Source organism: Triticum aestivum, chromosome 6A, assembly GCF_018294505.1.
Source record: "Triticum aestivum cultivar Chinese Spring chromosome 6A, IWGSC CS RefSeq v2.1, whole genome shotgun sequence".
NCBI lineage: Eukaryota > Viridiplantae > Streptophyta > Magnoliopsida > Poales > Poaceae > Triticum > Triticum aestivum.
In genome coordinates this window covers 82,275,525-82,347,613 of record NC_057809.1, presented here as the reverse complement: position 1 = coordinate 82,347,613, position 72,089 = coordinate 82,275,525, and the positions used below count along the sequence as shown (strand labels likewise).

General features: G+C 45.7%; 1 long non-coding RNA gene and 1 pseudogene across 1 annotated transcript; both read left to right on the top strand.

Moving 5' to 3' along the window:
• The first annotated feature begins 44,242 nt into the window (after positions 1–44,242).
• On the top strand, positions 44,243–51,064 carry LOC123130344 (cycloartenol synthase-like; annotated as a pseudogene).
• An 11,832-nt stretch (positions 51,065–62,896) lies between these two features.
• On the top strand, positions 62,897–64,447 carry LOC123130343 (uncharacterized). Its single transcript, XR_006463806.1, has 2 exons — positions 62,897–63,065; positions 63,994–64,447. It is a non-coding gene; the product is annotated as an uncharacterized lncRNA (long non-coding RNA).
• The last annotated feature ends 7,642 nt before the right edge of the window (positions 64,448–72,089 follow it).

Here is a 72,089-nt window from a genome sequence, read left to right as displayed (position 1 = left end):
TCTCCGACAATCAGAGTGACAAATCCTAATCTCAAAATACGCCAACCCAACAAGTACCTTCAGAGACACCTGTAGAGCACCTTTATAATCACCCAGTTACGTTGTGACGTTTGGTAGCACACAAAGTGTTCCTCCGGTAAATGGGAGTTGCATAATCTCATAGTCATAGGAACATGTATAAGGTATGAAGAAAGCAATAGCAACAAACTAAACGATCAAGTGCTAAGCTAACGGAATGGGTCAAGTCAATCACATCATTCTCCTAATGATGTGATCCTGTTAATCAAATGACAACTCATGTCTATGGTTAGGAAACATAACCATCTTTGATCAACGAGCTAGTCAATTAGAGGCATACTAGTGACACTCTGTTTGTCTATGTATTCACACATGTATTATGTTTCCTGTTAATACAATTCTAGCATGAATAGTAAACATTTATCATGATATAAGGAAATAAATAATAACTTTATTATTGCCTCTAGGGCATATTTCCTTCAAATGCTTCTCCCACTTCCAGCAGCTCCTCTACTTCTTCAGTGCGCGTCCTTGGCTCTCCCAATGAATAGTTCTCATGTCATTGTCAGTCTCTGTAGTTCTATCTTCAAGTTTGCTCTAGCATTACTTTCTAAGTTTAGGCCAGCAGGTCGTCATATTCCTGCAAGTTGTCATGTGGTTTCTAGAGGCCGTAGTTTGTACTTCTCCTGGGCAGGTTTATCATGCCAGTCGCGTCCGGTGTCAGTGTCAAAATCGGCGGATCTCGGGTAGGGGGTCCCGAACTGTGCGTCTAGGATCGATGGTAATAGGAGACAGGGGACACGATGTTTACCCAGGTTCGGGCCCTCTCTATGGAGGTAATACCCTACTTCCTGCTTGATTGATCTTGATGAATATGAGTATTACAAGAGTTGATCTACCACGAGATCGTAATGACTAAACCCTAGAAGTCTAGCCTATGAATATGGTAATGAGTATATGTGGTATCCTTTTCGGACTATCCCCTTCGGTTTATATAGACACCGAGGGGGTCTAGGGTTTACATGGAGTCGGTTACATAAAAAGGAATCTTCGGTTGCCAAGCTTGCCTTCCACGCCAAGTAGAGTCCAATCCAGACACGGTGCAATCTTCGGTCTTTATGTCTTCACAGCCCATCAGTCTGGCCCATGGATAACAGGCCGGACGCCCGAGGACCCCTTAGTCCAGGACTCCCTCAGTAGCCCCCGAACTAGTCTTCAATAGCGAGGTGCTCGACACACATATTGTCTTCGGCATTGCAAGGCGGGTTCTTTCTTCGATGATCTCCAAGTAATATATTCGACATTTGTTCCAATGTCGCCTCCTTGGCTTTCGTGTGTTGAATAATCTTTGTCCTCCACGTGTCGAGTGAATGTGGAAAGTCAGGGCATTTTTGCGAATAACACCCCATCCATGCAAGGAAGAGCGCCTATTTAAAGAGATTGGATCCCAGATCCATTCAGTGCTACACAGAAGAAGTCCCCACAGACTGCTCAGGAGAAACTATTCCAGCATGGCCAGTGTTCCCAGCTCCTCCGCTTGTCCCGGCCTAGAGAAAGGCGAGTGGGAGAGGTGTTCCGTGTCTCATAGTCGATTGACAAAGTTGCAAACGCATGGGATTCCTTCCCCATGCAGATCTAGTCCCTGTTCGAACGGGGCTAGCTTTTTTCAATGAGGGGACTTAGGCAGAGGACTTCCCCAATCCGTCCGAGGGGAAGCGAGTGTGTTTTGTCCCCTACCTGCTAAGAGGTGTCGGATTTCCAATCCATCTGTTCCTTCGAGGGCTTTTGGAATACTACGGTCTCCAGCTGCACAACTTCACTCTGTCTTCTATTCTGCATATTGCGGGTTACGTTGCTTTATGCGAACTTTTCTTGGGTGTCGAGACTCATTTTGAGTTGTGGAGGTAGTTGTTCTGTCTTGTCCCGCGCAATCACGAAGGGTCGATATTCGAAGTGGGCGGAGCTGAAGTATGGCGCGTCGTCGATACCAGATACCCATCCGGCACACCAAGGAAGGCACCTGATGAAAGGCCCTCCGGATGGTTTTATATAGAGGACATTGTGCTTCCTGACCCGATTTGAAAGGGTCTCCCTGAATTTGCATGCGTCCCGCTGAAGAAACGCCACATTTGGCGTCCCCGAAGTCTTGAAGAGGAAGACGGCGCGGAGGTTCGTCAGCTGATGAGTAGGATAAAAGAGCTCACCCAGTCCGGACTCACAATAATCGAGGTTATGGCGATTTCCATAGCGCGAGGGGTTCAGCCACTCCAATACAGAGGGCTTCCCATGTGGCAATACAATGGGGAGGACGACGCCTCTCGCTGCGGCCGGAAAGGTCCGGATACCCCTGCCTCTTTGGCTAAGATATTAGTCGAACTGTTCAAATGGGAGGAAAAGGAATTTCTCCGCGTCAAATCTAGAGATGGGTACTCTATGTATAACCCTCCCAGCTAGGTAATGTCCGACCCCTCCGTTTTTACTTCTTCCATCTCTGAATTGCCTTTGATAAATTTCTAGCTTGTTTGTATATGATAGCACTGGCGAAAGGTCGCCGAGGGATTTTATAGTCCTGCCCCACAGCCAGAGGACCACAACCGGGAGCTCGATCCCGGGTTCGAAGAGGATCCAGATATATTTGTGGTGCTTGCGGAGGGGGTGTTTTACCAGACGAGCTACGACGGCACAGAAGTGGCCATCATCGCCGACTACCCCGGTCTTCTCCCGGCTTCACACGTAAATGATCCGAACACACATTGTTCAAAAGAGATCTCTCCTTCCTTCTTACCCACTACACTGTCTTGTGCTCAAAAGGGGGAGGGTTCGGCGCGCCGTACTACTCCAGGGGTACCTCCAAAGAGTGCGTCCCCCACTCCGGGCGAGCCTTTAAAGAGGAAAATGAATGAAGATACGGCCGTGCCCTCATCAAAGAGGTATGAATTCGCCAACCTGCACCTAAGCAGTCACATCCAACCGTGACCCTCCTGTTATTCATGTGTCAGGAGAAAAACGCGTCGTACCGTATTCGGAGGCTCAAGCGGCCGTACTTCCCGCAGCTGGGATTCAAATCCTGCCATGCGGACGGGGGCCGATACAGAGGCGAAGCCGGACTGTCCTCCGGCCGAGGACTCGGATGATGTATCCGTCACCAACTCGGAAGTGGAAAGTGCGATGAATCATCGGCGCCGCCGGGTCATTTGATAAGATCCTGGCTTTTCAGAAGAGTCTTTTAACGCCTTCAACTCGGCCTATGTGTACATCCGAGCTGCTCGATATGGGATTAAGAAGGCCACAAAGCAACATTTAAAAGATGTGCGGGTAAAAAAAATTTCTGACTATGATAACCATATGCCAGTAGCCCCCGAGACTTAAAGGAGTTGAAACAACTGATTTAAGGATCATTGAATGACCAAGCGCTTACGGAGAAGAACACCCAGCTAGCTCAGGAGCTGGAAAAGTGTTAGCGCCGGCTGCTTGCTGCCAATGCCGAACTGGAGAAATATAAGGCATCTCCCGGTAATGTTTCCTTCTATCAAAAATTCATAATGATAAACCTATAGTGCGAATCTGGGTGCTAATATTTGTGTTCGGCCGTTTAGACCAAGTACAAGAGCAGCTAGACGCCGCTCGAAGCGAAGAACGCGGAGCCAAAAAGCTACTATCAACGGGCAAGCGTGTATTGACAAAAGTCGTTCAGGAGAAAAAGAAACTCCAGGACTCAAACTCCAAACTGGGCGAAGAACTGAAAGATGTGCGAGCTCAGCTAGCTGACTCCGTGAAGGAGAATAAGAAGCTGCGAGGCGGCATATTCAGTATGTAGCCACTTTTGTTTTATAATAGTTTTGGAGGTAACAATAGCCGATATAGCTATAATTGCAGGTGTTTTGACGAACCGCCCGAAGAGGAGGTGTCCGGATCATCGAGTGATCTTATGCAAGGGTTGTCGTAGTTGCACGAGTAAGGTCGGCAGGCGATGCGGAGTGTAGCCAAGGCTTCATGGCCATCCGACCCCCCTCCAGGAATCATGGAGCAGCTGGTAGAGCTATTCAAGGGAGCGCGGCGGCGTATCCGACTGTGGAAGATACCGGCATGCTGAGAGGGTGCGCGAGAGGCCAGGGCCATGGTGAGGACGCGATATACTGAAAGGATCAAGAAGGGGTGATTAGACACTAAGTGCTAAAAGTTGCAGTTTTTAATTTCCTTAAGTTGAAGTGGAGTTTAGGCACAAGTTTAACAAACAAAATACATATCAAGCAAGCATGCAAAGAGTATATGAGCAGCGGAAAGTAAAGCATGCAACTTGCAAGAATGTAAAGAGATGGGCTTGGAGTGTGCAAACGCAATTTGGAGACATGGAGATTTTTGAGACGTGGTTCCGATAGGTGGTGCTATCGTACATCCACGTTGATGGAGACTTCAACCCACGAAGGGTAATGGCTGCACGAGTCCACCGAGGGCTCCACCCACGAAGGGTCCACGAAGAAGCAACCTTGTCTATCCCACCATGGCCGTCACCCACGAAGGACTTGCCTCACTAGCGGTAGATCTTCACGAAGTAGGCGATCTCCTTGCCCTTACAAACTCCTTGGTTCAACTCCACAATCTTGTCGGAGGCTCCCAAGTGACACCTAGCCAATCTAGGAGACACCACTCTCCAAGAAGTAACAAATGGTGTGTTGATGATGAACTCCTTGCTCTTGTGCTTCAAATGATAGTCTCCCCAACACTCAACTCTCTCTCTCCACATGATATGGATTTGTTGGAAAGAATATTTGAGTGGAAAGCAACTTGGGGAAGGCTAGAGATCAAGATTCATATGGTAAGAATGGAATATCTTGGCCTCAACACAAGTGTAGGTGGTTCTCTCTCAGAAAAAGGTAAGTTGGAAGTGTAGGTTCGTTCTGATGGCTCTCTCCATGAATGAAGAGGAGGTGAAGGGGTATATATAGCCTCCACACAAAATATAACCGTTACACACAACTTGCCAATCTCGGTGGGACCGAATTGATAAACTCGGTCAGACCGATTCAGTAAAGCTAGTGACCGTTAGGGTTTTCGGTGGGACCGACTGGATCAACTCGGTTGGACCGACTGGATCAACTCGGTGGGACCGATGTGCTAGGGTTAGGGTAAATCCAAAACTCGGTTTGACCGATTACTCAAATTCGGTGGGACCGATTTGGGTAATAAGTGAAACAGAGAGTTCGCCAAGAAAACTTGGTGGGGCCGATTGCATATCTCGGTGGGATCGAAAATATTGCAACAGGTAACAGAGAGTTTGCAAGTCCATCTCGGTGAGACCGAGATCCCATCGGTGAGATCGAAATGATTAGGGTTTCTGGCAGTGGCTATGTCAACTGAACTCGGTGGCTCCGGATAGAAAGAACCGGTGGGGCCGAGTTGGATATTTGGTGTGGGACATATTTGGAAGTGAGAAAGTGGTTGAGGGCTTTGGAGCATATCACTAAGCACTTTGAGCAAGCAAGCCATTAAGCAACACCTCATCCCTTCTTAATAGTATTGGCTTTCCTATAGACTCAATGTGATCTTGGATCACTAAACTAGAAAATGTAGAGTCTTGAGCTTGGAGCTTGAGCCAATCCTTTGCCCTTAGCATTTTGAAGGGGTTCCACATCCTCTAATCCATGCCACTTCATTGTTGAACTTATCTGAAACATACTAGGTAAAAGTGTTAGTCCAACAAGAGATATGTTGACATTAATTACCAAAACCACCTAGGGAGCACTTGTGCTTTCAATCTCCCCCTTTTTGGTAATTGATGACAACATAGATCAAAGCTTTAGATAAAGATATAGAGAATAGTAAGTAAAGCTTTGGAAAGACATGTAACATGTATGGGCTCCCCCTACATGTATGCAATCATGTGAATATGGAATATAGAAGCATGTGAATGCATAAACATGATAGAGTAAGCAATGTGTTACATGTATCTTGGTTATATGCATCAGAGGAAATGATGTGAATATGAGAAATGTACCTTCATGCTCATGAGTCCTTCTTGCAAACAGTATGTACATCAGCAAGAATTTCTCATGCGCATGACTGTGATGCATATACGACCTTGTGGTCTTGAGTTGGCTTAGGATGGAATGAACCTGCGTAAACAAGGTTAGATAACACAGATACACCTACTGGCCAGAGCAAACAAGAGAAACCACAAGAGTACCAAGACTGGGATGACATGTAGAGTGAGTACTAAGTACCACATTGGATATAGACATGTCCCCAAAGGTAAAGATGTGCAATAAATTCAAGGATTTCCTCCCCTTAGATGTCTTGCTCCCCCTGAATCTAGCATGGGATACTGGGAGAAGATAGGGAACAGAAAATCAGAGCAAAAACAGAGCTCAAAGGAAATAAACAGAGCTAATGCAAACAAGAAAATATGAACATGTCTTTCCCCTCTTGAAGACATGTGACTTCTCTCCTCTTGAACACCAAGCATCTGGGGTCCTTGATGATTACTCTTCCTTCCCTTGAGTATTCTCTCCCCCTATAGATATGATTAAGCTTTGATGTGATCTCTCTCTCCCCCTTTGACATCAATTTCCAAGAAGGGTTCTTCTGGATTGTTGTCATGATGGGTTTGGTCCTTAAGTCACAGAACAAAGCAGCAAGTTGAGTAGGATGCTGGTCGAGGACAAGATTCATTGAGTGGAGCTGGATCAAAAGGAATGCAGAAACAAGTGGCAAGATGTCTTTCCTGTAGTGAAATCGGTGACGCCGAGTTGTATGGTTCGGTTGTACCAAGAGGATTCGGTTGGACCGAAAGCATCAGACCGGTGAGACCGAGTTCATTGCAGAGAAAACACTTGTCACCTCAGCTCACTAAACAAGTAAGATCTCCCAAGGATTTGCAAGGAATTAACTGAAAGATTTGCAATGAATTGGATGCAAGGAATGCAGAACAGAAAATAAAAGACAAATGCAAGAGCACAAAAATAACACAAGAGAACTTCATCTAGAAATGGTCGGCGACAAAGTCACCTGTGTTAGAGTATATTGACTTGGGAGTCAAGTGAGATCACTTGATCATAGGTCATACTCATCGTTTAAGCTCAAAATGTGGTTACCAATTATCGTTTAAGCTTTTTGATGTATTCACATCTTGTCGAGTTGCTTTGACTCATGACTTGGAGTAAAGCTTCTCTAAGATGGAACAACATACCTTGGGTGGTGGTGTTGATCATGATCATGTAGTTGAACTTGTGTGGGTTGCTCAAGGTTGATGTAGCTCATCAAGAGTTGGGAGCACCACTTGGAGTTTGAGTTCATCTACCTACATGGGTTAGTTTTTGCAAGGAAGAGCACTTATATCCAAAATGACAATCATGAAACTCAACATAAAATTTGTCAAAGGATATGTTTAAATGGTTGCATGCTTCCTTGTCTTCATCCATGGTTGTGTAGAGACTTGGTGATATAGAAATTGCTCAAGATGTGAGTGAGTTGCAATCTCATAGATTTAGATTCATCCAAGTACCTACACGGGTTAGATAACATGCAAGGTGCAAAAATATCCAAGACATAAGATAGTCAACATAAGAGAAATGTCAAGGATTAGTCATAGGCTCATGCCTTGCATGTATCAAATGGAGTTCCTACTCCAAGTTTGAAGTATCAATGATGTTCAATTCACCTCTTAACCTGCAAAACACTTTCTCATCAAGTGGTTTCGTGAATATGTCAGCTAACTACTTTTCGATGCGAACATGCTTAAGAATAATGTCCCCTTTGGCAACATAATCTCAAATGAAATGATGACGAACTTCAATATGCTTAGTTCGAGAATGTTGCACGGGATTGTGAGCAATCTTAATAGCACTTTCATTGTCACAAAGTAATGGAACATGTTTCACAGATATCCCATAATCTTTAAGAGTTTGGGTCATCCAAAGTAATTGAGCACAAATGATCCAGCGGCAATGTATTCCGCTTCGGCGGTGGATAAGGATACCGAGTTTTGTTTCTTGGAAGACCAAGACACAATAGATCTACCAAGAAATTGACAAGTACCCGAAGTGGACTTTCTATCAACCTTGTCACCGGCATAGTCTGAGTCAGAGTAGCCAACAAGATCAAAGGAGGCCCTCTTTGGATACCAAATGCCAAAATTTGGTGTATGGATTAAGTATCTCACTATCCTTTTCACAGCCTTAAGATGACATTCTTTAGGAGCGGCTTGATATCGTGCACACATGCACACACTTAGCATAATATCGGGGTGTGAAGCACATAGATATAACAATGAACCAATCATAGAGCGATAAACCTTTTGACCAACCGGTTCACCATCTTTGGTTAAATCAAGATGTCCACTAGTAGGCATGGGTGTAGTCATACCTTTGCATTCTTGCATATTGAACTTGTTGAATAAGTCCTTGGTGTACTTCATTTGAGAGACAAAAGTACCTTCCTTAGTTTGCTTGATTTGCAAACCAAGAAAGAATTTGAGTTCACTCATCATCGACATCTCAAACTTCTCCGACATTAGCTTTCCAAACTTTTCGCTAAAATGAGGGTTAGTTGATCCAAATATAATATCATCGACATAAATTTGGCACACAAATAGTTCTCCATTAACCCTTTTAGTAAAAAAGAGTAGAATCTATTTTTTCCAATTTCAAAGCCTTTTTCAATAAGAAACTTGGTCAAGCATTTATACCATGCTCTAGGAGCTTGTTTAAGACCATAAAGAGCTTTGTGAAGTTTGTAAACATGATTAGGTTTCTTAGGATTGACAAATCCGGGAGGTTGCTTAACATAAACTTCCTCCTCTATTTCACCATTCAGAAAAGCACTTTTAATGTCCATTTGGTACAAGGTGATATCATGATGGTTAGCATAGACAAGTAAGATGCGAATGGACTCAAGTATAGCAACGGGGGCATATGTCTCACCATAGTCCATACCTTCGACTTCAGTGTAGCCTTGGGCAACGAGACGTGCTTTGTTGCGAACTACTTGTCCATCTTCATCTTGCATGTTGCGAAACACCCATTTGGTACCGATGATGTTGTGGTTGTTGTCGGGCTTCTCAACTAATGTCCAAACTTGATTTCTCTCAAAGTTGTGTAGCTCTTCATGCATGGCATTTATCCAATCCAGATCTTCCAAAGCTTCTTCAACCTTCATAGGTTCAATGCTAGAGATGAATGAATAGTGTTCAGAAAAGTTAGCTAAATGAGTTTTTCAGCGAGTGATTCTCCCGGTTTGGATATCATTGTAGATTTGCTCGACGGGATGGTATTTAGCAATTCTTGCTCAAACTCGTGAAAGCTTTTGCTTGGATCTAGGTTGAGCATCTTCTTCATCTTGTTCTTCCTCTTGGCCTTCTTCGTTGTTGACGTTGTCGTTCTCTTGTCGTGGTGGAGAAGGAGGTTGTTGGTGTTCATCTTGGTGCACTTCCTTGTTTTCTTCATTTTGGCATGTCCCACTTGTGGATGCTTCCGTATCAACTCTTGGTTCACCTTGTCGTGAGGTAGAAGCTTCCACTTGGATGGACGAGGTACTCTCCTTCACCTCCGTTGGATGAATCTTGCCAATAGACAAGTCTTGGATTGCTTCCGAAGGATCTTTGTCTCCTACATCAATTGGAAATTGCTCTACTTGTGAGCCATTAGATTCATCAAACTTCACATCTACCGTCTCTTCAACCTTTCGGGTGAAATTGTTGTAGACACGGTATGTGTGAGAGTTTGAGCCATAACCAAGTAGGAAACCTTCATGAGACTTAGGAGCAAATTTAGAACGATGATGCTTATCAAGAATGTAGCACTTTGAGCCAAATACTTGAAAGTATCCAACTTGTGGTTTGTTACCGGTGAGGAGCTCGGATGCCGTCTTGCCGAGTAGCTTGTGAAGATACAAGCAATTTTTTGCATGACAAGCTGTCTCAACCACTTTCGCCCAAAAGTGATTTGGCATCTTGTACTCATCAAGCATCGTTCTCGCCATTTTGATGAGTGTCCGGTTCTTCCTCTCAACAAATCCATTTTGTTGAGGTGTGTACATAGCCGAGAACTCATGTCAAATCCCTTCTTCGTCAAGAAAGGTGTCCACATTTGCGTTCTTGAACTCCGTTTCGTTGTCGCTGCGAACCTTCTTGATTTTCACTTCAAATTGATTTTGGGCCTTTCTAGCGAAGTTTTTGAAGATCTTTTGGACCTGTGATTTATCATCGAGAAAGAACACCCACGTAAATCTTGAAAAATCATCAACTATAACTAGACCAAAATAATTTCCACCGAGACTTTTGTAAGCGTTAGGACCAAAAAGATCCATGTGAAGTAGCTCAAGTGGTCTCCTTGTGGTCATGATGTTCTTCACGGGATGCCTTCCTCCAACCTGTTTACCTACTTGACAAGCACTGCAAAGTCTATCCTTATCAAATATGACATCGTTAACGCCAAGGATATGATTTTCTTTAATAAGCTTGTCAAGGTTTCGCATACCAACATGACCTAATCGTCTATGCCATAACCAACCTTTAGAGGATTTAGCAATTAAGCAAGTTTTAGGTTGAGCCTTTTTAGTGAAATCAACAATGTAAAGATCACCTCTGCGTATACCGCTAAAGACTATTTTATGATTATCTCTATGAAACACTTGGCAATCTACTTCAGTGAATAGGACATTGAAACCGAAATCAGCAAGTCTAGATACTGAAAGTAAATTGTAGCCAAGGGATTCAACGAGCATAACATTTTGTATGGAGCTATCATGTGAGATGGCCACCTTACCTAGGCCAACCACCTTACCCTTTGAGTTATCACCAAAGGTGACATACTTTCGAGGGCCATCGTTTTCAGCAAGCTCATAGAACATATCTTTATCTCCGGTCATATGATTAGTACGTCCACTATCAAGGACCCATTCCTTTCCTCCGGCCATGTAGCCACAAAGATTTTCCATAAGACCAAAGTGTCTCATTGCATCATCAAGATCATAATCACTATCATCATCCTCATCATAGTATCCATGTTCAACATCATCTTGTGATTGATCAACTCCTAGAGAGGGCAATTCATTAGATAAATGATCATTTCTGTGGTCATCTTTGTGAATTCTAATAGCTTTGGAAATGATGTTGCTAATGATTCCAACATCTCCTTTGGCACTCGTAAGATTTGTAAGCTCAAATAAGCAGTCACCAAATTTGGGATCATTGGAATTCATATGAATCAAGGCAATGGACTTGTGGGGAATTTCATCTAGATCTTTCAAGGAATAATTTGGAAAGAGTTCCTCAAGAAATTTCCATATGGTGTGGGCACACTTAAGAGTAGGCAAACATCCAATCAAGTTTCTAGGCAAGCCTCTAGTGATAAGATTAACAGCTCTAAGATTGCGAATCATGTCAATTGACTCATCAAGGGTAGGATGCAAGGGATCAACATGACGTGCACAAGGGCTAGCAATATACTTGCTCAAATGATATTCATTGAAAATCTCAAGCATTTCATTTTTCCACTCACGAAAATATTCTCCATCAAGAATAGGCACTCTTCGTCTAAGACTCCCCAAAGTAGACTCATACATCTTCCTCCAATGGTGTTTAACCAAAGCAATGGAGACCAAAACTCTGATACCAATTGAAAGGATCGAGAAGGGGTGTCTAGAGGGGGGTGATTAGACACTAAGTGCTAAAAGTTGCAGTTTTTAATTTCCTTAAGTTGAAGTGGAGTTTAGGCACAAGTTTAACAAACACAATACATATCAAGCAAGCATGCAAAGAGTATATGAGCAGCGGAAAATAAAGCATGCAACTTGCAAGAATGTAAAGAGATGGGATTGGAGTGTGCAAACGCAATTTGGAGACACGGAGATTTTTGAGACGTGGTTCCGATAGGTGGTTCTATCGTACATCCACGTTGATGGAGACTTCAACCCACAAAGGGTAACGGCTGCGCGAGTCAACAAAGGGCTCCACCCACGAAGGGTCCACGAAGAAGCAACCTTGTCTATCCCACCATGGTCGTCGCCCATGAAGGACTTGCCTCACTAGCAGTAGATCTTCATGAAGTAGGCGATCTCCTTTCCCTTACAAACTCCTTGGTTCAACTCCACAATCTTGTCGGAGGCTCCCAAGTGACACCTAGCCAATCTAGGAGACACCACTCTCCAAGAAGTAACAAATGGTGTGTTGATGATGAACTCCTTGCTCTTGTGCTTCAAATGATAGTCTCCCCAACACTCAACTCTCTCTCACAGGATATGGATTTTTTGGAAAGAAGATTTGAGTGGAAAGCAACTTGGGGAAGGCTAGAGATCAAGATTCATATGGTAAGAATGGAATATCTTGGCCTCAACACAAGTGTAGGTGGTTCTGTCTTAGAAAAAGGTAAGTTGGAAGTATAGGTTCGTTCTGATGGCTCTCTCCATGAACGAAGAGCAGGTGGAGGGGTATATATAGCCTCCACACAAAATCTAACCGTTACACACAACTTGCCAATCTCGGTGGGACCGAATTGATAAACTCGGTCGAACCGATTCAGCAAAGCTAGTGACCGTTAGGGTTTTTGGTGGGACCGACTGGATCAACTCGGTGGGACCGATGTGCTAGGGTTAGGGTAAATCCAAAACTCGATTTGACCGATTACTCAAATTTGGTGGGACCGATTTGCGTAATAAGCGAAACAGAGAGTTCGCCAAGCAAACTCGGTGGGGCCGATTGCATATCTCGGTGGGACCGAAAATATTGCAACAGGTAATAGAGAGTTTGCAGGCCCATCTCGGTGAAACCGAGATCCCATCGGTGAGACCGAACTGATTAGGGTTTCTGGCAGTGGCTATGTCAACTGAACTCGGTGGCTCCGGATAGAAAGAACCGGTGGGGCCGAGTTGGATATTTGGTGTGGGACATATTTGGAAGTGAGAAAGTGGTTGATTGCTTTCGAGCATATCACTAAGCACTTTGAGCAAGTAAGCCATTAAGCAACACCTCATCCCTTCTTAATAGTATTGGCTTTCCTATAGACTCAATGTGATCTTGGATCCCTAAAATAGAAAATGTAGAGTCTTGAGCTTGGAGCTTGAGCCAATCCTTTATCCTTAGCATTTTGAAGGGGTTCCACATCCTCTAGTCCATGCCACTTCATTGTTGAACTTATCTGAAACATACTAAGTAAAAGTGTTAGTCCAACAAGAGATATGTTGACATTAATTACCAAAACCACCTAGGGAGCACTTCTGCTTTCATATACCAAGCTGGATCCTAATCACATGGCTTGAGTCAGACCGGTAGGGTCGAATGGGGAAGAAATTCCCGTTAGTTTAGTATATGACCAAGTAGAGGTGGCCACCAAATATTCCCAACAGGATTGTAAGTTAGACTGCCTGTTGGAAGGTGTGGAGGAGGAGGTTTTCGAGTCCAAGTGACTGTGTACTTTCCTCATCTAATTGAATTGTATATCATTTGTCATGGCAGACCTTTTCGCTTCAGCCTCCGATCCCGAAGGTGCGGAGTGTTTCCGAATAACATCGTAGACGAATAGGCTGGGGTATGCTTGGAAAACTAGGCATAGGGGTCATGATTGCTTGAACAGACAAGTTGTATCCGGCTAGCTATGTTATATTACATTGATATCATAAGAAACATCTTCCAGAGAGAATAGTTCCGTTAAGGGTTCCTTTCCCTGGGTGTGCATGCATTTAATGCGCATGTCCGAGTTGTGATGTGAGCACCATGGTTTGTATAACTTCTGGGGGTGCATGATGGAGTGAGCTTAAAAACATCTTTAATTCACCGACCGAATATTCTCTTAAGAACGCTAGCTTTCGGCTTCACCCAGTGTGAGGTACACATCCGGATGACCCGGCGGTAACAATCGCAGAGGTGCTCCCTTTATGCCCTATCCGAACTAATAGGAACGTAGGGCATAAGCACAGGAGCCAGGCAACCCAGCTTGGCCAAAACTTAAGTCATATCAATGCATATAATGGCAAATAAAAGGTACATATGGAAAAACTCATATGTGAGGAGCTTGATGCTCAAGGAATGACAAGAACTTCTGTCCGAGAAGCCCCCATGTACAAGTGGCGTACATGTTTGAAGATGTATGTGCCAATGGTGTGCGGTCTAGCTGCACTAAAGCTTTAAAGCGAGAAAGAAGAAAGTAATCGAAGAAGAGAGAAAAACAATGGAATTTATAGGGGAGGAGGAGACGAACAAGGGGTTGAGTGCTAGGCCTAGAATCTCCGGAGTCTGGCCGCGTTCCAGGGGTTCGGCTCGAGGTGATTGTCTGATGCATCGCGAAGACGGTACGCTCCTCCGGTGAGAACTTCGTCAATTATGAAGGGACCCTCCCATTTGGGCTCGAGTTTGTCCTTTTTCTTCTCCGGGAGCCGTAGAACGAGTTCACCAATGTTGTAAGTCTTGGCCCGTACTTCTTTGCTTTGATATCTTCGAGCCTGCTATTGGTAAACTGCTAAACGGGCTTTTGCGACATCTCGTTCCTCCTCTAGGGCATCTAGGCTGTCCTGCCGATCGAGCATGACTTCTCTCTCTTCATACATACGCACTCTAGGTGAGTCATGAATAATATCGCAGGGCAATACGGTCTCTACACCATACACCATGAAGAAAGGTGTGTACCCGGTAGTACGGTTGGGCGTGGTCCGCAACCCCCAGAGTACGGAGCGGAGCTCCTCAACCCAGTGCTTGTCTGATTCTTTTAAAGACCGCACTAGTCTGGGCTTGATGCCGCTCATAATAAGACCGTTGGCGCGTTCGACTTGACCGTTAGTTTGTGGGTGGTAGACGGAGGCGTAATCAAGTTTAATACCCAGATTAGTACACCAGGTTTTTACCTCGTCGGCTGTGAAATTGGAGCCGTTGTCAGTGATGATGCTGTGTGGGACACCATAATGGTGCACAACATCAGATATGAAGTCTATCACCAGGCCGGACTCAACCGTTTTGACCGGTTTAGCCTCTATCCACTTAGTGAATTTGTCCACCATAACCAGCAGATATTTTTTTATGGCTTCCCCCTTTAAGGGGTCCAACCATGTCAAGTCCTCAGACTACGAAAGGCCAAGTGATGGGGATTGTTTGTAGGGTAGTGGGGGCATATGGCTTTGATTGGCAAAGAGTTGGCATCCGACGCAATGTTGGACAAGGTCCTGTGCGTCGCTCGGGCCGTCGGCCAATAAAACCCTGTACAGAAAGCCTTGCTAACAAGGGCCCGAGCTGCGGAGTGGTGCCCGCCGAGTCTGGCATGAATTTCAGCCAAGAGTTGCCGCCCCTCTTCCTCGGATATGCATCATTGAAGAACTCCGGTGGCGCTTTTCTTGTAGAGCTCTCCATCATGAACCTTATAGGCCTTCGAGCGCCCGACAATGCAGCGGGCCTCATTCTGGTCCTCAGGAAGCTCCTTCCTATTAAGGTAGGCCAGGAAGGGTTCGGTCCATGGGGCAATGACTGCCATGATGAGATGCGCCGATGGTGTTATGTCGATGTTTCCGGGGTTTGGGTTATGTTTGGGTCCGGACTAGCGTTGCCATTTTCCCCCTGCCACACCACGGATGGCTTAAAGAGCCTTTCCAGGAAGATATTAGGTGGGACGGGGTCGCGCTTAGCACCAATACGAGCAAGAACATCCGCCGCTTGATTACTTTCTCGAGCCACATGATGGAACTCGAGCCCCTCGAACCGGGCCGAAATATTTATTACTGTGTTATGATACGCTGTCATCTTTGGATCTTTAGCGTCGAAATCTCCGTTTATTTGAGATATTGCAAGGTTTGAGTCCCCGCGCACTTTTAGGCGTTGTATGCCCATGGAGACAGCCATCCGGAGACCATGCAATAAGGCCTCATATTCGGCTGCATTATTGGAGTCTATGTATAGTATTTGGAGAACATACTGGACGATGTCTCCAGTAGGGGACGTTAAGACGACACCCGCTCCTAACCCTGCCAGCATTTTGGAGCCATCGAAGTGCATGACCCGATTGGAGTATGTGTCGTACTCTTTAGGGAGTTCGGCCTCTGTCCATTCGGCGATGAAGTCGGCCAGTACCTGGGATTTGATAGCTCGACGTTGTTTGTATGTAATGTCAAATGGCAGGAGCTCCATGGCCCATTTGGCAATCCGGCTCGTAGCATCGTGGTTATTTATAATGTCGTTGAGTGGTACTTCGGAGGCCACCGTGATCGAACACTCCTGGAAGTAGTGATGGAGCTCTCGGGATGCCATAAGGACTGCGTATGCTATTTTTTGATAATGAGGGTACCAGGATTTGCATGGTGTAAGGAAAGTAGATATGTAGTATACTGGCTTCTGAAGCGGGAATTTATGTCCGTCCTGTTCTCGTTCAACAACGAGTACCGCGCTCACCACCTGAGGTGTTTCTGATATGTATAATAACATCGGTTTGCCGGAGTTAGGTGCGGCCATTATTGGATTGCTCGCAAGAAGGGTTTTTATTTCTTCCAATCCGGCTGTTGCCGCGTCCGTCCACTCGAAGTGGTCGGTTCGCCGTAGAAGGCGATAGAGAGGCAGTTCCTTTTGTCCTAATCTGGAGATAAAGCGGCTTAGAGCTTCCACGCAACCTGCAAGTTTTTGAACTTGCTTGAGGTCTGTTGGCTTAGCCAATTGTGACAAAGCTCGGATTTTGGCTGGGTCTGCTTCGATTCCTCTACTGGAAATGATAAAACCCAGCAGTTTTCCAGTGGGGACACCGAATACACACTTTTCCGGGTTGAGCTTAATGTCATACACCCTGAGGTTGTCGAATGTAAGACGTAAGTCGTCTATTAGTGTTTCCACGTGCCTAGTTTTGATGACGATGTCATCAACGTAAGCTTCTACTATTTTGCCGATCTGTTTCTCCAGGCATGTTTGAATCATGCGTTGATATGTAGCGCTGGCGTTCTAGAGCCCGAAGGGCATGGTATTGAAGCATAATGTCCCGTATGGGGTAATAAATGCTGTTGTAGCTTGATCGGATTCCTTCATTTTGATTTGATGGTATCCGGAGTATGCATCGAGGAAACACAGTGAGTCGTGTCCTGTGGTGGCGTCAATGATTTGATCAATGCGGGGGAGGGGACTTTGTTGAGGTCTTTGAAATCGACGCACGGGCGCCAGGATTTATCCTTCTTTGGTACCATCACCAGGTTTGCCAGCCAATCCGGATGTTTGATTTCTCTAATGAATCCGGCCTCGATGAGTTTGGCCAGCTCCTCCCCCATGGCTTGTCGCTTGGTTTGGAAAAGCACCGCAGTGCTTGCTTAACTGGTTTAAACACCTTTAATATATTGAGGCTATGTTCGGCCAACTTGTGTGGGATCCCTGGCATATCCAAAGGGTGCCAGGCAAATATGTCCCAGTTTTCGCGCAGAAATTCTCGTAGTGCAGCGTCAACTGTTGTGTTTAGTTTAGCTCAAATGGATGCCGTCTTCTTGGGGTCCGTTGGGTGGACCTGGAATTTGATTATTTCTTCTGCCGGTTCAAACGAGGTAGATTTGGAGCGTTTGTCGAGGATCACATCGTCCTTGTCCACTGTGGAGCGTAGTGCGGTTAATTCTTCGGCCGCGGGGGCTTCGGATAACGCCTCCAGGGCCAGGGATGCGGTTTTGTTTTCAGCGCAGAGTGCTATGTCCGGATCACTGGTGAGAGTGATTATACCGTTTGGTCCGGGCATTTTGAGCTTCATATATCCGTAATGAGGTATAGCTTGGAAGCGTGTAAAAGCATCCCGCCCCAACAGGGCGTAATATCTGCTGCTGAAAGGGGCCAGTTGGAAGGTTATTTCTTCGGACCGATAGTTCTCCGGTGATCTGAATACCACGTCAAGTGTGATTTTGCTCACGCACCGCGCCTCCCGACTAGGAATAATTCCCCAAAAGGTTGTGTTACTTTGTTTGATGCGGCTCCTGTCTATTTCCATTTTATGGAGTGTGTCCTCGTAAATGAGATTTAGTCCGCTGCCGCCGTCCATGAGGACCTTGGTGAGTCGAAACCCATCCACAATGGGGCTGAGGACTAACGCAGCTGGTGCTCGTACTGTTCTGTACTTGGGTTCATCATCGGCGTTGAATGTTATTGTTGTGTCGTTCCATGGGCTTATTACAGCAATTTTGGCAGACTTTGTTGAGCTCGCGAAGTGCCCTTTTGCGCTTGTTATTTGAGGCGAATGTCTTGAAGACTGTCAATACTCTTGGGCCGTTGTCTTCTGGGGGGTGTTGTTCTGGGGCGTCCTTGATAAGGATGTCCTCGCCGCTCTTGGCTACCTGTCGTAGTATCCAACATGCTCTAAGGCTGTGAGTTGCTACGATATCTATTGTTGTATGTATTTTGCATGGGCCGTCGAGCCACCCTTCCAGAACGGTGTCGTGCCGTATAGTGGCTTTGTGTTTTTTGACTGTTGGACTGGGCGTGCCCCGAGGGTACGCCCTTTTCGCCTGTAGGGGAAGTTGGGTCGGGGCTGGTGGTTCCCAGCTAGCTGCCCGAGTTTCCCATGCGCTTTCCATCGCGCAGTATTTTTGTACGATTGTTGCTAAGTCAGTAAATTTGAGTATGCAGCGTCGATTGATGGCGTTGAGTATTCCTTCGTCCGCACAGTTTTTGCAGAACGCTGATATTGTGTCCTCGTCGCGGCAATCTTTGACCTTGTTCTTAACAAGGAGGAATCTGGCCCAAAAGTGGTGGACCTTCTCCTGAGATTGTTGTTTTATGCTCATGAGAGCCTGTATGTCCGGGTGGGTGGGTGGAATTAAATCCGTTCCCCAACCTAACCGGTTTTCCAGGGTCCGACGACCTTCCGGACTGGACAGTCCGGGTTCCGGAACGTCTTCTGATTGTTTGGAGCCACCGTCCGATGCTATGTTCGGAGGGCTGGTTGCATCCTTTCGCTGGTGAGTATCCGGCTCTTTATGAACGGCGACCCGAACATAGTCCGTCTTTGATATAGAAGAAGACTCCCCGTCCTGCTCCAGGACTGCCGCGATCTGGTGGGTGCCAAGTGGAGCTTCGGTTTCTCCCTCATCGGTTTTAGGCCCGATCTGATCGTAATCTGTGGCGATTCCCAAAGCGGCGATGTGATCTAGGAGCTCGTTTAAGGAAGAAAACTCGACAGGATCCATCTGCTTGGAGTGCTTGGAGTTGATGCGAAGGGGATTTTTGATGGCCCGACAGGTCATCATCGGCTCCGCAACCGAACGGGCGATCATAGTAAAATTGCCCAGACAGAGGGTTTGGCCCGGGGACAAATCTATCCCTGCGGTAACGTTGTCTTTAACGACAAGGCGAGCCATCGAGCCTTTCATCGACGGCACAGTGGGACTCTCAATGAAAGCACCAGCGTCGGTGTCAAAACCGGCGGATCTCGGGTAGGGGGTCCCGAACTGTGCGTCTAGGATCGATGGTAACAAGAGACAGGGGACACGATGTTTACCCAGGTTCGGGCCCTCTCTATGGAGGTAATACCCTACTTCCTGCTTGATTGATCTTGATGAATATGAGTATTACAAGAGTTGATCTACCATGAGATCGTAATGACTAAACCATAGAAGTCTAGCCTATGAATATGGTAATGAGTATATGTGGTATCCTTTCCGGACTATCCCCTTCAGTTTATATAGACACTGAGGGGATCTAGGGTTTACATGGAGTCGGTTACATAAAAAGGAATCTTCGGTCGCCAAGCTTGCCTTCCACGCCAAGTAGAGTCCAATCCGGACACGGTGCAATCTTCGGTCTTTATGTCTTCACAGCCCATCAGTCTGGCCCATGAATAACAGGCCAGACGCCCGAGGACCCCTTAGTCTAGGACTCCCTCATCCGGTGTTGGTTTGTATCATGTATGTTTTTATTGCAGCAAGTTTGCTTCAGTTTCAGTCACTGCATACATCTTATTCAGCTTGCTTATGTCTCTTCTCTTGGGTCGTACACTCGTTGCTAGTCCATGAAGATTCTAAGTTGGAATGTCCGGGGGCTGGGGGAAAATGATAAATGTTCGCTGGTCCATGATACTATAACCTCCTGCTGCCTAGTGTCGTTTGTTTGCAGGAAACCAAGATGTCGTCCCTCTCTAGTTTCAAGTTGAGATCCTTCCTGCCCACCAACCTCAAGGAACACTCTGTCACTCTCTCTGACAGCGCGTCCGGTGGTATCCTGGTTGCCTGGGATCTTGGTTGCATCCTGGGTCAAGTCATTGCAACGCAAAAGTTTCACATCACTCTGAAGATGACCTCTCCTACTACCAACAACTCCTTCCTGCTCACCACTGTGTATGCACCGTGCCGAGGCAGGGACATACCAAGTTTCTTTGAAGCTGTTAACAGCGCAGTTGTATCATCGGACACACCATGGATTGTTCTTGGGGACTTTAATATGTATAGGTTTGCGCATGAGAAGTCTCATGGCCATGTCAGTTGGAGGATGATGGAAAGCTTCAACTCCTGGATTCGTGGGCATGATCTGGACGATGTTCCAATCGATAACAGGCGCTTCACTTGGTCCAACAAGAGAAACTCACCTACTCTTGACCGCCTGGACAGAGTGCTTGTCAATGCTGCATGGAATCTAAGCTACTTGCAATCGGCCGCTACCTGCATATCAACAACTACGTCTGACCATGTGCCAATTCTTGTGTCTTTCTCTGCGGACACACCCAGGAGCAAGTTATTCAGGATGGAGAATCATTGGTTAGAGTCTGAGGAGGCCAGGAATATCAGCATTGACTGTTGGTCAAGGGGCACCAGAGACTTCCAATCCTCTGCTTCTACCATCAACTTCAAGATGAGGCGAACAAGGGCTGCTCTTCGACGCTAGTGTAGACAGTAATCGACCTTGAAAATACTGATAGAGAATAATAAACATGTGGTTTGTTTTCTGAATGTTGTTGAGGAGAGAATAAGCTTGTCTGTCTTGGAAGCTGTTCCTAGAGAATTTGCCTCTGCCAAAGTAGAGCAGCTTATCCTATGGCAGACGGCTTTCTGGCGACGCCGTGCTAAGGTGTGTTGGTGTGTTTCAGGCGATGAAAACTGCCGCTTCTTTCAGGCTGCCGCCAATTGCCAAGCACGCCGCAACAACATCAAGGTTATTGTCAGGGATGGGGTGGAGCACTTTCAAAACTTCCACAAGCTCAGCCTGGCTACAAGCTACTTTGCTGACATACTTGGACAACCTGCTCCTTCGAGGCCTTCTGTCTAGCTGAGCTCTCTGTATGAGCCTACCGACTTGTTAGAGCTTGGGGAGGGTTTTTCCTGGGCTGAAATAGTGGAGGCCATAGACAAGCTGCCCAACAACAAAAGTCCGGGGCCAGACGGTTTCACAAACGAGTTCTACAAAACCTTAAAATCCCTTCTAAAAGAGGATCTCCTTAGGTTCTTTTGTGATTTACACAACAATAGTGTGAATCTAGAAGGAATAAACACCGATTTCATCATGTTGCTGCCCAAGAAAGACACCCCCTTGGAAATGCAGGACTATCGGCCTATATCGTTGGTACATAGTACGTCAAAGTTGGCTTTGAAGGTGATGGCTAATAGGCTAAAGAAGAGGATACCCAGCCTAATCCATTCACTGCAATCTGGTTTCATGCGTGGCCGTTCGATCGTGGGAAATTTTGCTTTGGCCGCTGAAATGATACAGTGTGCTCATAAAAGGAAGCTGCCAGTTATTGCCTTGAAGTTGGATTTTCACAAAGCCTTCGACAGCGTCAGTTGGCAATGCCTAGATCAAGTGCTCGTGGCCCGGGGTTCCCTTCATCTTGGAATCAGTGGGTTTATTCTCTCCTCTCCATGGGTCGCTCACGTGTTTTAATCAATGGCGAGCTGGGTGATCCCATTCTTGCTAAAAGGGGGTTCCGGCAAGGCGACTCTTTGTCTCTGTATCTCTTCATTCTGGTTGCGGATGTGCTGCAAATGTTATGCTGCCAACACTTCCAGGAGGGTACCTTGGTGCAACCCCTAGGCTCGGACAGTTTCTTCCCGGTTCTGCAATACGCGGACGACACGTTGATTCTTTTCCGTGGGGATATGCAACAGGCATCTATAATCAAGAGCATCCTCACCTCTTTTTCGGACTTCTCAGGGCTGACGATCAACTTTCACAAGAGCACACTTGTTCCGGTTTCTATGGATGCGTGTGTGGCTGCTGAGATTGCCCAACACCTCGGTTGCCCTTTCTCTGCCTTTCCTTGCACTTACCTTGGGTTGCTGTTGTCTCTGCACAAGCTTACACATGGCATGATGATCCCTGTCATCCATAAGGTGGATCGGAGACTCTCCGGTTGGCTGGCTACTTTCATGTCCATGGGTGGAAGGCTCATTCTCATCAACTCTGTACTTGCTGGCATCCCGAGCTATTTCATGTCATGTTTCCCTTGGCCCAAGGAATCCATTGATGCTTTGGACAGTCTTTTGCGAGCGTTCTTCTGGCAAGGCAAGAGCAAGGTCAAGGGGGGGGCAGTGCCTTGTGGCCTGGGACACAGCTACTCTCCCTGGAGCTAATGGGGGCATGGGTGTCCGCAACCTGCATGCACATAACCAGGCAATGTTATGCAAGTTTGTCACTAGAATTCTGCAGTTCTCTGAGGTTCCATGCTACCAATGGTTTGCTGCACAGTACTGCAAGAATGCCCTACCGCACAACGGTGGTAGCAGAGACACTTCTACGTGGAGAGGGTTTAAGGAGTACATTCCTTTGGTGTTCAATTCGTCACATTGTGTGTTGGGCTCTGGTGATTTAATTTCCTTTTGGCATGATTAGTGGCTCCAGGCTGGTAGGTTGAGGCAGCTTTTCCTGGTGCTTTTTTCCTTTGCCAGAAGCCCATCTTGCTCAGTTCGATCCCAATTCTGCCAAGGGTCCTGGGTGGTGCAACTTCATCCAAATCTAACCCAAACAGCCGCAACAGAGTTAACGGCTCTTAATCAGCTTCTATAGGAGGTGGCTCCCACCAGCACAACTATGGATTATTGATCATCATAGGAAGTGCCCAGCCGAGGCATGGGTCCGGGACCCGTTGATCCCTCTCAAACATAGAACTTTCTTGTGGTTAGCTTTCTGGGGGCGGCTTAACACTCGAGATAACATGTTCAGGAAAGGATGGTCTGCTATTGCCCCGTTTGTCGACTACGATACCTGCCCCGCTGTGGAGAGTATTGGTCACCTTGTGTTACATTGTCGGGCAGCCTCTGTCCTATGGAAGAAGTTGATGCTTGGCTCCTTGGCATGCACATCCTCGGACATTTTATCCTTTGTTGAGCAAGCAGGAAGGCGGCTGCCTTTTACACGAAAATGGAATGTAGCTTTTACTGCATGCGCCATCACTACTTGGCATGCACGGAATTATCCGTTTGGTTTGGTTATCTTTGCAAGTCTCTTCGAATTATCCGTTTGGTTTGGCCAACTAGATTGGTAGTTCTTGCCATGGGAGAAGTGCTTAGCTTTGGGTTTGATCTTGCGGTGTCCTTACCCAGTGACAGAAGGGGCAGCAAGGCATGTATTGTATTGTTGTCATCGAGGATAACAAGATGGGGTTTATTTTATATTGCATGAATTTATCTCTCTACATCATGTCATCTTGCTTAAGGCGTTACTCTGTTTTAAGCTTAATACTCTAGATGCATGCTGGATAGCGGTCGATGAGTGGACTAATAGTAGTAGATGCAGAATCATTTCGATCTACTTGTCACGGACGTGATGCCTATATACATGATCATGCCTAGATATTCTCATAACTATGCTCAATTCTGTCAATTTCTCAACAGTAATTTGTTCACCCACCGTAGAATACTTATGCTCTTGAGAGAAGCCACTAGTGAAACCTATGGCCCCCGGGTCTATTCTCATCATATCAATCTCCATTACTTTAATCTTGCTTTGCTTTTTTACTTTGCCTTTACTTTTTACTTTGCATATTTATACCAAAAATACCAAAAATATTATATCTATCAGATCTCACTCTCGTAAGTGACCGTGAAGGGCTTGACAACCCCTAATCGCGTTGGTTGCGAGTAGCTATCGCTTTGTGCAGGTACGAGGGACTTGAGCGTGGGCTCCTACTGGATTGATACCTTGGTTCTCAAAAACTGAGGGAAATACTTACGCTACTCTGCTGCATCATCCCTTCCTCTTAGGGGAAAACCAACGCAAGCTCAAGACGTAGCAAGAAGGATTTCTGGCACCGTTGCCGGGGATTCTACGCAAAAAGTCAACATACCAAGTACCCATCACAATCCCTATGCCTCGCATTACATTATTTTCCATTTGCCTCTCGTTTTCCTCTCCCCCCAATTCATCCTTGCCGTTTTATTTGCCCTCTCTCTCCCTATCCTCCCTCTCTATTTGCCTCTTTTGCCCGTTTGCTTTTTGTTTGCTCGTGTGTTAGATTGCTCGTTTGTCGCGATGGCTCAAGATACTACTAAATTGTGTGACTTCACCAATACCAATAATAATGATTTCCTTAGCACTCCGATTGCTCCTCTTAACGATGTTGAATCTTGTGAAATTAATACTGCTTTGTTGAATCTTGTTATGAAAGATCAATCTGCCGGCCTTCCTAGTGAAGATGCTGCTACTCATCTGAATAGCTTCGTTGATTTATGTGATATGCAAAAGAGAAAAGATGTCAATAATGATGTCGTTAAATTGAAGCTATTTCCTTTTTCGCTTAGAGATCATGCTAAAGCTTGGTTTTCGTCTTTGCCTAAGAATAGTATTGATTCATGGAACAAGTGCAAAGATGCTTTTATCTCTAAATATTTTCCTCCCGCTAAGATCATCTCTCTTAGAAACGATATTATGAACTTTAAACAACTTGATCATGAACATGTTGCACAAGCTTGGGAGAGAATGAAATTAATGATACGTTGCCCTACTCATGGTTTGAATTTGTGGATGATTATACAAAAAATTTATGCCAGATTGAATTTTGCTTCTAGAAATCTTTTAGATTCGGCCGCGGGAGGCACTTTTATGGAAATCACTTTAGGAGATGCTACTAAACTCCTAGATAATATTATGGTTAAGTATTCTCAATGGCATACTGAAAAATCTTCTAATAAAAAAGTGCATGCGATAGAAGAAATTAATGTGTTGAGTGGAAAGATGGATGAACTTATGAAATTATTTGCTACTAAGAGTGTTTCTTCTGATCCTAATGATATGCCTTTGTCTACTTTGTTTGAGAATAACAATGAATCTATGGATGTGAATTTTGTTGGTAGGAATAATTTTGGTAACAACGCTTATAGAGGGAATTTTAATCCTAGGCCATATCCTAGTAATCCTTCTAATAATTATGGGAATTCCTACAATAACTCTTATGGAAATTATAATAAGATACCCTCTGATTTTGAATATAATATTAAAAAATTTATTTCTTCGCAAAAGAATTTTAATGCTATGATTGAAGAAAAATTGCTTAAGATTGATGATTTGGCTAGGAACGTTGATAGAATTGCTCTTGATGTTGATTCTTTGAAACTTAGATCTATTCCACCTAAGCATGATATCAATGAGTCTCTAAAAGCCATGAGAATTTCAATTGATGAGTGTAAGGAAAGAACCGCTAGGATGCGTGCTTCCAAAGATGCCTTTATTAAAGTGTGTTCTTCCAATACCTATGAAAATCAAGATGAAGATCTAAAGTTCTTGATGTGTCTCCTATTAAATCTTTATTTTGCAATATGAATCTTGATGAAACTGAATATGATCTTCCTTTACCTAGAAGGCGTTCTAAAAATTCGGAGTGTTTAGATCTTAATGATGAAATTGATGAAAGTGGGATTGAAAGAAATAAAAATCTAGATGTTGCTAAACCCACTATATTGGATTTCAAGGAATTTAATTATGAAAGTTGCTCTTTAATTGATTGTATTTCCTTGTTACAATCCGTGCTAAATTCTCCACATGCTTATAGTCAAAATAAAGCCTTCACCGAACATATTGTTGATGCCTTGATGCAATCTTATGAAGAAAAACTTGAGTTGAAAGTTTCTATCCCTAGAAAACTCTATGATGAGTGGGAACCAACTATTAAAATTAAAATTAAAGATCATGAGTTTTATGCTTTGTGTGATTTGGGTGCTAGTGTCTCTACTATTCTCAAGACTTTGTGTGATCTACTAGATTTCCGTAATTTTGATGATTGCTCTCTAAACTTGCATCTTGTGGATTCACTATTAAGAAACCTATGGGAAGGATTAATGATGTTCTTATTGTTGCAAATAGGAATTATGTGCCCGTAGATTTAATTGTTATTGATATAGATTGCAATCCTTCTTGCCCTATTATTCTTGGTAGACCTTTCCTTAGAACGGTTGGTGCGAGTATTGATATGAAGGAAGGGAATATTACATTTCAATTTCCATTAAAAAGGGCATGGAACACTTTCCAAGAAAAAAATAAAATTACCATATGAAACTATCATGAGAGCCACTTATGGATTGCCTACCAAAGATGGCAATACCTAGATCTATCCTCGCTTTTATGCCTAGCTAGGGGCGTTAAACGATAGCGCTTGTTGGGAGGCAACCCAATTTTATTTTTATTCCTTGCCTTTTGCTCCTGTTTAGAAATAAATAAATTATTTAGACTCTGTTTTGGTTGTGTTTTTTTGTGTTTAATTAGTATTTGTGCCAAGTAGAACCGTTGGGAAGACTTGGGGAAAGTCTTGTTGAACTTGCTGCAAAAAACAGAAACTTTAGCGCTCACGAGAACTGCTGTCATTTTTATTTGAAGAGTGATATTTAGTTAATTTTTTTGCAGATGATTAATAGATAAATTCCTCACGTCCAGCAATTTATTTTAGAATTTTTGGGGTTCCAGATCTTGCGCTAGATACAGATTACTACAGACTGTTCTGTTTTGACAGATTCTGTTTTTCGTGTGTTGTTTGCTTATTTTGATGAATATATGGCTAGTAAAATAGTTTATAATCCATAGAGAAGTTTGAATACAGTAGGTTTAACACCAATATAAATAAAGAATGATTTCATTACAATACCTTGAAGTGGTCTTTTGTTTTCTTTCGCTAACGGAGCTCACGAGTTTTCTATTTTGAGTTTTGTGTTGTGAAGTTTTCAAGTTTTGGGTGAATTCTTTTGATGGATCATGGAACAAAGAGTGGCAAGAGCCTAAGCTTGGGGATGCCCATGTCACCCCCAAGATAATCCAAGGACACCAAGAAGTCAAAGCTTGGGGATGCCCCGGAAGGCATCCCCTCTTTCGTCTACTTCCATCAGTAATTTACTTGGAGCTATATTTTTATTCACCAACATGATATGTGTTTTGCTTGGAGCGTCTTGTATTATTTGTGTCTTTGTGTCTTAGTATGCCACAATCATCCTTGTTGTACACGCCTTTTGAGAGAGCCATACATGAATTAAAATTTGATAGAATACTCTATGTGCTTCACTTATATCTTTTGAGCTAAGTAGTTTTGCTCTATGTGCTCCACTTATATCTTTCGAGCGTTATAATTTTGCTCTATGTGCTTCACTTAGATCTTTTAGAGCACGGTGGTGGATTTGTTTTAAAGAAACTATTGATCTCTCATGCTTCACTTAAATTATTTTGAGAGTCTCTTAATAGCATGGTAATTTTCTTAATAATAATATGCTTGGTATTCAAGATTTGTGAAACTTTCTTTTGAGTGTGTTGAATACTAAGAAAAGATTGAAGCATGATAATTGTTTTGAGATATGGAGGTGATAATATTAAAGTCATGCTAGTTGAGTAGTTGTGAATTTAAAGAATACTTGTGTTAAGGTTTGTGATTCCCGTAGCATGCACGTATGGTGAACCGTTATGTGATGAAGTCGGAGCATGATTTATTTATTGATTGTCTTCCTTATGAGTGGCGGTCGGGGACGAGCGATGGTCTTTTCCTACCAATCTATCCCCCTAGGAGCATGCGCGTAATACTTTGCTTTGATAACTTCTAGATTTTTGCAATAAGTATATGAGTTCTTTATGACTAATGTTGAGCCCATGGATTATACGCACTCTCACTCTTCCACCTTTGCTAGCCTCTCTAATACCGTGCACCTTTCGCCGGTATCATACACCTACCATATACCTTCCTCAAAACATCCACCATACCTACCTATTGTGGCATTTCCATAGCCATTCCGAGAATATTGCCATGCAGCTTTCCACCGTTCCGTTCATGACACATTCATCATTGTCATATTGCATATCCCGGTACACCGCCGGATGCATTCACATAGAGTCATATTTTGTTCTAAGTATTGAGTTGTAATTGTTGAGTTATAAGAAAAATAAAAGTGTGATGATCATCATTATTAGAGAATTGTCCCAGTGAGAAAGAATGATGGAGACTATGATTCCCCCATAAGTCGGGATGAGACTCCGGACGAAAAAAAGAGAGGCCAAAGAAGCCCAAATAAAAAGAGGCCATAAAAAAAGAGAAAAGGCCCAAACAATAAAAAAATGAGAGAAAAAGAGAGAAGGGACAATGTTACTATCCTTTTACCACACTTGTGCTTCAAAGTAGCACCATGATCTTCATAGTAGATAGTCTCTCATGTTATCACTTTCATATACTAGTGGGAATTTTTCATTATAAAACTTGGCTTGTATATTCCAATGATGGGCTTCCTCAAAAATTGCCCTAGATCTTCATGAGCAAGCAAGTTGGATGCACACCCACTTAGTTTCTTTTTGAGCTTTCATATACTTATAGCTCTAGTGCATCCATTGCATGGCAATCCCTACTCACTCACATTGATATCTATTGATGGGCATCTCCATAGCCCGTTGATATGCCTAGTTGATGTGAGACCATCTTCTCCTTTTTGTCTTCTCCACAACCACCATTCTATTCCACCTATAGTGCTATATCCATGGCTCACGCTCATGTATTGCGTGAAGATTGAATTTTTTTTGAAAAAGTTAGAGTATGAAACAATTGCTTGGCTTGTCATCGGGGTTGTGCATAATTTAAATACTTTGTGTGGTGAAGATGGAGCATAGCGAGACTATATGATTTTGTAGGGATAACTTTCTTTGGCCATGTTACTTTGAGAAGACATAATTGCTTTATTAGTACGCTTGAAGTATTATTATTTTTATGTCAATATAAACTTTTGTCTTGAATCTTTCTAATCTGAATATTCATACCACAATTAAGAAGATTTACATTGAAATTATGCCAAGTAACACTCCGCATCAAAAATTCTCTTTTTATCATTTACCTACTCGAGGACGAGCAGGAATTAAGTTTGGGGATGCCTGATACGTCTCCAACGTATCTATAATTTTGATTGCTTCATGCTATATTATCTACTGTTTTGGACTATATTGGGCTTTATTTTCCACTTTTATACTATTTTTGGGACTAACCTATTAACTGGAGGCCCAGCCCAGAATTGCTGTTTTTTGCCTATTTCAGTGTTTCAGATAAACGGAATATCAAACAGAGTCCAAACGGAATAAAATCTTTGGGAACGTGATCCAGGAGACTTGGACCCTGCTCCAAGGAACAAAAGAGGCGGTCACGAGGGTGGGGGGCGCCCCCTCCTAGGGCGCGTCCCCCTGCCTCGTGGGCCCCTCGTTGCTCCTCCGGCGTACTTCTTCCTCCTATATATACCCACGTACCCCCAAACGATCAGAACAGGAGCCAAAAACCTAATTCCACCGCCGCAACTTTTTGTATCCACGAGATCCCATCTTGGGGCCTGTTCCGGAGCTCCGCCGGAAGAGGGCCGTCATCACGGATGGCTTCTACATCATCATAGCCTCTCCCATGAAGTGTGAGTAGTTTACCTCAGACCTTCGGGTCCATAGTTAGTAGCTAGATGGCTTCTTCTCTCTCTTTGAATCTCAATACAAAGTTCTCCCCCTCTCTTGTGGAGATCTATTCGATGTAATCTTCTTTTTGCGGTGTGTTTGTTGAGACCGATGAATTGTGGGTTTATGATCAAGTCTATCTATGAATAATATTTGAATCTTCTCTGAATTCTTTTATGTATTATCTTTGCAAGTCTCTTCGAATTATCCGTTTGGTTTGGCCAACTAGATTGGTAGTTCTTGCCATGGGAGAAGTGCTTAGCTTTGGGTTCGATCTTGCGGTGTCCTTACCCAGTGACAGAAGGGGCAGCAAGGCACGTATTGTATCGTTGCCATCGAGGATAACAAGATGGGGTTTATTTCATATTGCATGAATTTATCTCTCTACATCATGTCATCTTGCTTAAGGCGTTACTCTGTTTTTAACTTAATACTCTAGATGCATGCTGGATAGCGGTCGATGAGTGGAGTAATAGTAGTAGATGCAGAATCGTTTCGATCTACTTGTCACGGACGTGATGCCTATATACATGATCATGCCTAGATATTCTCATAACTATGCTCAATTCTGTCAATTTCTCAACAGTAATTTGTTCACCCACCGTAGAATACTTATGCTCTTGAGAGAAGCCACTAGTGAAACCTATGGCCCCCGGGTCTATTCTCATCATATCAATCTCCATTACTTTAATCTTGCTTTGCTTTTTTACTTTGCCTTTACTTTTTACTTTGCATATTTATACCAAAAATACCAAAAATATTATATCTATCAGATCTCACTCTCGTAAGTGACCGTGAAGGGCTTGACAACCCCTAATCGCGTTGGTTGCGAGTAGCTATCGCTTTGTGCAGGTACGAGGGACTTGAGTGTGGGCTCCTACTGGATTGATACCTTGGTTCTCAAAAACTGAGGGAAATACTTACGGTACTCTGCTGCATCATCCCTTCCTCTTAGGGGAAAACCAACGCAAGCTCAAGACGTAGCATGGATCGATCCAGCTCCCATCCCCCCTTCTGGTTAGCGCTATCCCGTGCGCCTCTGCTCGATCCCTCGATCTAGATTGAGTGCTTTTGGGTCCGTTGACTTCCAAAAAAATAGAGTGACTTCCACATGTCCTCTTCGGGCTATGTCATGGTCCTTCGGTGCTCGGTGATCTTTGATGGCACCAATTATGCTGAGTTTGTGGGCTTCATGTGCATCCATATGTGTGGACTCCTTCTGTGGGGTGTTCTCTCTGGCGAGGTCCCCTGTCCGCCATGCCCGGTTGCGCCAGTGGCCCCAATCCCACCAGTGCCGCTGGTCCTTGCTGCTGATGCTTCTCAGGCTGACTGGGATGCTGCCAAGGCGCTGGATGATGTTGCGGTTGATGCTTGTGATCAGGAGGTATCCGCTTATTCCGATGCTCTCTCTGTGTACCAGGATGATCTGTCTGCTTACACTCAGTGGTGCAATGATGATGCTCGAGCTGCTGCTGTTCTCACTGCGAGTGTCCTCCCTCAGTTTGCTTCCGAGTTCATGGGACTTGGCACAGTTGCAACGATGTGGTCTTATCTCTGTCAGCGCTATCACCCCTCTGGTGATGCTCTCTACCTATCTGTGGTGCGCCAGGAGCATGCACTCCAGCAAGGTGATTCTTCTATTGATGAGTTCTATTCACAGTGCTCTGCCATGTGGCGCCAGCTTGACTCTCTTCGGACAGTTGTTTGTCGAACCTGTCGTTGCTGTCAGACTACTCGGTCTGATCTGGAGTTTCAGCGGGTCCATGAGTTCTTATCTCGTCTCCGGTCTGAGTTCGAGCCTCGCCGTGCTCACTTGCTTGCTCGTGGTCATGTTCCTATCTTAGAGATACTTGCTGAGCTTCGTGCTGAGGAGACCCACCTTCGCTCTGCTGGGTTGCTTCTAGTTCCGTCAGTATTGGCCGCCCGTGCTCCTATGTCATCTACTTGCCTCACTGCTCCGCCGCTCCTGCCTACTCCTCCAGGGGGGTGAGCCGTCCTCCTTATGCTGAGAAGGGCATCTCGCGCCGTGACACCATCTGTGGTTACTGCTCCCGGCCAGGTCACCCAGAGTCTGATTATCACCGAAAGAAGCGAGACCAGAGGCACTCCTCCTCCAGCGGGACTCCTGTGTCCTCCTCGACTCCGTCACTCACTGACCAGGACATTGTTCGCCTCAAGCGTCTTCTTGCTTCCTCAGGCTCCTCGTCGACTGCTTCTGCTACTGTTGTGACTGCATCCCCTTCCTCACCATCACCGGCATCTACACAGTCAGGTACATCTTCGTGGGTTTTGGATTCTGGAGCCTTCTTTCATATGTCTTCTGATTCTTCCGCGTTGTGTTCTTTAGTTCGTCAGGGCCTCTTAGGGTATGTATCTGGAGATGTCTCCTTACATTGTAATGGTTGCAGACTTGGCAAACAGACTCAGTTACCTTATCCTACTAGTGATTCTGTATCTCAGCGTCCTTTTGACTTAGTTCATTATGATGTCTGGGGTCCTGCTCCCTTTGATTCGAAAGGTGGTCATTGCTACTATGTTTTGTTTATTGATGATTTCTCTCGCTACAATTGGCTCTACTTCATGAAATCTCGTAGCGAGGTTCTCCCTATATACAAACGTTTTGCTGCCATGGTTCACACCCAGTTTGCCACGCCCATTCGTACTTTTCGTGCTGACTCCGCTGGAGAGTATATCTCTTAGCTGTTGCGTGGCTTTCTCGCGGAACAGGGTACTCTTGCCCAGTTCTCATGTCCTGGTGCTCATGCTCAGAATGGCGTTGCCGAGCGAAAGCATCGTCATTTGCTTGAGACGGCTCGTGCACTGATGATTGTTGCTTCCCTTCCACCCCATTTTTGGGTTGAGGCTGTTTCCGCATCCACCTATCTCATCAACATTCAGCCATCGACTGCTCTGCAGGGTGGTATTCCTATGGAGTGTCTCACTGGTCGCCCTCCTGACTACTCAGCTCTTTGTATGTTTGGATGTGTGTGCTATGTTCTTCTTGCCCCCCCCCCCCCCGAGAACGCACCAAACTGACTGCTCAGTCGGTTGAGTGTGTTTTCCTTGGCTATAGTGATGAGCACAAGGGCTATCGATGTTGAGATCCTGTGGGTCGTCGCTTGCGCATCTCGCGTGATGTGACTTTTGACGAGTCTCGTTCTTACTACCCACGTTCTTCTTCCTCGAGTTTCTCTGTGGACGACCTTTCTTTCCTTCTCCTTTTCGATACACCCTGCAATGTGCCTCATGTGTCACCTCTTCCTCCAGCACCTCTCATTCCTTTTCATTCACCACCGACCCCGTCTTCTCCATCCTCCTCCTCCACCTCTCTACCATCCTCTCTAGTCTGTCGCCCTCTCACCGTTTCCTCTCCACTATACTCGTCGATCTCGTACTGAGGATGTCTCCTCTGACGAGCCTTCCACCTCTGGTGCACCTCCTCTCACGCCTCCCCTGGTTCACAACCTCCGTGCTCGGCCTCGTCCCCCCCCCCCTCCCCGATCGGTACGGTCTCTCTGTTATTGCTGAGCCCACTTCCTATCGGACTGCCATGACTCACCCTGAATGGCAGCTTGCGATGGCCGAAGAGCTTGCTGCTCTTGAGCGCTCTGGCACATGGGATCTGGTTCCCCTTCCTTCTGGTGCCCGTCCCATCACCTGCAAGTGGGTCTACAAGATTAATACTCGCTCCGATGGTTCTCTTGAGCGCTACAAAGCTCGTCGTGTGGCCCGTGGTTTTCAGCATGAGCAAGGGCACGATTATGATGAGACATTCGCTCCTATGGCCCACATGACCACTGTCCGCACTCTTCTTGCTGTGGCTTCTGTTCGTCAGTGGTCTATCTCTCAACTTGATGTTCAGAACGCTTTTCTCAATGGCAAGTTCCGTGAGGAGGTTTATATGTAGCCACCACCGGGGTACCATGCTCCTGATGGTATGGTCTGTAGACTTCGCCGATCCCTATATGGTCTCAAACAGGCCCCTCGCGCCTGGTTTGAGCGCTTCGCCTCTGTGGTGACTGCCGCTGGTTTCTTGCCCAGTGATCATGATCCCGCGTTGTTTGTTCACACGTCTCCTCGTGGTCGGACTCTTCTCCTTCTCTATGTTGATGACATGATCATCACTGGTGACGACTCTGATTACATTGCCTTTGTTAAGGCTCGCCTTCGCAACCAGTTTCTCATGACTGATCTTGGTCTACTTTGCTATTTTCTTGGGATTGAGATCTCCTCGATCTCTGATGGCTTCTACATCTCCCAAGAAAAATATATTCAGGATCTTCTTGCTCGCGCTGCTCTCGGTGATGAGCGCACAGTTGTGACTCCCATGGAGCTCAACGTTCAGCTTCGTGCCTCTGATGGTGACCCTCTCCCTAATCCCACTCGCTATCATCACCTTGTTGGCAGTCTTGTCTATCTTGCTGTTACGCGTCCTAACATCTCCTATCATGTCCACATTCTGAGTCAATTCGTTTTAGCCCCCACCTCTGTCCACTATAGTCATCTTCTCTGTGTTCTACGATATCTTCGTGGCACGATATCTCATCGCCTTTTCTTTCCCCGCTCTAGCTCTCTTGAGCTCCAGGCCTACTCTGATGCTACCTAGGCTAGTGATCCCTCTGATCGACGCTCGTTGTCTGCTTATTGTGTCTTTCTTGGTGGCTCTCTTATTGCCTGAAAGACAAAGAAACAGACTGCAGTTTCTCGTTTGAGTACAGAGGCTGAGTTGCGAGCCATGGCTATGCTGGCGACTGAGGTGATCTGGTTACGGTGGCTACTTGAGGATTTTGGTGTGTCTGCTACTACCTCGACTCCCTTATTGTCAGACAGTACTGGTGCTCTCAGTATTGCACGTGACCTGGTGATGAGCTCACCAAGCACATCGGTGTGGATGCCCACTTTGTGCGTGCTGCTGTGTAGGATCAGACTCTCGCTCTTCACTATGTGCCCTCTGAGTTACAGTTGGCGGACTTCTTCACCAAGGCTCAGACTCAAGTGCAGCATAGTTTTCTTCTCTCCAAACTCAGTGTTGTCGATCCACCATGAGTTTGAGGGGGGTTGTTAGATATGTATAGCCCTTTTCGGTTTATCCCCATTGTATAAGGGGTCTCTTGCACTTTACCCTACACATGTATATGTATTGGCCTTTGGCCCTCCTGTGAATGAAGTTGCTGATTATCCAACATTGCTGACATGGGTGCTGCTGTTGCCAAATTGGTAAGTAACCATTAGTTATCCAACTGAAACTTTTTGCGCCAACATATTTCAAATTGGCGAATTTTTTCAAGTAGTGTCTCAAGATGGAGGAGGAACTCCTGTCCGAGTGGAAGACTCGAGTGGAACGTAGCTTGGATGCCACTTTACCAATCAGCACTATCATTCAGAGTAGCCTTATCAAGCAGTTTGCACTTTCAATCTACGGCGCAGGGGGTGAATTTTGTGTTCCTACTGTCGTTGCTCTTGTGGTATGTGCCTTCTGTTGGAATTTCCCAAGGATCAAACACACGATCACACTGCAGCTCGACGGGTCGTGTACGCATAACTCGTCTTAACCTATACGAACTAGCTGTAGCACTTGATATTTTGCCGGCGCTCACGCAAACACCGGAACCAGAACACACGCACACGAACGCAGCAACTCGAAGTTAGCCAGAGGCACGTGTCGTGCCTCGTAATATCTCTTTATTGGTTTTCGTTTTTCTGGTCATTACAAACGACGCAAGGTGGTGCATATACATAGGTGCATGACCTGACTCCAAAGCTAATGTGATACGGACACAAAGTCCTAACCGGACTCACTTGATTTACTTTCCTAATCTAAAACCCGGCAACGCTGATTGCACCGTACCAAATTTAGCTACCTAAATTTACTAGTACTCGGACTACTACTAGACATCCAACACGTATACTACTAGAGATTGTTTGGATTATCCAACACCTTCCTTGCCTGAACAAAGCAAATTATTTATTTTTGTATGGCACCACTGGAATGCTATCCCTCTCAATCACATAGCGTATTTCGTTCGATTCTTTCTGTGGTCTTTTGACTGATGCAAAAACATTGGTTTCAAGTGTATCACCGGGGAGGCTGACCTGATGTGTGAGCTGCTGAAGCATGGCGCGAAGCCTTTTGATGACATGATCCAGCACAGCAGCGTGATCGGCACGTGTGCCTTGGGCCTTGCGAACAACCTCAAAGGGCACCAGTCTATTGCCCCCGCCGCTGCAATGGTGGTACGTGCCTGCCTGCCAAAATGCGCTGAATTTTAACAAGTATCTGTCTATCCATTTATTTTCTGTAAATTGCCGGACTACTCATAGTGGCACGTACTGGTTGCAAAATGTTGAATGTCTTGGATTCGATTCAAGGGTATGGCAAAGGAGGCCAAGAAGTTGTGTGATTGTATCAAGAAAAACAAGCAGCTCGTCACCTTCAGCTTGTGCGAGCCTCATGGGCTCGAGGAGTGCCGCTTGATCCGGATGAAAGCCTTGGATGATATGACCAGCATACTGCAGGAGTCTTCCTTTCCTTCTTCCAAGGTCAGTGGATGGAAAATAATATATATTTTCTTAAAGGCGATAATTGTAGGTCTGCCTGATCAAGCAAAATACTAGCACATGATGTTTTTTGTTTTCGCCGTTTGCATTTCTGGACATTCGTTATTTTGTACAGGTTTACATGCTAGCTAGTCATGCTTGGCACTATGTTCTTTCTTGTCTAATACTCCATCTGTAAAGAAATATCAGAGCGTTTAGATCAGTAGACAAGACGTTTTAGGTCACTACTTTAGTCGTAAAAACGTCTTATTAGTTTAAAGAGGGAGTATGCAAGAAGCAAAGACACATTTTTGGAGTTCTTATTGTCTCCTCACTTGATCAAGTCTAATATGACGCCGCTAATGGCAAGATGGATGGGCAACGTAACTTTTTCTTATTTTTCCATTTGGCCCTGCTGTCTTGTTTCCTAGTAAGAGATTACAGTTACATTTTTTATGGTGAAATGAGTGCATTTCCCTGCTGTTCATGGCAATTGTGATGTTATCAAGATTGTTTTCGTTTGCCAAATGAAAAATTGTCTAATTGATTCATGTTATTTTTTCCACTGCAGATGTGGGATGATGATGCAATGGCATATGGCTAAGCAAGGATAGGACCCATGGATCTAAAGTTTCTTTTACATGTAATGGAAAGCTGGAAGCCTGGAGCATCATATGTTGGTCTCAGTTCAAGTAAATACTTTCTGTATGTTTTGGAGATCTGCCTTTTGGCGGCCTACTCTGCTACTGCTGGATTATGCTTGTCAATCAAATCGTACAACCAGTATGTGCTACTGATCACTCTTATACAGAGAAAATGTACAGAGAAACAATCGCCCGGGAGATAGAGGGAGAGAAAAACCGGTGGAGAAGCGGATTCGCTAGTAATCCAGGGAAGATAAGAGGGAGGACAAAACCACTTGGTAACTTGACATGCGATGTGAATCAGAGATCAAACGTATCATTCGGCCGTATCCCAAACTTATAACGTTTTTTTAACCTAAAGTTACAACGTTCGCTAGATAACTTTTCTTATATACTTAGTGGAGATAATCCAACATAGATGAAACCAGATTATTCATGATTCTGTAACAGACTAATGTTTTTTTTTCTGATTCCAAAGCTTGCATGCATGTGTAACATTATCAACAACTTCCTCGTAAAAAGAAACAAAAGACTATCAACAATTTGTGCTGAGCAACTCAATCATGCCAGAATATGACAAGAAGATTTTCTGGACCGAAAGCTAGTCTCAAATGGTGCCAGCCACAATTTCTGCTAAACGTCAGCATCAGATCAGTACTAAGAGGATGCGACAGGCTGACAACTCTTCTAAGGAGGATCTTTCAGGTCAAAGGTTGTGGCTAATTGTAAGACATGAAACGCAATGATCTACAAAGAAGCACGAATTTGATTAATCAGAGGTTGGTCCTAATATGTCGATAGGTGATCTAATAACGGTATGTGATCTAGAGCTCCTCGAAAAGATACAACATGTGCGTAAAATAATGTGATCTAACAATCAGGTCCTCGGATTGCAAAAAATAAGGACCATGTGTACGGTCGTATGTTTGCAAACTAAACTTCATGTCAGTTATGAGAGGGCACTAAGCTTCATGTCAGTCATGTTAACCTTTTTTATGGGAATCAGTTATGTTAACTTGAAAGAAGAATTGAGAACAGCTGGAAAATATAATAAACATCCCAAATGTATAATTTCAATCATGTATTTTACCTAAAGGTTTCAATACACGGGAGTCAGTTATGTATTTTGGTTTTTGTGTTATGAATTGGGCTTAAAAATCTGTAAGCAAAAAAATGTCAAGTTTAAGTCATGTTTGATGAGCGAGCTATGAAAAAGGCGAGTGCAAGAGAATGTTTTAGCTTATTTTCGATGAATATATGGTGGTATTTATAATACCTGAGATGACCAAATGCTAGAGATAATTAGAAGATGAACATCATGGAAATGATAGTGGTATTTAGAAGGTGAGGTAATTAGAACATGACCAAATGGTGGCAAAATCTAAAAGGGAAATTACACTACGGCCATTGATTTGCCGAGTGGAGAAAGAGGCCACGAGATTTAAGTATTTCACATAAATGTTTACATTTTGTTACTGATGGAAGACATCAGTGGATGAGGAGAAGGGGAAGAGATAACGCTAGAAAAGCAGTGTGCGGACTCTATCTTCTCTATGGCGTGCCGACAATATTCCTAGTTTTCTATTGCCACACATTAAGATTCTTACCATTCACCTCATACTTTTAAAGGAAAGCTTTCTACCTAAAAGTACAATAATGTTTTCCCAATATTTGTATTGGCCGTAACCATTTTCTGTATTTTAAACTATATATACCAGCAATGCAACAAAAATGGTAAGTGATTGCATCTTAATTACATGGTGCACCTAATGGCCTCCATCTGTCAAACCTTCTATAGTAAATATGTGAAAAATAGAAATACAAAAAACTAAAAGAGAAATATAAATGACCTACAAAAAGAAATATAAACCACATGACAAAGTGTGACGGCGAAATAAAAACGTGCTAAAGGCCACATATAACAAAAGGAAGCCCAAATGAGCACGCATGCTCGATGACAACGATTGATTGATTGGACACACAACACCTTATGCTCCGCGATTTAGCTGGTCACCACATGAAGGAGGTTAAGGGCCTAGATTACCAAATGTCTCTGAACATGTCCAGATATATTCACGATCAGTGGATGAGGTGTGGGACATTCAACCGAAGTAAATAAATTGGACAGTAAGCTATAACTGATAGTGTGACACGTGGGTCGAGAGGAGAAAAGTTATTGAGACACATGGGTGGGGAGATGTAATCCAACATAATATTGGACCAGGCGAACGTCCGAACTCCCCAAATCTCTGTGAGTTTGGTGCTAGTTTGACGAGATTTGGATGCTCGGACCGCCTACTCCTTGTTCGCCGGCATTTGGTGACTAGCGTTGGATAGTTAAAAGTGTCTAGACCGTCTCATCCGAACATTTCAGGCAGATTTGGTGACCTATGTTGGAGTTGCCCTAAGTTTTGTAACGCTCGCAGACGCTTCCTTGTTCTTCACTTACTGTTTGTGCTTTCTAAGAGCAACTCTAGTAGAGTCGTCATATTGAGAGCCTCCATAACATATATGGAGCGTGCTCCGTAATAATATGAAGGCTGACGAGGTGATCCGCAAACTTAGAGTCTTCATATTGGTTGCTTGCATGTTGTAGGACCTCCAATCTTCTTGCCACCCCCCATGTGAGATGGGGACCGTATGAAGTTTCGTTTGCACCACACACAATTGCCGCATGGATTGTGTATATCAAAAATTGGCCCGGAGACACCAAATATAGAGGCTTAGAGGTTAAACATGGATGTCGATTCTGACAGGTATGCCAACTTTGCTAGAGTACCTTTTTCAATCAGAATCATGATATTAACGGTTATTATACCAATTGGGTCAGTACGATGACTCTGTTAGCCGTTGTAGAAATGGTTTTACTGTGAAAATGTTATTTTCGCTCTTCTATTTAAATACCGAGTGTTTGGGTATTTTCTCGCTTCTCACTCACTTGCCACTGGTCTGAGTCGACGTCGACCGATGTGGCGGCTAAGGATCGGGGAGGAGGCCGGCGGCGAGCCATGGCTGCGCACCACCAACGCGCACGCCGGCCGCCAGGTCTGGGAGTTCGACCCCGCTGCTGCCGGCGCCCTGGACGACGTGGACAACGCGCGCCGCGAGTACTCCAGCCGCCGCACCAGCTCAAGCACAGCGCTGATGCGTTTGCAGGTCTGACTGTTACTCCATTCCACATGATTAGCTCGCTCCCTTTTACGCTTTGTTGAGACTGAGACATGCATGCACGGACGTAAGTTTTGTCAACGTGAATGTGCTCCTATGGTTGGTTGCGAGGCCAAGTATATCCCTTCCTCTCCCGAATTATTTGTCTTAAATTTGTTTAGATACAGATATATCTATACACATTTTAGTGTTAAATACATCTATATCTAGATATAAATCTAAAACAAGTAATTTGGGACGGAGGTAGTACAATACTTATACTCCCTCCGCTCCCAACAGATGGTGTATAAATTCAATAAAAAATGTTAACTATTTTTAAGTTTGATCAAATATACACATCATCTTTTCCTCGCAAAAAAAATACACATCATCTAACTATGCTCCCTAATTCTAAAGCCCTCCCATTGAATTGAGGTGTTCAATTTTAGATTTGGTTCATGATTTTAACTGGGTCAACGATTTTTCAAGGAGCTCTCTCATTCAGTTAAGATACTTAATTTTAAATTTGATTCAATATTTTGACAGGGTCAACAATTTCTTAAATTAATCGGCAGCAACCAGCCTAAAAAACACATCACATCATCTCGCCACCTAGAAAAAAAGAGCTCCAGCATGTGACACTGCAACATCGATATAATACATGCGGCCACCAATGCAAAAAACTTTTCCACATAAATATTTTTTTTGCAGTAATTTTCTACATAAATATGAATTGGTTAAAAAATAACATAGAATCATGTTGCTAAGAAAGCCAACCAAAACACCACGTCATAAAAAAAAGCACACATCATCTTTCCCATGCGTCAAACCAAATAATAATAAAAAATTATGAAATCGCAACAACATCAACAGCGCAGCAAAGGGCACTCAACCCTTCTAGTTGAGATATTAAGCTTCCTAGATTTGGAGCCTCATGGTGCGTGGGGATGGTGGTCTATCTGTAAGGGTGTTAAATTCATGAATGTATTTAGAGTACAAGAATATTATTAAATTTTGTCATTTTTTTAAAAAATAATCTTATTTCGAATTTATGAACATTTTTTAAATCCATCAATATTTTAAAAAATCATGTTTATTTTTAATTTGCAAAATATTTTCATAATCCAAGAATATTTTCAATCCATGATTTTTTTTATTTAACAAACTTTTTCAGATAAAAAAGGTAGCCGATTTTTTATGAGCTAGCAGCGAGTGAGCAGAAAAAAAACTAAGCGAGCTAGTGGAGCAAGGAGGTAAGCTGAGCGAGCAAGAGCTTCACAGCCCGACCTATATAAACGTTATAGCAGCCATCTCATAGTTTTAGCGTGGAATAAGAGCTCCCAAGGGGCTCGGATATAATAAATTGTTTTTTGAACATATATGTAATAAATTGTTGTAACGGATGTCATCGGTGCTGAAAGAGCCACCGAGCCCTTGCATCCCGGAATTCCCTATGTAACGCGCACTGTAGCAAATTGCCAGGAAACGCACATGGAGATGGTCATGGGCCGCCCTATAGACAAACAAGGTCTCGATGCAGTTTTCTTCGAGCTCTAGCGATTATCCTTTCTGTGTTTCCCTTTATGTTTTCTTCAACAGGTTTTATTACTGTTTTATATTTTTCATGGAAAAATATTTAAAAATTAGTGAACATTTTATTAATTAGTGAACTTTTCTTACAGTATAAGAACTTAAAAAAATCATGAGCCAATGTCCAAATTTATGATAAAAACCAAAAATAAATAAATTTTTGGACACTTTTTTTAAAAATAGATTGTTTTTAAAATTGACATTTAAAATGCGCATTTGATGATTTCAAACATTTTATGGAACTCACAAACATATTCTAAAATTCATGAAAAATTCTAATCTTAAAATAGTATATTATTTAAATCGGTCAAAACCCAGTTTTTTCGAAGGAAACTCGACTGAAAAGACCAAAGGAAACAAAATCGCAAGAGGAAGAAATTGCTAGAAATTAGAGGATTAATGGTCGGTAACAATCATATCAGGTTACTGGGACGACCCATGAAGGCGGGCACCATGTGTGTTTTCCCTAGAAGTTTTGATGCAGAGAGTGTCAAATAGGAGCTTCTTACATCCCTCGGTGGTAATACAAATATGACAAAGAAAAAGGCTGGCCACATGTATGGTAAAAAGAAACCGCAGCGGTGGCAATGAAGACGATGTCATCGTCATCCATGCAGGAAGTCATCGTCTTTGTAGAGATCATCACCGAGCATGAAGTTGGCGTCCTCACCATGCGCTTGAAGTTGCGATCGTCAAGTTCGCCCGACGTCAATGACATGATCACAACCATCGGTAGTAGTCAAGACACTGGCAAATGGTGTGGACGTAGACGATTATATCCGACATGGCTAGAGATGGAAGAGGAGCTCACCGTCACACGTCCAGGGCCTCAAAGGTTGTCATTAAGGAATGGCGATGGAGACAACATCTAGAGAACAATTAAAAATGGAAGACAAGAGAGCACAATCGAACAGCAAAATAAAGACATAAAATGAATACATGTGGTGTAGAAACATACTCGCAAACAAATATAAGATGTTTTAGATCACTAAAACAATAAAAGACGAGAATTTTGTGATAGTGTAATCATTGTCACGGTGATACGACCATTGACAGATTGATTAATGAACGAGATAATGGGAGGAAATATTTGTTGAAACCAACTTACGGTAAAAATAAGTGAAAACAACATAAAATGTCTTAAAATAAAGTATGTTGCAGGGATGGAATTCTATAGACACATGTAATTTTAAGTTTTAATCAAAATCTTTGTGAACTATAAAAAATAACAAATTCTATATAACAAATTCAACAATGAGTAGTAGAAAACAATAAATGATTTGTAACTGAGAAAATTGCATGTTTTTAGAACAACTAAAACTTTCCCACAGTACCAAAATTTTAAAAATCAGTAAACTTTAAATTATTGGAAGAAAACAATTAAATTTTTTAATGCAAGGGAATATTGCGTCAAATCGATAGGCTCCACGTGAAGTACATGAAATTTTTTAAAATTACATAAACAATTTTTTAAAACGTGAACACTTTTTAAATTACATTAACATGTTTTAAATAGGTGTACATTTTAAAATAACATGAATATTTTAAAAAAGGTTTAGGCAGTTTCCAAAATTACACTACTATTAAAAACATAAACACCTTTTAAATAACATGAGCATTTTTTCCATTTTTACTCTTTTTGAAATAGAAAAGCTAAATAAAACTGACATAAACTTCGGAATGACTGAAAAAATCAAAAACCTCGAAGGAATAAAAATTGACCTAAGTGTATGAAGGTGGCGGTGACGAGGACTGACGGGCTCGGGGATGATCCCCAGTCGACGAGCCACGTAGCCTCGGCCCTATCCCGTGCGGCAGACCGTTCAATCGATCACCTAGCACACAAACTCGAAGAAGAAGTGCCGCCATCCACCCGAGTGCCATACATGCGAGGACTAAAAACCTAACCTAAATTACTAACCGAAGCGGAGGTACCGGGATTCCCCTCCCTGCCACCGGCCGCCAGAGCGACAGGCAGAGGGAAGGCGAATCCACAGGCTCGCCAGCGAAATCTAGAAGGGAGAGTTTGCCCTAGCCGCCAAAGGATGGAGTACTTTATTAATAGAGTGTTTGTGAAAAGGAAATGTATCATCTTCATGGGTCAAATTGCATATCCTTTTCTTCCTGGGGCCATTCGTGCAAAGCTCTAGGAGAGTTGTTCCTTTCTTTGTCTTATGGAATGAGCATGTGTACAGTTATTTGTTGAATGAACATGCGGTAGTTCCTCTAAAAATTCGATGGAGTTTTTCTTTTAGGTGTGGCTAAGTCTCATTCGATAGAGATTTAATCAAGTCTCAGTTAAACTGAATAATATAATATGCAGGAGAGAAAAAAATGTAAAAAGAAAATTTTACATAGATCTCGATGTAGATATAGCATCGAGACTATTAGTTGGTTTTTTTAAGGGTAAATCGCTGGAGCTCGGTAACGGAAACCACGCAGCGCAACGCAAGGCGCCCGACTGGGCCGGCCATGGACGAGAGCGATGTAGAATCAGAGATTCGGAGTAGAGGGGAGCCCACGGCCCAGCTCTGACCCCCGTTCCGCTGCCGGAGCCGCCGCGGCTCTGCATTCCCACGGCAGCGGCGAAATGACGAACCCCGGAGAAGGCTCTACGTGCTCGCCGCGGACGGCCCCCTCCACGGATTCCGGGCCCTGTCTCACCAGCGCGTAACCACCTACTAACTCTCCTTGCAATTCGCCGTCTCAGCTTGTTTACTTATCCGCTGGAATGCCATTTTGCCGTCTCAGCACAGTTGAAATAAGCTAGGAGATGCAAGTGAAATCGATCGCAGGCTTGCTAATTTCGTGAAAATAGGGTGAAAAAGTTATTTACTCCGATATTTTTTTAATACCATGGAAGGGCATGCAGAAATTTAGGGTTGCATTTCAATGTGTTTTGCCATATATATATGGACAAAGGGAAAATACCTGGTAAACTATTTATCAGTATTATTCATTCTCATATGTTGCGAATGATAATGAATTAGATCTGAAATGTTGCAGATATGTTGAGATTATTGGGGATTTTATTCGAATTTCTACATACGTTCTCACCGAAGGCCCTTTTCACCAGATATGTCCTCTACCGTAGGCATAGGCTAAGCATATGCAACGTGAATCCAGTAAATTACACGGATACACAATGATTTGGGTCAACGGTAGCCTAGAATCACAGGTCTAACATAACCACAGGTTTAAAGTTATTTTTTGCATCTTACCGATACCGGCAGTGTTGCCACTCCTGAATTCCTGATACATAAGCTGACAATCCGGCCCCTCATGCAAGTGCTCAAATGGCATAGAAAGGCCATGCAAGCCAGTCAGACATGGATTTGCTTAGGATTTAGGACTTCCTGCCAGCAGCGCCATTTTCGTGCACATATTTTGCTCATGGAAATGCTATCATTTGCACGTTAATTTCTTGTTCTCGGTTTTTATGGAGGTTTAAATAACCGCACATGACATTGCAAAACACTTGCACCCTTTGCAGTTTGCCGAGTTGACTGCTCCTAAGCTGGACATTCCTGGTATCAAGCTCCAAGAGCATGAAGATGTCACCAAAGAAGCTGTTTTGACCTCTTTAAAGAGGGCAATCGGACAGTTGTCTACTCTCCAAACACATGATGGACACTGGCCTGGGGATATCGCCGGTCCTATGTTCCTTCTGCCGGGCTTGGTAGTTCCTTTCGCTCATATACAACAGTGAACTGGTTAAGATTCCTTAGTTATAGCCTTCTCATGTGTTCTTGCACTAGCATATCTCGTCGTATAATCAGCTAACTTCCTAACAAGTTGCTCCTGAACTCTTAGAAAATATAGAACTGCGCCAAAGGGCTCTTCGAAGACAGTATCCTCTGTTAGTATCCTTCTTCTGAATTATTGGAAAACTAGTGCCTAAGCCTTCTTGCTCGGTTAGTTGCTGCTTATTTTGCTGTTCCCGCCTTCAGTGACTTCCTTTTGGTCTTGACTCTTCAGTAAACTTTTGCCTTCCTCTATTGATCTGTTAGAGCTCCTGCATTCCTGTTCAGAAAAGTGTGAAAGATCTGTATTGGTGACCAGCTGAGCGTCACTTTTCTCACTTGGTTTCAGCATTGCAGATATTGTGGCATCTCATTCTACGTTATCCTTTGTTTTGTTGTACTTCTGTATGAGAGAACTGGGCCATTTGGTTTTCTCACCTTTTTTTTATTCAGGTAATAGCACTGCATTCGACTGGTGCTCTTAATACTGTCTTATCGTCAAAGCATCAGAGGGAGATACGTCGGTATCTCTACAATCATCAGGCAAGGAAATATCCATCTTAACAAAACGTTCTTAACTATAATATTTTTACGCAAACAAAATCTGGCTTTGCAATCCACATGATGTGTGTTTCATCTCATTCCTTATGTCCACATTACATCTCACTACTACCCTAATGTATATGCCACTACTATTTTTGTTTATGCTTTTCAAAGAAAGGGACAAATTTCCGTGAATTTAAGTGCAGAACAAAGATGGAGGCTGGGGATTGCACATTGAGGGCCCAAGCACCATGTTCGGTTCTGTCTTGAACTATGTTACCTTGAGATTACTTGAAAAAGGATCAGATAGTGAAGATGGAGCCATTCAGTTAGCTCAGAATTAGATTTTGGATCATGGAGGAGCAACCTTTACAACATCATGGGGAAAGTTTTGGCTTTCGGTACGGAGGTTATGCATTGTTTTCTTTTCTGTTATCTGCTTTGGTCTTGTTACAAGTGTAGTTGTTTCAAACCCAGAGAGGTGTTCTGACGTCTCTACTTTCTTAAGGTTCTTGGTGTATTTGACTGGTCTGGTAACAATCCATTGCTTCCAGAACTATGGTTACTACCATACTGCCTCCCATTTCATCCAGGTTTGTTTCCCCCTTAAATACCTTTTCGCTTTCTCTTTTGGCTTGTATTTAGTTATCTGGAAATTTTATCATAATGACTAATAACTCAACACTGGCAAAATTTATCATATAAACTGCATGGAATGCTTGTTTGACTGTTAGTGCAGATGATCAGTAGAATATACTGCAAGTATAGTTCTCATGCAGCTGACCCTGGGAAAGTTTATTTGACAGATTGGCAACAAAACCATTTTTCTTTTTTGCAGCAGAACAAAAATCATTTTCTATCATCACAAACTTTGTCACAAGGCAATAATTTTATTATGCCCTTCTCTGTCTGATGTATTCACATTTATTAGTACTCCCTCCGTCCCAAAATAAGTGTCTTTGATTTAGTACAATATTGTACTAAATTAAAGACACTTATTTTCGGACGGAGGGGGTATATATTATCATAATCTAAAGTTGTACTAAATTAAAGACACTTATTTTGGGACGGAGCGAGTATATATTATCATAATTTCTTACCTTATTATCTTTGCTAAAATATTCTGCGTCGCACACAGGGCGCATGTGGTCCCATTGCCGAATGGTATACTTTCCCATGTCTTACATATATGGAAAGAGGTTTGTCGGCCCAATTACACCAACTGTATTGAACTTACGGAAGGAGCTCTATAAAGTACCCTATGATGAGATAGATTGGGACAAGGCTCGCAGCCAATGTGCTAAGGTTCGTTGGAACTTGTTTCGTCGTGCATGTGCCAAACCAGTAACAACATAAAGTAACTTCATATTATTATGCTATTGAGAAGTTTCTGCTCTGCATGGTTTTTGATCTGTAAACGGACATGGCTCCTGTGTCAGTATCACACATTTTTATTTATTACTTTAGGTAGAGATCTCCATGCAGAATATAATTATAAAATGTTGCTTGAAAGATTTTATTATAATTTACTGTAGGAGGATCTGTACTGTCCTCATCCACTGGGACAAGATATCTTATGGTCCACTCTTCACAAATTCGTTGAACCAGTTATGTCGCATTGGCCCGGAAGCAAATTGAGGGAGAAAGCTTTGAAAAATGCCATGCAACATATTCATTACGAAGATGAGAACACTCAGTATATTTGCAGTGGTGCTGTAGGGAAGGTATAGGGCATGCGTTTTTTTTCTTGTTCCTGTTTTCAGTTGATTATTGTGAAAACTGATAATACAAAAAACTGTGCAGGTACTGAATATGCTTTGTTGCTGGATAGAAGATCCTAACTCACAGGAATTCAAACTTCATATTCCAAGGATCTATGATTATTTGTGGGTTGCTGAAGATGGCATGAAGATGCAGGTTATTCTTTATGTTGTCCTTGATCCCAATTTTTTTGCTTTCAGTTGCGGTGACTGCTTCACAGGTTACTTAACTTAGTTAAATAGCACAGGAAAGTTACTTTAGCATTTTCAGTTAGCATGGTGTCTATTTTTGTCATTTATTAATTTGGTCCAGATATACTCTGGAATCTGGAGAGATACTAAGATATAGTGCATCTTTTCTTTTGGCTTGATATGCTAATACCAGTGTTAAGAAATGGTCCTGTCACCGTAGGGTTATAATGGCAGCCAGCTTTGGGACACAACTTTCACAGTTGAAGCTATACTGGCTACGGAACTCACAGAAGAGTTCTGTCCTACTCTTAAACTAGCCCATGGCTACATAAAAAATTCACAGGTAAATTTTGATACTTAATTTTCCGGCCAGATTAGGTCATTGTTTGACTCAATTTCTGTTATCTGTTCTGTGAAAGGTTCTTCACGACTGCCATGGAGATTTGAGTGTCTGGTATCGTCATATATCTAAAGGTGCATGGACCTTTTCTACCGTCGATCATGTTTGGCCTGTATCAGATTGCACTGCACTAGGATTAAAGGTGGTACCGTCATTCTAAAGTTGATATCACCAATTACCCTATGCAGACAAACTTTCAAAACTTGAGCACTTGCATTCATATAATTATTTGATTTTCACTTGATACTATTAACAGAGTAATTCCAGAATGTTATATTCTCATCCATTATTTACCAACATGATAAGATATGGTCAAAGGTGTGTGCTGGAGACAGTCTCGTTGTCCAAAATGACATTTATTTTCGAAGCCTGTTAACAGGTGAATGATGTTATGATGTTGTTACCTGTAAGGATATGATTTTGGAAGTTCCAGCATTTGTTCTTCCAGGTTCTTGGAAGTAGGGACTCTCTTTAATGCACAAAATAACCAAAACAACTCTCAAGTTTTAGATCTTATATTCTTTTGTGGTGTCGTGGTCATCATTTGAATTATTGTTATAATTGTTCAAATTGTTGCGATTCCTCTTTCTCATCAGGCCTCATTGTTGTTGTCAAAGATTTCTCCAAAAATGGTTGGTGTATCAATAGAAGCCAATAGACTTTATGACGCTGTCAATTGTCTCCTTTCTTGGATGGTATGCATATCCAGTTTTCAAACCTCTAAAAGCTAGGATCATTAGTTCTCTTTTGCTCTATGCTCTTATGGATTTATCTATGATTCTAACTTTCTTTTTGCATATATGTTTGCTTAAATTTTCTCTAACAATATGCTTGTTTAAATTGGGTGGAACTAAGATAAACCGTTTTTTACAGAACGGAAATGGTGGCTTTGCATACTCACCAGGTCTTATGCCTGGCTGGAGGTGAGTTACAACTATAATGAGAACTCTAGACATTCAGCCTTTTGTAAATAGTGTTTTACAATCTGACATGCTTTTAAAACTGTTCAGTTTCTCAATCCTTCTGAGATCTTTGGGGACATAATGATTGATCATCCGTAAGATTTGATAACCCTATTCTTGTTACCATGCTGATTTGTTGTTTTTAAGAGAAACTGAACTGAGATGTAAACTGGACTGGCAGTGTTGTTGAATGTACTTCAGAAGTGATCCAGGCCCTGACTGCATTCAGAAAGCACTACCCTGGACATAGGAGGGAAGAGATAGACAAATGTATCCATAAAGCCGAAAACTTCATTGAGAGTATTCAAAGAAGCGACGGCTCATGGTTAGTGTTGAAACTCTGTTCCGGAAGAAAAGAATGTCCAATACACATGCATCTTTTGATGCTTTTTGGTGTCTTCACTCAAACACAGAAACTGCTGCCATTATTGCTCATTGTGTTGTCTATTTGCAACAGGTACGGCTCCTGGGCTATTTGTTTCACCTATGGGACATGGTACGCAGTGAGGGGATTAGTTGCTGCTGGAAGGACATTCAAGAACTGTCATGCTATTAGGAAGGCCTGCGACTTCTTGTTGTCGAAAGAGACTCCTTCTGGTGGCTGGGGAGAAAGCTATTTGTCATGCAGGGATAAGGTACATTCATTTCTTCCTAGTTCCTAGGTAATGCCTGTTGACGGATGTCTGTATGCAGCGGTAGCTGCGGTACAACCAGAAACAGATCAGTCCGCGATTGATCATAAGTATGAACGCCTGATTTACTGTTAGCTCAGAATTAGCAGTTATGTCGAGATTTATTTACAAGCAATAATATCCCTCCATTAAAAAAAAGCATCATGCTGTTCGTCCAAAGAGCTTGTCTTCAATTCCTCCATTTTAACATGGCACATATATTACATACAGCGCAGCAAAAAAAAGTTATGCTTCCATAGATCAATCAAACCAGTAGCGAACCAACATGTATTGTTTTGATATTTTTTTCTGCAAAAGAGAACTAATCTGATCTGGACATTTTTTTTAATTTCTGCAAATAGGTTTACACCGAACTTGAAGGAAGGCGCCCCCATGTAGTCAATACCAGTTGGGCCATGCTGGCCCTTTGATGCTGGGCAGGTTTTTGTATTTTCTTTTTCTCCTCGATTTGGCATTGTTCATTGAGGCATTCACCAGGCTCATTCATATGATGATATCTGCATTTCAATTTCCGTTGGAGCAGGCCGAGAGAGATCCAGGGCCTCTGCACCGGGCAGCAAGGGTTTTGATTAACCTACAACTAGAGGATGGCGAGTTCCTTCAGCAAGTAAGTATGCCGCGAACCGAGCAGTGAAACTTTTCTCTTGTAAGGACACTCTCATGAAAACCACTGTCAAAAGTGCTTAGATTCCAGACACTAACTAACTGGCAATCCGGCATTCGGTCGCTGTTCTGTCTGCGTTTGTTCATGACCGTTGAAATGGTATTTTCTGTTTTGTGCCACAGGAGATCATCGGCATCTTCGCCAGGAACTGCACCATCAGTTACTCCCAGTACAGGAACATCTTCCCTATCTGGGCGCTTGGAGAGTACCGCTGCCGTGTCCTGACAATGCCTAGCTGCTGATCCGAGTCAGAAGCGCAGCAGTGCAGGTCACACTATCTGCAAATGAAATCTATACGTACTGGTACGTACATACCTTCTCAAGGCACTGAAATGGTAGACAGAGGAAGAACTGTACTTGTAGTATTATTGTACACTATCAAAGTCCAAATAAATGATTGGTGTATAATTATGGAATAAGAAGTCTGAAAAGATGATACCAAGATGCTTAATTATGTGTATGTTCTTTTTTTTCGGAAATGCAGTTCATTTTTCACTTCATGCCTGCAATCTTGAATGGCCATACCTGCCAGTCTCCTGTGCTCATGTTTTTAGAACTACCGCCTTAGGCTTTAGGGACAGTAATGGTGGCATGCCCCCCCCCCCTCGTCCGATTTAAACGGACGGATTGACAGGAACTGTACCCACACGACAGTTCATGAACAGTGCCCGGCGCTACGGTGACAATGCGCAGTGCCCGGCCATGTTACGCCGTGGTCACTGGATCTCTGCCCCAGCCATTGCCGGTCCTCTTGCAATGGCTGGCACCGTGCCATGGGCCACCGCTACGGCCGTGCGATGTCATCATCAAGAATTTAAAACCATGATCAGTTACAGTTGGAGAAGCCATTCAGAAACATAGCAAGTTCAGAATTATTCAGACAAATGGCTAAATGATGGATCAAGATCTTTTTCCATGGCAACACAACTGGGTCGATTTGATCCTAAGTCTGTTCTTGTGCGCCTTTATTCTAGGCATTGCCAAAACCTTAGGCCTCTAGGCAGGCAACGGCGTCAAAGCAAAGTAAATTCAGCATTCCGAGTTTCAGGCCGAAGAAACGGCGTCGATCGCGTGACAAAACCACGCACCGAGTGGGGTGATCGGACCGGAGCACCATCATCATCAGTGCATCCGGTCGAAGTGCGAGGCGTGGTCATAGGAAGGCTTTGGGAGCTGGAGCTCGCTGTCGTGGTCACCCAAGCGCTCGAAGACCTGGAACCGTGGGTGATCATCGAGGGGCGGGCCGCCGTCTAGCCAGAGCCCTGCCGATGATCCCAGCGCGTGCATCGTGGGGTTGGGGCTGCCGGCAATGGCTGCCACCCCAGAGTGCATCTGGGAACCTGGCTGGAGGTTGACAGCACCCACTGGGTTGCTTGACAGAAGAGAGAGAGCATGCTGAAGATCCGGGGCTCCACTGGAGTCGGGGGCAACAACGGAAGCTTGGACACCTACAAAGGGTAAACAAGCAGAAGAACTTTTAGTGTTAAATGTTCATCACTAAGGAACAGATTATTTGGAGTGCCTTGCATCCTAACTATGCAGAGGGGGGATGTGTGCTCATTATGTTTGTATCATTTTGATGCTTCATTATTTTTTCGTGAATACGCAAAGCTTGCCTATCATTCATTGATAGGTTGAAGCAAATAGAGTTCCGGGCCGTGCCTTGGTGTTGCCCGGTCTCCATGGCCGTGTGGGCAGCGTGGTTGCCCGGGTGTGGCGTTCGGTGGCGATAAGTGTTGGTCGAGGTGAAAACCTGTTCTATCTTCGGACGGACCGGCGACGGCGAAGATCGTTTCCTTTTTGAAGGCGTCGTCGCGATTATCATTGCCTATCATGCGGCTCCTGGGGAAACTTTGATCCTTGGATCGGGCGGTGGCGGCGCGCCGGTGTCGTTTCCTTCTTCAAGGCGCCGCCTTGGAGCGTGCGGTTTGTCATATGTAGCTTCATCTCGGTGTGGTGCTAGGGGGCTGTTGCTGCGCTCAGCGCCTTTGTATCCTGCCCTGAGTGTGTGCGTGTGTTGTGGTGGCGTGACATGTGTTTGTACTGGGTGCTTGTTGATTGGTGCTTTATATATAAAGCGGGGCGAAAGCTTTTTTGATAATAGAGTTCTGGGCATTACACTTAGAGACGTACACGGATAAACGACGTTAAGCGTAATACCTGAGCAACAAGAACAAGATGGGGCTGCTCAACCCAAATAGAAAAGAATCAGCCTATGCCTATGATGTTGTGCAATCCGTTGGCTCCAGCACAAGCCCAAAGAAGAGCCTCCTAACGGATGGTCTCGAACAGGCTGGTGATGGAAGGGCGAAGCCCATCGAAGGCGCAGCTGTTTCGATGCTTTCAAAGCTCCCAAGATGTGAGCATAACAAGGGTGTTGAAACCTTTACGAGCGCTCGCAGGAAGCAGGTCGCGGGATTGCTTCCACCAGTGGGTAAAATCCGCATCAAATGTCTACGGGAGACGGAGAGATGGATCCCGACGGCTCGGGCGATGGTCCCGGCGACCCGGCAGCTCCGCCGCCGCCCCAGCCCCCGTCCCCTCCCTCGGACCCGGACCGCGCGCCGGTGCCCCCCTTCCCCCGCCCGCTCCTTCGTCGACTCCCCCTGCCGCCCCATCGCGCGTGGTCTGGGCGGACCTCGCCGAGGCCGACGACCTCGCCGCGGGGCGCCCCGTCGTTTGCCGCGACCGCGTTCCCCCAAGGCCCCTGCCCGGCCGCCTCAGTCTGATTCTGCCGGTGGTCTTGCTCCTAGGGGTGGGAGTTCGACCGCCCGCGGGTCTGCCCGGCGCCAGCGCCGACCCTCGGACTTGGTTCAGTAGGCGGCGGGGCAAGGTGCTCCCTTGGGTTCGGGGTCTCGCCCTCGGGGGCGCCGCTCCAGTGGGTGGGGTGTCGCTGGCCGCGCCGACCGCGGCCATGCGCGCTCTTCTTGGAAGGCCGGTGCTCCGGCGTCGTCCTCCCCTGCTCCGGCCTACGCACCGACGGCGTCCTCGGCGGAGCTCTCGTCGGTGGTTTTCCGGCGGTCCCCGTTCCGCCCTTTTATTTCGGCTTTCGGCGCCGCCGTCCCCCCGCCTCTTGGTGCCCAGCACGGCCCGTCCTGGCCTCGACGCCCCCGCCCTGCCTCGCTGGCGACCACCGTGGCGGCGATCGGGGAAACCCTCGTCCCCCGCCTGGTCTCCCCGGGCCTGTCCTACCGGGCCGCGCTCGTCTCGGGTCGTCCCGTGGGCCGCCTCCTTGGCGCCTCCCAGCGGGCCTCGGCCTCTGGGCCGCCGCGTGATGTACGGGCCGTTGGCCGCTGTGTGGGCCGGTCCCCTGGACCGTCCTCACCCTTCGCGGCCCAGCCTCGCCCCTGGGTGGGCCTTGGCCTGATCCGGCGGTCCATCCGGCCTCAGCTAGGGTTCCCCCGCCATCCAGTCCCCAACCCGACGCCTCCCGCCCCCCTGACGAAGTTCCTCCCGCCGCTCCTTGCTCCCCCGGCTCGTTGGCGCCTCCGGTCCCCTCGCTCCCTCCCCTCCCCCCTCGTCGGCCATGACCCGGGAGTGGGACGATGGTGCGTGACGCCCCAAGCGCAGGGCGGACGATCGCCGCACCCCTCCTCGACCCTTTCCTGACGGTCTCCGGTGGGAGGCTGACCTCAGGCTGGAGCTCGACTCCCGCCCGGCTCGGCGCTCCCCGGCCCGCGACGCTCGCCGATCTCCCCTCCCGCACTGCTCGCCGGTCCCCTGCTCGGGACGACCGCTGCTCCCGGTCCCCGGCGCGCTGCTCGCCCCCTCGGGTCAACTCACGAGATCGCGGCCGGTCGCCGGCTGGGGGGAGGCTCGGCAGGCCTCCCGGCGGCGGTCCCCCTCATCGTTGCGCCGTCGGGACCGATCCCCCTCTCCCCCCGACAGCAGTCTCTCACCACCGCCACCACCGCCATCACCGCCCCGGTCGTCCGCCGCTACCAGCCCCCTCACTCCCAAGATGTCTTCCCGTCGTCCAATGGGGGCAATGGGAACCGGGGGCGCTAAGAAGAAGAAGAAGAAGGGTCCCCCTCGCCCCCCCCGGTCGCCGCCTCCTCCGACGGCGCGGCGGCTCCACCCCCGCCTCTGACGGTCCGCCGTGCTTCAACTGCGGCCTATCCGGGCACTTCCAGGTGGCATGCCCCAACCCTCCGAGGTATTACCTCTGCAAGGACGCTGGGCACTCCGTGATTCTCTGCCCGGACCGCCCGGTGATGAAGGAGATCATGATGTACGGCCACGGCATCGAGGACATGGGCTTCTTCCGCATCGAGGTCCCGGAGATCCCCCCTCCCTCCTGGCTCTCGTGACTGTCGTGGGCGAGGGCGTCGCCACTCCGGAGCTGATCGAGGCCGAGCTCAACCACTTGCGCAGGTGCAAGTGGGCCCGGCAGGTGACCCCCACCGCTGCCAAGGCCTTCACGGTGATCTTCCCCGACGCTCTGAGCATGGGACTCTGTACCCGCAGCGACAGCATCACCTTAGCCCTCAACGGGATTGTGGCGAACATCTCAAGAGCCGAGGTGGGATCCCAAGGCCGTGGCTGTCCTGGACACTGCTTGGCTCCTCATCGCCGGCCTGCCTGATGTGGCCCGGTCTGAGCGAGCCATTCGCAGTATGTCCAAGATCCTGGACAAGGTGGTGGTGGTCGATGAGCTCTCTCTTCGCAAGGAGGAGGAGGTCCGGGTCAAGGTGAAGTACCTGGACTCCTCCAAGCTTCACGCCACGATTCGGATCTTCTTCAACGACAACGGCTACGACCTCAAGATCTGCCCCGAGCCTCCGAACCACATCGGCCGCCCTCGATTCTCTGATGACAGCCACCTGGGGGGCGGCCCAGCGGACGCCGATGACTCCCACCACCGGCGGTCCCGTCACTCCCGCCTCGACGACCCTGAGGATGATGAGGACTTGTCGGAGCACTCCCGCTCCCCATCCCACGAGCCCGTCAACCCACCTCCGGGTCGTGGCAGTTCCGGGGCGGGTCGCACCCGAGTGTCGGCCACTGCCCTCGTGGTGGCTCTCCGCCTGGTCACCCCGCTGGCCGCGCCCTCCTCGCCTCCGTCGGAGTCGGCCAGTGACGCCCCTAGTGTGGGCCTGCTCGTCGTGCCGCCTTCGTCGCCGCGCTCCCCCTCCACCGACTCCGTCCTTCACCCCTCGTCGTCGGGCCCGGAACCCCCGTCCCCCCTGGTTTGACCTCCCTGGTCCCCACGGGTGGCGGCGGTTGCGCTCCCATCGGCGCGCCTTCTCCGACCCGCCCACCCGCGAGGGACGCGACCGGCGACATCCTGGAGCACGTCGCCCCGCTCCCCTCGCCGGTGGCCCCCGACGTCCGCCTCGCACCGCCTGCTTCCCCGATTACGGCGGTGGCAGTGGTTGTGACCACTCCGGCCTCCACTCACCCTCCTCCGACGGTGGCGTATGCCAGGCGGCCCCGCTCCACCTCGACGCCGGTGACGGCATCCCGCCGCAGCGCCCGCCTCGATGCGACCTGCCTGGCGGACTCCCCGACTCCATCCATCTCCGAGCGTGCGGAGCTTCGGGCAGCGGTCCAGAACCTCGAGTCAGGTGTGGATCCCACCCTCCCCAGTTCTTCCAGTTGTTCCTTTTCCGCGCTTGAGGCCGTTCCTCTTGGCCACCTCGCCAAGGTGGCCACTGACTCGGCCATCGTCTTCAGGGGGAGGTTGGTCCCCCCCTTAGAACAGATCGCAGCCATTAGGGCTCGTGAGTTCCTAGATGGCAAGCTGACAGAGACTCGGGCACGCTTGCTTCGGCCTCTCGAGGAACCGACCGCCACCCCTGCGGGTCGGGCTCCTCCGGTGGCCGACGGGGTGATCCGTGGACGCACCCGCTCTCGCACTACTGCTCTCCACGCGCAAAGCGCCTCCTGTGTCCTGGGGTCAAGCAGCCCCCCGATGGGGGATTTAGATGCGGGCCCTTTTCTGGAACATCCGCGGCTTCGGCCATGATGGTCGTCGCCGCCAACTCATCGAGTACATGCGTGACGAACACATTGACATCATTGCCATCCAGGAAACCATGCGCACTGAGTTTTCCCTCCACGAGCTCGAATTTCTTAGTTCCCACCTCTTTGCCTGGCATTGGCTCCCTTCTAGTGGGACCACAGGCCATTCTGGCGGCATCCTTTTAGGGGTAAAGGATGCCACCTTTGAGGTGGGTGGCATGGACCGGGGTGAATTCTTCGTTAGTATGGAGATCTTCGAGCATGCTCTTAACTTTAAATGGGAGGTCGTGATTGTGTATGGACCGGCGGACCACCGTCGCTCCCCGGCCTTCCTGGCGGAGCTACATCTGAAGATCTCCAACTCCCTCCTCCTAGTTGTTGTGGGCGGAGACTTTAACCCCATCCGATCCCCGGATGAGAAGAATAATGACCGGATTAACCTCCCCTAGATGCAGCTATTCAATGACTGGATCGCGGAGCTGGGTCTCCGTGAGCTAGATCGTACGGGTGCTAGGTTCACTTGAACTAACCGTCAGGTTGACCCGACGCAATCCGTCTTGGACCGCGTCCTAGTTTCCCCGGAGTGGGAATTATGTTGCCTCCTAGCCTCGCTTCGTGCGATTACCCAGATCAGGTCTGACCATGTCCCTCTCCTCCTCTCCACCACTGACGAGCGCCCCCACCCCGCCGCATTTCTGGTTCGAGCCCTTCTGGCTTAACCAGGCTGGCTTCCGGGAGGCTGTCGTCGCTTGCTGGATCTCCGCTCACTCTTCCCCTCATCGCGCCATGTCTGCAGTCGACTCGTGGCACGTCTGTGCCAAACTCGCCTGCCAATTCATGAAGGGTTGGGGTGCTAACCTTGGCCGAGACCTTAGCGAGCGCAAAAAGGCCATCCTGCTGGCTATCCAAGCCATGGATGCCCGTGCCGACACGTCCGGGATCTCCCCGGATGAGTGGATGCTACGATATGACCTTGAAGACCAGCTCTCAACCATTTACACGGATGAAGAGGCCTATTGGCGCCTGCGCGGTACCCAACAGTGGGTGCTTTGGGGTGATGCCAACACCGCCTATTTCCAGGCGGTGGCGAACGGCCGGCGGCGGCGAAACTCCATCCACTGCCTCTGGGAAGGAGACACGCCTCTCGTTTGCCCCTCGGCCATCCGTGCCCATGTAGATGGCTTCTATAAAGCCTTATTTACCCCCACCCCTCGGGGTGGGGCTAGTCTCGCCCCCGACATTTGGTCAGGTGATCAATTGGTCTCTGCTGAGGCCAATGCGGCATTAGTGGCCCCCTTCGCCGAGGACGAGGTCCTCACGGCTATTAAAGGGATGAACCCCTCTTCGGCCCCGGGCCCGGATGGCCTGCCCGTAACGTTCTTCAAAATGTTCTGGCCGGCCATCAAGCCGGAGGTCATGGCCCTGTTTGAGGAATTCTACTCGGGCGCCATGGATCTTGGGCGTCTCAACTATGGTATCGTGACCCTCATCCCCAAGGTCCTGGGCGCCTCCGACATCCGCCAGTTTCGTCCAATCATAGTGATTAATGCGATATTCCGGATCCTGGCCAAAGGGTACGCCAATAGGGTGACCCTACTCGCTGACGTGATTACCCATCCGAACCAATCCGCCTTCATACAAGGCCGATTTATTCTGGATGGGGTGCCAGTATTCCACGAAGTCCTCCACGAGGTCCGGATGAAACGCCATCGGGCGTTTTTTTCTGAAGCTAGACTTCCACAAAGCGTACGACACGGTCCACTGGCCCTTCTTGCGGGAAGTGTTGCTTTGCAAGGGCTTTGACGATCGTTGGGTGACTCGCGTCATGCAACTTGTCTCCTGTGGTAGGATCGCTGTGAACATCAACAGTGACATTGAGCCCTACTTCCCCACCCTCTGTGGGGTCCGTCAGGGTGACCCGTTCTCGCCTTTCCTGTTCAACATGGTGGTTGATGCCCTGGCATCCATCCTTGATAAGGCCAAGGATGCTGGCCATATCCGCGGCATCGTCCCCCACCTAGTCGGAGGGGGAGGGGTCTCCCTCCTTCAATATGCGGATGACACCATAATAATGGTGGAGGGCTCCGTCCAAAACATTGCTAACCTGAAGTTCCTCCTCCTGTGCTTCCAACAGATGTCAGGCCTAACCATCAACTTCGATAAGAGCGAAGTGATGGTCCTCAGGTTCCCCTCGGAGGAAGCACAGGCTATCGCGGACCGGCTAAATTGTCGGTTGGATTCTTTCCCCACGACCTACCTGGGGATCCCCATTAGTGATTCGCGCCTCACCGTGGCGGATCTTCGCCCCACGGTGACCCGTATGCAACACCGCGTTGAGCCCTGGAAAGGGCGCTGGTTGTCGGAGGCTGCTCGCGTGATCCTTATCAACTCTTCGCTTGCCAGCCTTCTTTGGTTCCTCATGAGCTTCTATAGCCTCCATGAGACCCTTCATCAGGAGATTGCCAAATACTAATCCAGATTCTTCTGGGCTGGGGAGGGGGATAAGCAGAAGTACCATATGGTTAGCTGGCCCAACATATGCAAACCCAAGGACCAGGGCGGTCTGGGGATCTTATCCTCCCGACGCATGAACATTGCCCTCCTGACCCGTTGGCTCTGGCGCATTGCCAACGAAGATGGAGGTCTTTGGCTTACCATCATCCAGAACAAGTACCTCCGAGGACAGCCTCTTGCTTTCTGTCAGCGCTCGGGCGGCTCCCAGTTTTGGCAGGCCGTCGTCCAGCTGCTACCTGTGCTTCGCATTGGCACATCCATCTCGGTTGGTACTGGGTCCTCAACCCTATTCTGGTTCGATCGGTTGATTGGCGACACCCCCCTGGCCGCGCGATTTCCAGAGCTCTTCGCCATTGCAGTTGACCCTTGTGTCTCTGTCGAGACGGCCCTTATTGACTTAGGGCGCCTCGCTTTCCGCCGCCCCTTTGGCCCTCCTGAAGTTGCCGCTTGGGAGGCCCTCCTTCAGGACATTGCCCTCCTCCCTATGGATGGCGCCGTCTCCCCGGATGCCATCTCTTGGCGCCTGGAACCTTCCGGCGGCTTCTCCACCAAATCCCTCTACGCGGCCATCGCCCCCTCGACGGCCCTCGAGCCCTTTAGTTTGATTTGGGACATCCGCCTGCCCCTGAAGATCAGGATCTTCCTATGGCAATGGATCCAAGGCCGCCTCCCGTCCTGCGTGGAGGTCCTTAAGCGTAATGGACCTGGAGATGGGATGTGCCCCATGTGCGGCACGGTGGAGGATGCTAACCACATCTTCTTCTCGTGCTCTACGGCTCAGTTCCTTTGGTCATGTTTCCGCGAGACGGTTGGGGGCCAGTGGTGCAACACCAACTTTCCTGACCTGCTTGCGGAAATTCACGCATTCCCCCCTCGCTACCGCCATATTAGATGGCTTTGCGTTGGGGTCCTTGCCTGGACGCTTTGGACCGTTCGCAATAAGCTTGTTATACAGAAGGTGCCTCTTCGACGTGCTACTGACGCCATTTTGAAAATGTGTGGTTACTTGCAGCTCTGGCGGCCGCTTAGCCGCCTCCAGGATCGGGACGTCATCAACAACCTCCTCGCCGACCTTCGATCGATGGCCTTCCGCTCCCCCCCCCCCCCCCGGAGCACGACTAGATGCTCTGTGCACCTCGCTTGTGTGTGCTTTTCGGTTTCTTCAGGGCTTGTTGAGTTGTGCCCTCGGCATTAACTATTTGACTAATTGTCTGTTTTAGACCTTTGCGTGTGTGTGTGAACCTTGTTGGATGTTTGGCTTGGGCAGTTGCTTTATATATAAAGCGGGGCGAAAGCCTTTTTCGGTAAATCCGCATCAGGGCACAACGGGAGGATGGGCAGTTGATGCTTCATTTTGAGTAATAAAATTCACCATTTGTTGAAAAAAAGAAACATATTATTTGGAGTGCCTAAACATACTTAAGAATATAAGGGCATGCACAATGGTTGATAAGATAGTCTTATCTTAAGTTTTGCATGTAAATTAGAGATGACAAAAAAACATGTCTACAATGGGTCATCTCTTAGTCTTATCTTCAATAATTAGTTGTTCCTAAAAATATGGCGAGACAAATTATGCTAAGAGATCATCTCTTGTCTTTTCTTAAATAAGATAAGACAAGTCTTCTCTTATGATTTCTCTCTCCTCCACCTCATCATTTATCCTACGTGGCACTCTTAAGATAGAACCATTGTACATGCCCTAATCGCCACAAATGCAGAGTTACTGTGTAATGGAAAATTGATCATTGGTTTATTTGGAAGGTACGTTTTCCTTCGGTGCCTTGGCCATGAAGCAGTAATAAGTAGGAGCCTCATCATCGCTCGAGTGGTTCTCAATAAAGTTTGATGCTGGAGTAGCGGCGCATGCGGCGCCAGCCATGCCAAAGTCAGATTCTTCTTTGGGCTCCTCAGCTTCTTCGAATCCAGATGATTCCTCTTCTTCGGAGTCCATCTTTTTGTCAATGTATGCCTTGGCCTTGCGAGAGGTACTCTTGCGGTTCGACAAGGACTTGAAGGGATTCCGTGAAGAAGATTTTAACAAGGACTTGAAGGAGGAGTTGTCCTTCTTCTTGAAGAACTTCTTGACCTTCTTCTCATCATCTGAATCGTAGCTCTTACTCTTGTCGTTTCCATGCTTGTTGTTCCCCGAATCAAATCTTCCACTTGCAGGAATTTCAAATCTCTCGCAGCAAAGAAGAACAACGTCTCTGGCTGGCGAGTATTTATTTGTAACACAAAGAGATTTCTCTCAACTCATATAAAATTCAGGTTTAGCATCAGAGAACTGTAAGCTTCGAACACTGTGCCCCTCTTAATAGTACGGTGGTCCTATGAATCATGAAAGAGAAGGAAGAACAACGAAACAAATGCTACATCTTCGCTTCGTCTTCAATTTCTCGGTTGCAGTCAATTTCTACGAACGAACACTGAACGAATTGCTTTTCGTCAACAACTTTTGGGGGCTTACTTTCGACAGGCATAATCTTCGATGATAATCTTCTCTGCCATGCATGAGATTATATTCAGAGTTTGTACCAAATTAACTCCACATGACTTCAGGGACTTGTTATTTTGTGTACACTAGCAAACACATTAGTCCTTAATTGTTTATGAGAACAACCTCCAAAACATAAGGAGTCAAATTATTGCACCAGGTAGTCATCAAAGGACCTGACCACATGGTAGAGACGATCGAAAGCATTTTTGCGCATCCAAAACCGCCGGTGAAATTTGTCAGGGAAGAGGGCATCGGGGGCAAAGTAGTCGCACATCAGTGTCAAATGGCCATGCACCCTGTTGCAATTGTGAGCACTCGATGACCCTTGATCGATCCCTTGAAATTGAGAACATGCTCTACCGCACGCTCCGCGTCTACAACGACCGTCTACATCATCGCTATCTCATCCGTGTAGTCCTCGTCGGACGAGCCGTCTGATGACTCAACATATTGCTCGTATATGTAGTCTATACCCGATCCATTGCTTCAAAGAAGAAGGGACAAAAATTTAGCTTGGGCAATTCAACGAACACTTGCCGAGCACGGAGGCTCATCCCAGCGGCGGAGCACGGACTCGTCAAGTACCTGCAGGGGTGTGCCGGGGTGGTTGAGCGGCCGCGAATGCAAGAGAGAAAATGGGAGGATGGAGGCACGGGGTCTGGTAGGGGTTTTGGTGAGTTTTTGGGTGGGCCGGGGGTGCCGGAGTCCTACGTGTCTGTTGTTCAGACTCCCGCAAAGCCCCTTCCTCGAGTTTGTCTCGCATTTGCTGGAGAAAGTGCGTCTGGACCGTTCGGCGGACCAATCCAGGCCCGTGTTGGATGGCACAACATGTCCAGATCGCACGGTCCGGACGTTCGCGGGAGGTTTGAGGGTCGGCTTTGGAGATGCCCTAAACTATTGATAGATATTATCATTTTTTTCTATAAAGTTAAACTTTTTTTGAGGGAATTCTACAAAGTTAAACTTAAGGAGGTTCGACCCACGTTTAATCCGGATAAACTCATGCTATCATGAACGCTGGTCCGTCCAACCACCGTTTGAATTATTCTCCGGCCGTTGATTTGTATATTAGATCGGGTGCCAAGCCAAAGGTTCCACTCAACTCTCGGACCTCGGATCACGGACGCCAGATCCTCCCACGATCTCATCCACGGCCGCCTCTCCCGGTCAGCCGTGTCCCTCGGCAGTTATATATTCACCTCACGATCTCATCCACGGCGCCTCTCCCATTACCCGCGTCGCCGCGCGCAGTCCCCCGCCTCTTCTTTCTTTCTCCCGGTGTCCAGCAGCTTCTGTACGTTTCCTTTAGATTGGAGGACGGGGAGGAGAAGGAAGGAGCCGCGGTAATCGGCGCGAGGCAGGCAACTTGGCGAGACATACACGATGCGCATGGCCCGCATGCTGCAGGTCCAGTCGTTCCTCCTCCACCTCCTTAATTATCTCCTTCTGATATCGATAGGCAAGGCGCTTTACTTGGTGAATTGTTTGCCTGCCAAAAAAGTGGTTTTAGATAGACGAGCAATCTGATAAAATAGCACATCTTTTTTGGAACTTTGCTTCAATAGCACCCTTTTCTTTTTATTAGATAAAATAGCACATCTTTGATTGATAGCTGTACAAAATAGCACAAATCTATCTTTTTCTTACTTCTACACGTACGGGCCCATATGACATATTTTATAGGACGAAATTGCCCACCAGTGCGTAGCCGCCTCACCGTGCTTCCTGCCCGGAGCGCCATCACCTTGCCGCGCCTTCTCCCCAGCGCGCTGCCAACTCGCCCTGCCTCCTCCCCACGTGCTGCCAGTTCTTGCACCGCTGCCGTTACCTTGCCATGGTTCCTTGACGAAGCACGGTCAGGTCGCCGTGTCTTCTCCACTGCGGCACCACCACGCCATGCCTCCTCCCCCACGCGCTGCCCGTTCCTGTAGAGGAGGCGTCTTCGTCGGCCACCACCTTGCCAGTCTAGCGGGTCCTGTCCAGGTTGCTTGCTGGCCGCGTTGGAGGCCTAAGTGGAGCATGTGTGTCGCTGCTAGCTTGTACGTGCTGGCCGGAACCTGCTGTAACTGCTAGCTGCTCTAATTGCTATCTCTAACAGTAGATGCTCACTGAAGAAGATAGCATATGGCTCAAAATACTAGTGCCACACATAGGCACACTACAAGCTTTGATATGTATGCATGTATCTGCTTCTGCAGTCACGAGAGAATATGAACGCTTCATTTTTTCTGAGGATGCGAATGCCTCTTGCTGTAATCAAAATACAGATTTTATGGATGTAACATGTATTGATGTACAGTTCTGTTGATATGGAAAATGATCAAAATTTCGACAGTTATAATCATCTCAGCAAGATGTGGAGCGTCGGGAGATGAGAAAAAATTGGACGAGGCGGCGGCGGGAGAACCGGCAACACGTGCACAAGAGGCACGGCGAGGCGGCGGTGCGACGGGAAAGAGGCACGGTGAGACGACAGCGCTCCGGGTAGGAGGCACGGCGAGGCGGCGCTGCAACGGGAAAGAGGCACGGTGAGATGAAGGCGCTCCGGGTAGGAGGCAGGGCGAGGCGGCGGCGCACTGGTTCGTTTGTCTGTCCGCCTCCTGTGGTTTTGATCGTTTCAATCGATCAGGAGCCAGGTGAAACGATGGATGGGTAATTTTGTCCTAAACAATATGTCATATGGGCCCGTACGTGGAGAAGTAACAAAAAGGTAGATTTGTGCTATTTTGTACAGCTACCAATTAAATGTGTGCTATTTTATCTAATAAAAAGAAAAGTGTGCTATTGAAGCAAGGTCTCAGGAAAAGTGTGTTATCTTATCAAATTGCTCTAGATAGACGCACTGCAAAGCACATGAACGTTATATTGGAAGAAAAAAAAACACGGTTACTGTTTCTCTGACCTAACCGTAAGTGCGTTACCATGAATTTTGTATGTCTTCCGTAATGGTGTCCTAATGATCCTATTTTCCATGAAATTCACAGTTGTTTGACCAAGAAATGACATCCGTGGTATGTTGGGCGAAAATGACAGACGAAAGTTATATTCAAAAGCACTGTTTGATGGGAGTAGTATGGTCGGATTATATTTTCTTCACTAAGAAATACCCCGGATGTCACTCCTGCACCGAACTTCACACATGAGTATGGTCGGGTCGACCAAGTTTGATACCTCAAAAATTCAGATTTTTCTTTTCTTTTTCTAGTATTTTTTATTTACTATCTACGTGGGTGCGCGTGGAACCACGTTCATCTTAATATTTTCGTTGTGTATTTTTGCTAATTTATTATAGGCAAGGTCTGCAAGAGTTGTCACTTATGTATATGCTACACGGTAAATTGTTTGTTCTGCCTTTTCTACAAATGCAAACTCCGAGTAACCGAGCCATGCGTTTTTTTTCACTTAGGTATGAAAAGTAAGCCCGTGTTAATTTGCACTAAACAGAATATATAGGAACCTTGGCTCAGTTTCTAGAGGTATTTTCTGTGCTAAAATGACAATAGGCTCTTCTATCACCTATTTTCATAAACCAATATAATGCATGCCGCATTTCTTCTCGCTGATGTCCATTTTAGATTCCTTCTGTAGTACCTGACATGTTGTCAAACTCATATACGATGTGGCAGCGATGGAATGAGATGATATATTAGTAGACTTAGCTCTGCACAAAAGGTGATCTATGTGTGTGAGATAAGAATATGCACATTATGCGTTATCAATCTCTGCCTGAGTATAAGAAGATTCTCAAATGATTGTGTGGAAAATACTACAACCTGAACATTTATCTACTAGCAATTGGAAATTCTCCATTGTACTAGCTGAAATATTTTGGTGTATGGTTTCAAATTGAAAATGCTTAGAAGTCATTGTAGTGGTGATCTGATTCGGATCTGACAAAAGTTGGAGGTTAGAAATGGACACTCTGTACTTCTATAATAGTGTCTTCCATTTTCCTTTTTCAAGTTTTGCACATCCCTCTAAATGTAAATATGGGCTGCAGTTACCAAACCTTACATTACATCTTCAAAACTTAGTTATTTTTACAGACTCAACACATGTACTATTATTAGCTAAGATGCACCAAATGCCATTTTATATGGATATCACAGTTTCAAAGAATTGGTGCCATAGTAGTGTGGTATTTTCAATTAACCACTTTCATATTTATTTAGTTCACGACCATCTCTCATCTTTTGGTGCTAGCAAATGCAATTTGGACAAAGAGTCTCTATCAAGTTACACTAGTCTATCTTTGTAGAGTTTCAACACAATAAGCTATACATTCATGTAGAGACTCGAGTACTGAGGTACATATGACAGATTGTATGTTTACTACAGTTTAAACCATTGTTTTGGCAGGTGGAAGTCAACATTTGTTAGACATGGCGTTTAATTGCGCACAAGAATGAAGTTCAATAGCTTTTCCAGATTTAACAAATCAATAGGTGTTATATCCATGCAAGACGTACATGCCAATGCATTGGAAGTCTTATGTTTGTGGAAGGAGAAAGCAAGGAGGTATGGGTGGAATTCTTCAATTCAAATTGTTTTTTTCTAGCATGTTGCAAAACCAATTGGATGCTTATCTGCATTCGAAAACACATATGGTTTCTTAGCGTGGTCTCACAAATATTGTCGATCCATGGTTTCTATGGATCATGGAGTATTAGTATACTTAGGCTTTGATACTACTTTCTAATTTATAATATGTATAGTGAGCGTGGAGGCCGTCTCATATACCCCAATTCGATTTCATGGATTTCATGTAACCTTGATACCAAATAATATTGGTAAAAAAATACCAATATGTGATGTACTTTGCATTTTTATAGGAAGATAACGCTTAAAAGAGCAGCCCATGTGGATGCACAGCTTGAATAGTAAATTTAATGGAGATTTTTCATCCAATTTGTAGCTTCCCCTTTGTAGCCATCTTCTTTCCTAGAGCTGCAGCTAGTATCCTCTCTGGAGTAGTTGTGATGGTTTGTGAATAAATACCCTCTGGCAATAAAGCAAGGCAGTTGCACATATATGTTATGGCATTTATATATAAGAAAATTGTTTCGTTTTTTACATTGCTAAACATAGAACTATTCGTTGATTGCCTTCTAGTGCATGGCTTAACCGTCCCATATTATTTGTTCTCTAGTTGGCCTCTGTGGGGTGTTCGGTTCACCTTGCTACCTTATGTATTGTTCCTTTTAGGCTTCCTCTTTCTTGAATTAAACAATAAACTTTTGTCATGAAGTGATAATTCAAGCTTTGAATGAAAGAACACCAATTGTCTTTTTTGGGTTCAATTAAGTGGACACTTGTAACTAGCTTGCCTATGATACTTTTAACCAAATTTCTTGCAAATCACTAGGCATCTAATCATTTTCTTCCCCTTGGCATTTGTGGGACCAGTGCTATCATCATTGACACCTTGTGACCTCCTTAACACATCCTTTGAATCCTCCATTTTTTGTCCTTCTTTATCTCTGTTTTGAAGTGGTGGCACCACATCAAATGACAGCTCCGCTCGTGGCCACTGTGATATGTCTGTCATTGGCTCAATCTCTCTCACATATAGCACCCTTGAATCTGCCCCCGTAGTACACATATGCATAAACTGTTCAAGATCTACTCCCTTTTATGATGACACGAAGGCAAGACATGTTGACATCGCTTGTATGTGTGTTGCCCTTCAAGGCAAAAATTGAGCTTCACAATATGCCTTTCAATAAGTTTTGCTATTGTAACAAATCTCTACACTCCAGTTAACAGATTTCACAACTTTCAAGTGCCTCAAACCTCTAGTATTTTCCCTCTTCCCCCATAAATAGGATCGGTCCAAATGGCAGTCTTCCTCCAAGCCTTCTCCTTGTCCTCTAGCGACCCATGATCATCCCTATAATCTTGTTGGCTAGTTCAGCAATAAGTCCATAATATCTCTAAACTAGTTCTTGAAAACCCCTCCTATGTTACTAGAGATGAGCTCACACTTAATGTATGGGTTGAAGACACACCTGGCCCACTTGAGAGTATGCACTAACTTAACAAAAGCCATACCCCATTTTATTATCAAATAATTGCTTCCATATGTTCTGTGAATACCTCTCCCATATAAGCCCTTGCCACAAGATACACCCTTCCAAACACATGGAACCATTTCACAAAATTCTCCATAATATGGGAAACATTCCCTTTATTCAGCATTGGGAAATACATTCTTCACCGCATTCTCTAAGCCTTTGCAAGTAGAGTTAGATTTTTGTAGTTGAGGCTAATTGATGGCCACAATCGGATGTATCCACTTGCATATGGTTCATAGCTTCTGATACTGAAGACAATCGAACTTGGTTTATGAAGCAACTTAAAAATTCTTGCAAAGGCTTATAGAATGCAATGAAGAATATATTTGTTGAACAAGGGGAATGTTTTTTCACCTTATGAATAATTTTGCAAAGAGGTCCTGGGGTTTCAGAAGGATGTTTTCTGCCGCAATGGCTTATATGAAAGACGTGTTCAAGTAACTTTTGGACACAACTATTGGAGAATCAAATGAGGTATGACTCTGATTAAGTCGATATCACACTCAAATTGATAAGGTATGTCTTCATTCCGGGCATCAAGTGTGACTACATCACTAATAATATAGCGAGAGTTTTCTACAACTTGAGCAGAGACTTTGAGGACTTACATGTTGCTGAACTAGCTCACTCCTCATGGGAGCTCTCTCCTCTCGCAGCGTGAAGACCGAAAATGGCAGAGAAAATGGGGGAATGGACGATAGCTCATGTGAGAAGATAAGGAGATAAGGCTTGACCGAGAAAAGTAGCGGTGGGTCCACAGGGCATGTGTCCATAAAGGACGAGGCTTGGGACGCGGTTTTTTTATGTTCGTGTTCCGTATGCAGCGTGAATCCGAGCCGGCCATCATGCATGTTGTCCAATCAGTTAGGCCCACCGTTGTGTCAGCCATGCACCAGCCACAGGCTAGTAGATTTGTTTCTCTAGCTAGGTTCTGTGCATGCTTTGTGCACTTTTCCCTCCCATGCTCTTATTTAGTGGCAGGCCAGTCTCATAATTATATCTGGCGTGGATAATTAACGTCGCTAGTTACTTTTTCTTGCAGGATAATGTCACTACTTACTATGAGATTATTACATGTTAACCCACAGCCTCACTAAAAAATCACGCGCGTACAATTTTTATGAAGGCTTTGTCGGACTTTATGAAGGATGTGCCTGAACTTTGCCATGAAAATTAGAAAGACTTTTGAAGAAACCAATAAAAATGAAAAGTTCTTTGAATTTTGACGACAAAGTTTCAAAAATACGGTTAAAACGTTCTCTACCTATTTTTCAAAAATTGCGAGCTATGCCAGAGTTTTCCAAAAGTACTTCTATTTGTCATGGCAAAGTTCAGATACCAGTTTAACAAAGTTTGGTTCTATGTTTTTTTTGCGGAATACAATTTGGTTATATTTAAAACTATTCAAAGAACATTCTTTGAGAACAATTTCAATAACAGGATATTTTAATTTTGTGGTGTTTAAATTATTTCCAACAAGATAGGCTAGAGAGATAATCACAGGAATTAATTCCACCGTCGAAGGGGTAAAGTGAATCTAGCAACAGCGTCACCTACTACTGGATAAGACTAGTCTGGGTCCTAGCGGAGCCCTTCTTAGCTTTCTCACACACATCAAAGGTGGATTTAGACGATGAAGATACACGTTGTGAACGGAACGCGAATGTAAATACCTTTTTCGCAAGGCTTACATTTGGATGTTACCATCCGACTTAGAATAAACATTTTCCTTTCTGTTGTTTCCCAAAAAGCGTCAATTAACGCCACGGACGGGACGACGATGCCTCGGAACTGGATCGTGGTGATGATTCAAGAAGATGTTAGACTGATTTGACCAGATTTTGACTGAGCCATGCAAATGGAAAGTGAAGGCTTCGTTTTCCCTCTCTCTCTCTCTCTCTCCCGCTCTCCCCCCGCAATTCCCGTGTTTCTGTTTGCCGCTGTTCCGATTTCCGCGGCAGGTCCAACAAACTCGACTGCATGCGCCTCTCCGGCCGTGACTGCTCTCTCCGCGACGCCGTCGTCTTTGCGCGGGGGAACTTTGGGCCCGCCCGTTTCGGCGACACCGCGACGAAGAAGCAGGCCGATCAGATGGAGGCCAAGCGCAGGCGCTTCGAGGACATGGGCACATGGCGGAGAAGATGCAGATGGAGGCCGCGTGCAGGGAAGACGAGGCAGAGGACAGGGAGTATTTCACCGATCTCATCAAAGACATGGAGGAGAAAGAGACGGTTACAAAGGAGATGCCGCAGCTTATTATTGTCAAGTACCATGGTACGTATACTACTAGCAGTGGCGGAGACAAGGGGGGGCGAGCAGGGGCCTGGTCCCCCCTATCGATCGAGCAAACATCGAGTAGGCCGTAGATAATTAGCAATATGATTCAAGTACAGAAGTAATTGCCCCCCCCCTAACTCAACGTGATTTATGAAGAAAGGAAAAAGGGCCAATGTAAAAGCCCACTAGCAATCGTTTACAAGCCCATGACAAGGCCATATTTGTTGATCGGCCTTCGTTAAAAGTCTTCCTGGGCGCTGGGCATTATTCCCGATGATGATTAGCGCCTGTGTTGATTAGTGCTGCGCTGTTACAGTCCTGCGCCCTCGCCGCCGCCCGCCTTGGCTCTCCCTTCTCATGATCTGATTCGTAAAGTCAAGCTAATTCACTCGCCAATTATTTGTCCTGCAGCCAATGATCTAGCCAAGGTTAATCCAGCACTGTCTACTTCTCTGAATTCTCATCTTGTATCATTAATTTGTTATACATCAGATGTGTGATTTGTGATGCGTCGCGCTCGGGCACAGGCAATCGTTCGAAATCATGCACCTTCCAACCACGACCAGCCGGTCTACCTCGACCTAGCAGTAGAGGGGACGAGTACAGGTTGGGTTTGATTGTATGTATGCATGTAATATTGACCTTTTTTTAAATACAACAACAAAGTTACATAATAGAACCAGTGATGATTTTCCACTCAAACCTATTATTCAGTTATACAGTGATTTTTCTTATTTGTACATATGACATGTAGCATTTCATGCCATATTTCGAAGTAGTTTGATTATCAACTTTGTCTAGTCTGCTTCAGCCACAAAAGGTTGTGTGTGTCTATGCAAAGTTCAAATGAATGATACTAGTCCCTTCTGGGACATCCGAGAAAGATGAATGATACTCGGATGTAAAACTATTAGGTAGTTTGTGAGGCAAAAAAAACTGGCTTTATCATCGGTCTGGCCCCCCCTATGTCTAAATCCTGGCTCCGCCGTCTACTAGCATCCACATACATCTGAGGTTGCCATCTACTAGTATCATGTTTCTTCCTTTGTTCGTCATTGCTGAAATTAATCTCACCTGCATCTCTCCCTTGTTTCAACGAAAGATCTCGTGGGGAAACTATGGGGATGGGACAGGCTGCTTCCCATCGGCGAGTCCGTGCCGTGGTCCGACTACAGCGCCTAAGTATCACCGTCGCAATGCCGATGCGGTTAGCAGCATGGCTGCTCTCGCTCAGACAGTAAGTAAATATCAAAGCATCAAGCCACCAATTATATACCGGTTGTTTTGTGTGCTCACTTGAATTTTCATGACTGCCTTATGGCTTCAACCAGTGCCTCGTCAACGAGGAGCAGCTTGTGTCGGAGCGGAAGATCCGGGTGAAACCTGAAACCTTGCAAATGAAGAAATTAACCCTTCTGAGCTGCCTGATCCACGAGCGTGCACGTTCAGTCATCCGCACAGCCGGTCGCGGCTTCGCTGAGGTTTCCAGCGCCGCTTTGTTGCTAGGTACCTTAGTAACACATCACAAGCATTTTCCTTGTACTTCATCATGAAATGTTATGTGATCCTTTCTCTGCATCCTAATTATCTAACTAGTTTACTGATAACATGGACAATTTTAGCTGAAATGGAAAAGGGGGCAAACATCCTATTTGGAGGGAGGGAAAGCTAGTTCTACTTGTTTTTACAAGACTATAGGTCCAGTGGCCAAGTCATCTGATCTTCATCTTAAAATAACTACTGGGTCTCCATACTTTGGGCAGTTCTCCAAGCCACAAACATGATTCATATTGTAATCACCAGTAACCTAAATACGACGGCATGTGGTACAATTTTTCAAATTAATCATATATGGAGTGAGTTTTTTGGTTGGCTGCGTGGTTTTCTTTTATTGAAGCAGAAATGCTGGTCCCTTGATCTATCTGACATTTGGTTTTCTTTTAGTTGAAATATTTGGGTACAGTATAGATGGCTTTGTTTATATATGGATAACTGTGGGACTGACGATGACGGGCGACACCGCGGGCGGCATCGCGGGCGCTCCCGCAGCCGGTTGCGCCGCTGCCGCCGAGCCTCCTCT